Below are 72,089 nucleotides of genomic sequence, written 5' to 3'. Positions count from 1 at the left end.
TTTCATTATAAAATATACATCATTGAATCGTCTTGTGTAAAACATGACTTTTAAGGATGAGCATTTGGTATCAAATACCGATCCCGTCCCGTACCGATCCTGATTTTGAAAATACCGTACCGAATTTTTTCAGTATCGAAAACGGTATCCACTTTTTGGCATTTTCGATATCTGTATTTTCGGAATCGGTATCAGTTCGGTACAGTACCGGTAATATTACAATATACATTCATGCAATTTGGCAATATATTAACGCAACTTGGCTAGAGGTAACTAAAACGTGCTTACTTCAGAAAATATTTTATTCATAATCCTTCATCATAACTATTTTTGTATTATAATAAAAAGAAAAAAAAGGCATAATCATAGAATCTGTCAATTAAATTTCGTGGGGCCGCTGTGCTTTAACGTACGTTTAATCTAGGTTCATTGTTTGTGTAACGTCCAGCTTTCTATACAAGAATAAGAAAAATATAATATATCTCCCCCGATAAACATGTCTATATGTTGTAGTTCTATTATCATATTTTATACAGTGTGCTATAATAAAAAAGTTTTCATGTGATTAGTTAAAAAGTTCATCTAACACTAAAGGGTATTATTGATAACCATAATTAAGTAATTTTAGAAGACTCTCTTGGCTATCCACTTAATGAAACGAAACTATTTATTATTTGACACTTGTGTTAGGTTGAAAACCATCACTAAGCCTAGTGGTGGTCACATGTATTTAAGTTTCACTTATGGTGGGTCCAGATGAGTTTTCTCTTCCAAGTCTCAAGTTTGAGTCTAGGTGATAGGGGTTTAAATTGAGGATCTATTGTGCGAGTGAGCTTCTAGCGCGGATTCGGTTAAGACAACGTATGCTAGACGTCTCGACATTCGCGAATAATTCACACCTTTCAAAAAAAAGTGTTAGTTTGAAAACCGAATCGGATATCGAACTGTCCGTCCTACCAATTTACTAGTTCAATCTGCCCAACCAAGTCTTACAAATTAATCGAACATTTTTTTCTATTATTTTTTTATTGTGTGGCTGTTTAATGTTATGATTGTTGTGATTTTATACAGAATGATTGTATGTGGTTGTTTTTTCTCATTATATGGAATTTTTACTTCATCATAGATGATTCGTGTATATATTTTTTCTCATTATATGGAACTATAAAACGCATCAATCAAGTTGTTATATATAAATATTCATATACCTATAAGCATTCATATAACTATAAAACACATCAATCAAGTTGTTATATTTAAATGAGTAAAATGCACGGATAGTCCCTGTGGTTTGGTGAAATTTCACCTTTAGTCCCCAACTTTTCAGAATTACACTCTTAGTCCTTGTGGTTTGACAAGTTGTTACTCGGATAGTCCTTAAAGTGGATGAAGGTTACTCGGATAGTCCCTGTGGTTTGACAAGTTGTTACTCGAATAGTCACTGTGGTTTGACAAGTTGTTACTTGGATAGTCCTTGTCATTTCACACTCACTTAACCAGAAAAACTAACTTCCATCCGCTTTGGGGACTATCCGAGTAACAACTTGTCAAACCACAGGGACTAAGAGTGTAATTTTGAAAAGTTGGGGACTAAAGGTGAAATTTCACCAAACCACAGGGACTATCCGTGCATTTTACTCTATTTAAATATTCATATACCTATAAATTTGGTATAAGGCGATGGAGTATGGTCTCGGGGAGCCGACGTGGAGGGTTTCCCCGTCGAGGAACACCCCACCTCCCGGTCCATCTATCGGGAATTCACCCCCTCTTCCCCGAAGCTCCAGAATTTTTGAATGTTTGAAATGTTGTCAACAGTAAAAAAATTTTTAAATTAATTTATAAAATTCTATTTAAACCCCTTTTACAATTTTAAAAATCACAAACTCAAACCCTTTTCAAATCTCTCTATAAACCTTCATTTTATTCAAAAAAAAAAAAAAATCATGGATCCGAGCCAACCCAACCCTCTCCATTCTTTCCCAACACAACCGCTACTCCCTCGACTCAACCCCCACTCGTATACCCCACGACAACGATGGATCCGTATTCGTTTGGCAGATTTAGTCAAGCTCAAAACGTTTAGCAAATGCAATACCAACAACACCATCATGCTATGCAAATGCAAATGCAATCACAAGGAATACAAATGCCCTGTTCCAGCCGTTGACTCACACCGCATCCGAGCATGATTTCGTTTATTTAGCCGTAGATGTCGATGTTATACGCGAAACGCAACCACAACCAGTCTAAGAAAGGAAAACAAATGAGCATAAGGAGATCAAGAAAAGGGAAGCGGGAAGGCGGAAAGCATTCCTTGAACCCCGGACGAGTTGGAAGCGCTTGCACAAGCGTGGGTTAAAGCTTCTAGCGATCCGATTATAGGTATAATTTTTAATTTTATTTTTAAATAAAGTATTAAAATTAATATTTGTATTTTATCTCTAAAGAAAGATTATATTTTTAAATTTTAATGTGTAGCCATCAATCGAAAACGTGAAGGCTTTTATAACAAAGTTTGTAAAGAATTTTTCAAATTGATGCAACGCGAACCATATCGATTAGTTCATTCCGTTAGTTCAAAATTTAGAGAGATGAACGGAAAAAATGGTTTGTTTGTGGGTATATATCAACATGCATGGAACAATCGTCCAAGTGGTACAAATGATGCAAGTGTTTTGTCGTTGGCTATTGAAAGATACACCAAGAAACATGGGTCATGGTATTAAATGAGGGCGTATGAAATATTTCCGATACACGTTGTGCTATCAATATAAACGATGACCCCGAGTTCGAAGATGAAACTCCAACTCCTGAATCAGAGCGGCCAATTAGAAGAGATCGTTCTAAAAAACCAGTCGCTAGGAAGGCTTCTGGTTCAAAAGGAACGAGCTCGAGTGATGTATCAAAACTTGATACAATGCTACAAAAATTCAACCATTTTATAAGAGTGCAAGAGGAGAGGTGCAAAAAGAAAGAGAAAGAAAAGGAATAAGTTGTGGCGATGAAAAAGGAAAGGCTTGAGTTTGATAAGAGGTGACTCGAACTTGATCTACAAAATTAAGAAACCCAAGAGTTCTGACTCATGAGAACCGACATCGAAAACTTACCAGAAAGAGACCGCTTGGTGCTCTCAAGAACGAAGGATAAGATCGCAAAGAAATGGCTAGAAGGAAATGGAAGTCTTTAGTTTTTTTTTTAAATTATGTTTATTAAATTATGTCTTTTTTTCTAGGGTATGTAATTTTATTTTTAATAATGAAAACTTTTTATATTTTTAAGAATTTTAGTCATTAAAAAATAAAAAAAATGGAAGGGGGAAGAAGGGAAATCACACCCCACTTTTTTGGGGAAAATGGTGAGTTGGAAGGGAGGATAATGTGACGATTTTGGAAAGAGAGAACCACACCCCATAGTCTAACTGGCAAGAATAATGTACAAAAGCTAGAAACTTATTTGCTCATTTTCTCTTTGGGTTCAAACCTTAACATGTCCACGTTAGGTCCATGAGGATGCTAGTGGTGAACCAAAAAATTTCTTACCAAATTTCTTATATTGTGTGCAAAAACTTTGGAAAGGAAAAAAAAGGGTAATTAAATGTTACGTACCAAATAAGAGAACTCAATCTAAAATACTAGTCTGGTGAGTGAGAGAGCTCATTTAGTATATAAACCTCGCATTGATTATCCATATAATCAATGTGGGACAAGATACCTTATAATTGTTTCGATCCATCCTGAAGAACCTAGAAAGGGGAAAACAATCTTTTGGTAATCAACCAATTCTTTTTTGGTAAACCAAAATGATATTGAATAGTCATTTACGGAAAACACAAAACAAAATTGAAACCTAAATGGGTTACCGGTAAATCTGTTATTTAAATGAACAACCGGAACACATTTCACTTATTAAAGGGTTCAACCTCAACACGACCTGTTCTAAAACAAGTTATATTTTTTTTAACAACAAAGCTTACTCTTACTTAATTACTCGTAATCCTAATTTATTCTTCCCTCCCAGATTTGAAGCAAGACCTTCCATTTGAAAAAGCATATATCTCTACCAAATAGGCTAGCTCTATACTGGTAAAACGGATTATACCTCAAATGTGTAGTTACATACATTTCTTAAGTAAACACCTTCTTGACTAGCTTTAAGTATTGACAAGACTGTTTGCTTTTATGGAACACCATGAAATTATCAATCAATCACATAAGTCTCAAAGCTCAATAATTGTAAGGGTGAGAGGGGCACTCCTCTTACACATAACCAATCAGCACATGTCACGTCAACTCCTTTTTTAAACTCCCCTAACACCCCAATTTGATGGCGGCACTCCCCTCTTAGGGGACTTGTGTTTTTTTTATTTGTTGTAAAATTATGCATGTTTATAAATTAAAAAAATATTAATAAAAATAAAAATTAAATAAAAGACATTTCATTAAATTAAAAATAAAAATTACATTCAAACTAGAAAAATAAAAATTACATTTAAACTAGAAAAATATAAAAACAAACTACTCGTCGTCGGAACTCACTTCAAGGTGAGGTAGATCTAAACTTCCGAGATGCTCAACGAGATCGTGTTTTAGTCTCCAATGCGTTTCTTCGTCAATGAGCTCGCTATAAGCTGTATCATCGAAGACGGGTTCGACTGGAGGATCTTGAATATGTACCGGTGCTATCGCCCTTCCGTCATCTTTTATAATCATGTTATGTAAAATAAGGCACGTATACACGATGGACCTTATCTTTTTCACCGTTTTCGAACGCATTGGACGATTTAGTATTCCCCACTTCGCCTTTAACACACCAAACGCCCGTTCCACATCTTTTCTTGCGGCCTCGTGTTGCCTCTTGAACTTTTTTTCATTCGGGATGTGAGGATATGGAAAAGACTTCACAAACACGGACCAGCTAGGGTAGATCCCATCAGTAAGATAATACCCGCGTTTGTATAAGTGGTCGTTCACCTGAAATGGACAATTTGGCGCCGTTCTGTTTCGTTGAGTAAGAAATAATGGAGATTGTTGCAGCACGTTGATGTCGTTTTGTGAACCCGCCGGGCCACAAAAAGCATGCCAAATCCACAAATCTTGAGACGCCACCGCTTCTAACATAACCGTCGGGTATTGATGATCGCCTCTCATATATTGTCCACGCAATTCTGTGGGGCACATTCTCCAGACGAAGTGTGTACAATCCAGACTACCCAACATACCAGGTAGGTGATGCCTCTCCTCATGAGCCTGATACAATAGCGCAACGTCGTGGCTCGTTGGTCTACGTAAGAATTCACCGGCATACATTTTACAGACCGTCTCGCAGAAATATTCAAGGCACTCACGAGAGGTCCTTTCAGACATATTTAAATACTCGTCGTTTTCGTCTGGTGGGTTACCGGTTGCAAGTTGTTTAATCGCAGAAGTAACCTTTTGCAACGGCGTGAAACTTTTCTTCATTCTCCCGTCCAAGCCCTCTTGAAACCACTCGTTATTCGCTTCCACGTCACTAACAATTTTTAGGAACAAAGACTTAGACATACGAAATCTCTGACTAAAAATATCGGCATTAAATTTTGGATTTTCGACAAAATAATCGGCCATGAGTGTCTCATGGCCTCCCACACGATCTCGACGGACTATTTTTTTTTACTAGACGATGCCGTATCTAGTAGCTCCGCTTGTTGGATGAGATTTTGGAAGAAAATTAAGCTACCATCGCTTGACGATGAATCTTCATCGTCAGGAAAGTCGGGTAGGGGAGAAAAAAACGGGAACTTGGAATCCATTTTGTGTTGTATTTGATAGATTTTTTTAGAGTGAGTTTGAGAGTGGTGGGTGTGGTAAAAAATTATTTGAGAGTGAGTTTAAGTTGGTTATTTATATTGTTAAAATTGAATTTTTTTTTAAAACGACCGTTGCCAACGTCTATCCTCGATCAATGTGCCATTTCATCGCGGTGTCTCCCCCCCGAACCCCCCCCCCCCCGATTCGGTTTCCCGCGATGATGGCGACGGTGTTCCCGATCAGGGAATGGGGTCACCGAACACCCTCCCCGCGAGTGCCCCGATCACCCTAAATAGTCTCAAAGCTCTATTTGCTAAAAGACACGCCATCAACCATCACCTCTACCTAATTTCTCATAACCACGTGATTCTCATCCACCAACCATCTTTGAGGAATTCCCACAACCAAAATAACCTTCCGTAGTTCCCTCCAATGTTTTCCTCTCACCAACATTGCCTTGAATTTACACTAGAGTGCAAAATAGAATTAATTGCCCGGATTTTTTATGTGGTTTGCCATTTTTTCATCTTTAGTCCCCATTTTTTTAAAATAGCATGTTTGTTCCCTATAGTTTACACGGTTGTTACTCGGATAGTCCCCCATCTGGATAGAGGTTAGTTTTACAGTTAAGTTTGTGTGAAATAACCAAATTACCCTTAGTATTATAATTAATATAAAAATTATGTGGGGCCCACTTTTTTATTTCCCTTACCTCCCCCAAACCTTGCAACGATGTCGCCACCCACATCCACCGTAACCACCACCTGCAACCACCTTCATTAAATCCAGCCCCATATCGATTACCTGAATGCGATTTCCGACCTCACCATAAACGATCAGCAATTTTAAAGCCCATAACCGTTTTTTAAAAACCCAATCGGAAAAACAGTTTTTCCAGCGAAACTCCGGCAAATTAGAAAAAACAAAACAATGAAACTCCAAATCGAAAATTAATGGTTGGTTTCTAAATCCCTTTTAACGTATGCAAAGAATCGAATATAAAAATCCTTGTTCAAAATCGAAATCACAGTTTTCGTTATCCCCTGTTCGAACTAAATCGTTTTTGTGAAAAAACAAAATCAATTTTTGAAATATATTAGACTTCAGATCTGAAAATAAACAAACAAAGTTTAGAACAATTTCGAACAACAGTTTAAGAGCATCAGATTACAGTTTTTCTCAAATTTAGATCGAATCAGATTTTTTCAAACCATGATACGATCGATTAATTCGATTAAACAAGACAAAAATAAACGAAATCATTTGAATTGAATTCCAAACAGTTTGTACGAATCAAGTTTGATTTCGTTCAAGTCAATATTTTCTAAGGAACGAACACTGAGAATTGATTTGGGAAATTTAACTCTTGAAAGAAGTTACGTGTTTTAAAGATAAGGCACTCACTAACTAGATTTTTTTTTTGGAAAACGATTTTTATATTAAGTATAATACTAAGGGTAATTTTGTCATTTCACACAAATTTATCTGTATAAACTAACCTTCATCCAGATGGGGGACTATCCGAGTAACAACCGTGTAAACCATAGGGAGCTAACATGCTATTATAAAAAACTAGGGACTAAAGATGAAAAAATGGCAAACTACAGGGACCATCCGAGCAATTAACTCGTGCAAAATATATGAAACTTACGAATTAGAATTCTAAAATGACTAGTGTTAGTAACGAACAAAGATAAACAATTCATCCATGAAGATGGAATTTCGAATTTTCATAGTGTAATTGTTGGATCAAATTCGTGCTTTACTAATACCCTACTCAAACGAAGACGAAACGGGAGAGGTGCATTTTGCGAGGCATCATATTCACTACTATGTGGACCATTTGGAACGAAAGGAATTCTAGAGTGTTTGGTGGAAAGCCCCGGAGAACTATTGAAGTCATGCAATATATTAAGTCTGTGTCGTTTTTTTGGTTTCGTCATAGATCTAGATTGAAAGGTATAGATTGGAATGCTTGGTGTAATAATCCTATGAACTCGATGTAATTTCGTTTTAGTCCGATGGTCCCCGTTTTGAGGACTGTTTGGGGCGTTTGTTTTTTATTGAAATTTACCTTTCAAAAAAAAAAAAAAAAAAACTAATACCCTACTTGCTTATTTTATCAAATATTTAGTTAAGATTCTCTAGATAATTTAAAAATAATTACAAGAGATTAGTATAAGTAAAGAAAACTCTATAATCACTTATAAGGAAGTCATAAAATTTGGGGATGGATTGTGAATGCTCTAAGAAGTGTAATAACTGATTGTGAATGCTCTAAGTGTAATAAAAAGTTTATTAGCTTTAATAAGAAGGACCGTAAAAGTTATTATGTTTCTTTTTTTTTTTAACTTTTTCTTGATGACATATTCATAGTAAGAAGCGTAATAAAAAGTTTGTTAGCATGAATTATATCATTTCTTCTTTTCGATAAACTAGTAACAATACTTAAATAACCAACAAGCCTTTAAACTTATAATATCTACGCGTGTGTATATGTATATATATATATATATATATATACATATAGGGGAATGTTCATTTGAGAAGAAAATTTAGTTGAGAAGAAAAAGAATAAAGGGTAATTTTGTAAAACATTAATAGTTTTTTCACTCATCTCATTTATTATCATTTTTGACTAATTAATTAGTCATAAAGAGTATTATCCTGCATACTAACTTTTTGTGCCTACACACATCAAAAGCTATTCTACATATTTCGAAATTCATCCTACACGTTGAAATTTAACCTACACAACTCGTAATTTGGCCTACTTAACTCGTAATTTATCCTACACTTTTAATTATTTTATTTTATTTTTTTTGAAAAAAATATATATTTTGAAGATAAGTTACAAAAAAAATTTAATGTATTAGCTATTAAAGAGAAAGACTACAAATTAATGAACTATGTAGATTTACCAATGTACCTAACATTAAATACTTATATTAAATGAAGTAAAATAAAACATTCTCATTGGTTGAAATTTGTTATTTTTTCTTCTTACAAAAAATTTCTTCTCATTTGAACTCTCCACTATATATATATATATATATATATATATATATATATATATATATATATATATATAGAGAGAGAGAGAGAGAGAGAGAGAGAGAGAGTGGGGATCCTGCGGAAAGTGTGTTTTTCCTAGAAAGTCTAGGAAGCGATCTGGGCCATCCGATGGGTGTGTTTAATGGTTGAGATCATCTTAGTGGCATTTTGGTAATATGTGTGTGATAATAATTAATTGATTTAATAGATTGGGGGTATTTTGGTCATTCAACGTGTTTTAAATCAATTAACAAACGGTCAAACATTAACCCACGTCCTACATTCACGTGATTTTCTCTCTCTCTAAAACATCCACTTCCTAAAACCCTAATCCATACCAAAATTCGCTAGTTTCATGGATGAAGATAACAAATTCGAAAAAAAATACAAGCATTAGTTGCTATTTAACTTGTTGATTGTGTTCTAGAACTCGAATTTTTATCATCTGCGTGTTCTTTTTCTGATAATTTTGAGGCAAGAGATTCAAGATTATTGAAACAACGAAGAAGATTGATATTCCGATGTGTTCCAAAAAACGTTCCAATCAGTCGTCGTCGATCATAGGTGCGTTTTTTTATATATTTTTCAAAACTAGGGTTTCAAAATTGTGTTTATTGTAATCGATCGTTGCTGGTTGTTGATACCAGTGTGTTATATGGAAATATGAATTGTGTGTTTGACAATAGATTTTATATGGGTGTGTTTTCCAATTATAATGACTTGTAGCTGTGTTTAAGGTAAATGTGTTTTACGGTGTGTTTTAAGGTTTATGTGTTTTACCATTTTAATGTTGATGATGACAGTGTGTTGAAGACGAAGACACTGGGTTGTGTTGAAGACGAAGACACTGACAGTGTGTCCAGCAATCTGTTTGCTGTTAAAACACAATGTCCAACAATCTGCTTGCTGTTAAAACACAGCGTCAAGAAATCTGCTTGCTGTTAAAACACAATGTCCAACAATCTGCTTGTTGTTAAAACACAGCGTCAAGGAAATCTGCTTGCTGTTAAAACACAATGTCAAGAAATCAGCTTGCTGTTAAAACACAATGTCAAGAATCCTCCAGCAATTTGCTTGCTGTTAAAACACAGCGTCAAGAAATCTGCTTGCTGTTAAAACACAATGGCCAGCAATCTGCTTGCTGTTAAAACACAACGTCAAGAAATCTGCTTGCTGTTAAAACACAATGTCAAGAAATCTGCTTGCTGTTAAAACACAATATCAAGAATCCTCCAGCAAATTAACTTGCTGTTAAAACACAGCGTCAAGAAATATGCTTGCTTTTTTACGAATTTCTGTGAATATGTTGTATGGATTGTATGATTTAAATTGAAACTATCAATTTGAATTAAATGGGATATTTAGTTTCCATAATTTTCTGGTTAGTTAGTTATCCTAATTAAAATAATATTCAAATTACACAATTGCCCTTTTAGTTAAAATCCTTCAATGCCACATGTCGCGTTCTTATTGATTCCTAGACTTTCTAGGAAAAACACACTTTCCACTCAACTCCTACTCTATATATATATACATTAACACTACAAGAACATGCATTTGAATTCACCTTTCAATTTATAAAAGCCATTATTGCTTGAGGAAATATGATGTAATATGCTTCAAGTGTAGGTATAAGTAGAAAATCGAAATAATCGAACCATAACTAAAAAAACTAACAGTTTAGTTTCCGGATTTTTAATAACTAAAAATTTTGGTTCGGTTTTCGGATAACCATTTTCAATAACCGAGAAACTGAACCGAACTAATAAGTTACAATAGCATATCGGCCCCTAGTCGATATATTTTTATGTTTAAGTGTTTAACCATGCTAGTAGAAATTATTAATTTTATTCTTGAATGTTAAGTATTTATAATAAAAACATTAACATATTTATTTATAGTTGAATGATTTATTTATTACTTACAAGAAACAAACAAAATTTAATATAAAAATTAAATGATCTTCAAAGTATTATAAAAGAAAATGTCTTAATAAAAACTTTAGATAAACATAAAAATAGAGTAGAAGATTAGGTTCATATGAATAATATTAATTAAAAAGGTTAAATATAATAATTTAAATGTAGACATATAAGATTTTTAAATTTTAAATTATATTTTTTATTTTTTGAATCATACATAGTTTTGTTCCGAAAACCAAAATTTCGGTTTTAGTTTTGCCAAAAAACCAAACTAAACTGTGCATACCCCTAGTAGACATAAATAATGTGTCTACGCTATATAATGTCATAGTCATATTAGACTATTGGGTATGGGGTGGGGGTTGGCCATAAACGCCCAAGTCACCACCCCGGGTGGGCTTCGGTTTGGGCGTGGCCCCTTGGGCGGGAGTTTAAGGTCGGGCGTTGGACGGGGCTATGAAGGTGACATGGTGGGATGTGATTGGCCAACAAAACTAGCCGTTTGGGCTAGCCGTTGGGCATTTAAAAAAAAACCTTTTTTCCTATATAAATACATTACCATATTTAACTTTTTTCTCACACAATATCAAACACATAAAACACAATCTTGCCATGAGTTCTTCAAGTTCAAGTGAATCGTCATCATCATCTGATGATGGTGCGGAAATATTTCTACAAACGACCGCGACGGTGGTGAAAGCTATCGTGGAAGACGATGAGGAAGAGACTTCGCAACCTAAACGTAGGAGGTACATTGCACGTGAACGGCACACCGCTAACAATTTGTTGGTAAGCGATTATTTCTCAGCGGAACCTAAGTATGATGAAAAATGTTTAGGCGTCGTTTTCGTATGAGTAGAAACTTATTTTTAAGGATATCTAGAGATCTTTAGAAGAAATATGTTTATTTCCAACAAAAACCGGATGTAACCGGGCAATTAGGATTTAGTACGTGGTAAAAGGTCACGGCCGCACTTAGACAGTTAGCGTACAGGCTACCCGGGATTTAGTACCGGGCTACCCGAGATGCTAGGTAGTTTAGATTGTATGAAATGACCTTGGGAACTTTGTCCAACCGCATGGCAAGGCGCTCACACGAGTGGATTTCACGGGATGCCAGCCATCATGCTTGAAGCGGTTGCGTCCCAAGATCTTTGGATATGGCATGCGTTCTTCGATATGCCAGGTTCACATAACGATATTACCATCATAAACCACTCGCCCCTTTTCAATGATCGGGTAAATGGTATAGTACCCAAAGGAAGTTTCTTTGTAAACAGGGTTGAGTACGTGTATGGGTACTACCTAGTTGATGGGATTTACCCGGAGTGTGGGGGGGGGGGGGTTTGTAAAATCGTTAACAAGACACGGTACCATAGATCCAAAGAGATTAAAGTTTAACAGGGTACAAATGGCTGCACGTAAAGATGTCGAGCTAGCGTTCGGTGTTTAAAGAAAAGGTGGCGAATATTGGCAATGCCTTGTCGACTATGGGACAAGGATCAGATTGGAAACGTGATGTACGCATGTATCATTCTTCACAACATGATTTTGGAGGATGATGGTAGAGCGGTCGTTACCTACTATGATGACGATGACCCCCAACCAGGTAACGTAACAGTTACAGACGAAGATAAAGCGTCAAATGAATTTTTGATCAAGTCAAGGGATATACATCACAACCTTCGATCTGATTTGGTGGATCATGTTTCAACCTGGATTCGAAACCGACGAAGACGACGAAGAATGATTGTTTTTATTTTGATACTATGTTTTTTTGTAATTATTATGTATGTTTATGTAGTTTTTAATGGTTACATATATATATTAAAAAAAAATTGAAGTGGCTTGGCCACGCCAGCCCAGCCACGCCCACCATACCCCTAGAACTTGGGTTTGTGTATTGAGTGCCCTCATAATCCACGTGTCAACCCATGCCCTAAACCCCCGCCCCACTATACCCCACGGTCTTAATAAAAACTTTAGATAAACATAAAAATAGAGTAGAAGATTAGGTTCATATGAATAATATTAATTAAAAAGGTTAATATAATAATTTAAATGTAAACATATAAGAAAGATGTTTAAATTTTAAATTATAGTTTTTATTTTTTAAATCTTACATAATTTTGTTTCGAAAACCAAAATTTCGATTTTGATTTTGCCAAAAAACAAAACTAAACCGTGCATACCCCTAGTAGATATAAATAATGTGTCTACGCTCTATAATGTCAGTCATATTATGCACATTAATAACTATTAGCAATTTAGATTAAAATAAACAATTACAAACTTTAAAAAAATCATAGAAAAAATATAAAGTTAAGATATTTGTTATACCAAAACGATAAGACTGGAGGGTATGTGGGCTGGCCTTAGCCCAGCGAAGCCCGGCGCTGCACCCTCACACCGCCCCCTGATGCTTGTCCCGACTTCACCGTCGCCCAGAAGACGTGCTCGTCGGCCCTCTCCTTCACACACATACCTATACATACATACATACATACATACATACATACATACATACATACATACATACATACATACATACATACATACATACATACATACATACATACATACATACATACATACATACATACATACATACATACATACATACATACATACATACATACATACATACATACATACATACATACATACATATATTTAGTCACATCCTTCACCCCTTGGTCCATCATCTTTAGACCAATCCTCACTCCCAATGACGTGGCAGGTGACGTGACGGCCCATCCTCCCCACAATATACCTTCCAGTCTAATGAGATAAATTATTATGTGAGCCTCGTGTTCAAAAAGTAAATAAACAATATGACTGATTGTGTACACAATGAATCAATCCATCAAATGATGATCAAGCAAAGTATTATATTATAGTAAAAAATAAAAAAAGCATAGTGCTAGATTTTGTGAATTTATTCAAGTGATTACACCATCTTCTTTCTTTGACTTGTGTTCATATAATACTGACTTGTTCCCTCCTTTAAGCATAGAACATGAATATTCGTTTATTTTATTGGTAAAAGTGATACAATAGCCGCATGTTTCAAATATTTTTGAATTTTTAAAGACTATTAATGCACAAGTAACCCTCTTTAACCGGAAAAAGGTTCATGATATTATGCTACATTCCTGTGGAGAAGATCTTCAACGAATATTGTTTTTAGCCATGTATAACCTTTTTCACTATTCCCTTTTATACTTTATAAGTTTCCATTTTTTCTATTCTCATATATATATATATATATATATATATATAGAGAGAGAGAGAGAGAGAATGGTTAAGATCGTAAAACAAACTTAATCACCGTAACGTTCTCAAATTGATGACGTCATCAGTTTTGTGCCCAAAATTACATCAGTGTAAATCAAATTTACATGTCGAATAAACGCCGCCTCGTCAATTTTTTTTTCACGAATGTCTTAATTAGATGTTAATCTACGTTTGTGTAAAATTTGGTTGAAAAACTCACACGAGAAGTAGGAGTTATCATCATAAATGATTCATATATATATATATATATATATACATATTTGAATAGCAAACGGAACGCTTCATTAATCGAAAGAAAACAAAAGTACAGACCCCCAGCCAGAAGCTGGGGAATCAACAAGAAAATACAGAAAAAAAAAACAAAATATTAAAATCCCACCAATCCTTTTGTGTTATCCTATTAAATTTAGATTTCATCTTCACACCTTGGTAGGAAGTTCTTTGATATCCTCCACAATAATCTGTAACCCTTCATGTTTCCCTTTGAACACTTTATCATTTCTTGCTCTCCATAATGACCATAACGTTTGGATTGTGACTGCATGTATAACCTTTTTTATTTTCCAATTCCTCTGAATATCGTTGATATCTTTCATAAGTTTTTTCAAGTCCCCATCGGTATCTATTATTGGTATCTTTATCCAGTTGGTTATCTCCTCCCAAACTCGTTTTGCGTAATTGCATTGAAGCAGAATATGAACTGCAGTCTCGTCGGCTGCACCGCATATTTTGCATACGACTTTCGGGATGTTTACGCCTCTATTTCTAAGTGTCACTGCCGTCGCTATTCTGTCTAACATGGCTCGCCAAGCGAACATGATGCTCTTACTAGTTGCCCACTTATATATATAGTGAGCTTCAATGGTGAATCTAAAAAAAGTGGGGAATCGAGGAAAAAATGCATTTAATATGGTAAATATATATCATAAAAATTAAATTCAACATGTAAATCTTTTTTTTCAATTTTTTGAAGCTTTTACATATAAAGATATGCATAAGCCATTCTAATAAAAATATTATTTTTTAAACCTTTTGAACTGTTTTAAGCATATTTAAAAAAAATAGATATTGAAATTTTATATTAAAAGGGCTTTTACATGTATTTATATATAATAAAACTCTGGAAAAAAATTGAAAAAAAATGATTTTTCACATGTTAAATACATGGTTTCCTACTTTTGTTGAGATTCCCCAATAAACCCACCCGTATATATATATATATATATATATATATATATATATATATATATACAAACACACAATAGGTTAAGATTTAATGTATTATACATGTAGAATAAATGTAATGTTATAAAAATTTGTATTGCATAATGTGAATAAACACCTGTATTACACAAATTAAATAAAATATAATTTAAGAATAATATAGATAATAAGTATTTATAAATGATTAATAAGTATTCATGATTAAATTTATATTAGATATTTAAAAATTATCCCTTTTAGTATTATTATAGTTATTTAATATAAAGAGAGAGATAAAATTTTAGATAGCCTAAAATTATGACATGTTTCCCCTTAAATTTTTTTAATTTATTATATACACTATAGGGGTGGAGATACAATAGGAAGTTTATTTGGCTAAGAAGGCTAGGAAGTGATCTTGACCATCCATTTAGTTAATCAAGGGCTAAGATTAAATGATGGAAATTGAAGGGAAGAAAAGAGGCGCGTGAGTTTGTTTAGGGGTATTCTAGTCAATCCAAGGCAATAGTTTCTCTCTCCTCCAATTCCCCCCAGTTTTTAAACGTTAATAACTCTTTCATACGACATTATTTTTTTATAAAAATTGCACCAAAAAAACGAGCGTTTTTTTATCTTTAAAACGAGTATACTATTGCTATATTTTCAAAAAAAAATTTTGAAAACCCAGTTGCGTAAAACGCAATGGAAATAACCCAGTTGCGTAAAACGCAATGGAAAAAAAAAAACCTAAAAAATGAAATTTTTCTAAAACGCAATGCACCAAAAACACAAAGAATTGTCTTATTTGTAAAACGCAATGGCCAGAAAACACAAAGAAATGTGTTATTTCTAAAACGCAATAGCCTAAAAACTCAAAAGAAAGTGTAGTTTCTAAAACGCAATTGACTGAAAACACATAAAAATGTGTTTTTACCTAAAATGCAATGCACCAAAAACACAAACACATGTCTTATTTCTAAAACGCAATGGCCAGAAAACACTTAAAATGTCTGTTTTCTAAAACGCAATGGACTGAAAACACATAAAAATGTGTGTTACCTAAAACGCAATGCACCAAAAACACTTCAAAAATGTGTTTTTCTAAAACGCAATGGCCAGAAAACACTTAAAAATGTCTTATTTCTAAAACGCAATAGCTTAAAAACACAAAAAAAAGTTATTTTTCTAAAACGCAATGGACTGAAAACATATTAAAATGTGTTTTACCTAAAATGCAATGGATTAAAATACTTCAAAAATGCATTAAACACCATCATATCCATCAACAAATAAACTTTCATAAAACGCAATAAAGTCGATCAGCTATACATCTATCATTTACATTGTTAAAAGAAAGCTAAAAAGAAAACAACTAAGAAAGAAATGCATTAAACAAAACAATAAGCACAGGCATCTCACAAAATGATAACAGAAGTTATAATAATATTTAATATGATATATTCCATAAAACGCAACGAGACATGATATAAAATATTTAATAATGTTTTGTAAAACGCAGTGAAACCAAAAGACTTCATTCTTTCACCTCACTTCATACTAACCTTATTTTGTCTTTTATTAATCTCCACATTCCATTCAACCATCATTCCATTCAACCATCATGTACTCTGTGTTAATTCCTCCAAAAAACACAACAGTGTCCCAAAATTAGAACCATCGTTGTCAACCAACACCTTGAATAGACGGAGTTGTTGGTGGTTACGGTCGCCGGAACTGAAGATTCACCTCAGGTCGTCGGAACTGAAGAAGATGGAGGGCCGCGGAAACCGAAAAAGACGATGTTGATGACGGTGGAGGGTCACCGGAATTGAAAAAGACGTTGATGTTGATGATGGTGGAGGTCGTCGGAACTGAAGAAGATGGAGGAAGTGGGTTGGGGTTGGGGTTGGGGTTGGGGTGACGGCTGTGATGGCGGTGGGCGGTGGACTGGTGGTTGTGGTGGTGTTGGGAAGGGGAGATGAACCATATGAATATGCTGTCTTTTTTAAGATCTAGCTTAAACGGGAATAATTTTTGTTTGACTAAAATACCCTTCCACTTTATTTTAAATGTTGCCACATGTCGTAATCTTATTGCTTCCTATCCTTCCTAGCCAAAATAAACTTCCTATTTGATCTTTTCCCTACACTATATAGATCTAAATATAGATAAGGGTTTATTTTCATAGGAAACTATTAAAACACATGTGTAGTTTAGCCAAGAAGCATAAACGTTCATATATAATCACCTATTAGGTTATATACACATGTACCCTATGTTATGTTTTTAATTACGTATCACATATATATAATCACATTGTTATAATTGTTCAAAATCAAACACTATAGTAGCGTATGACGTAAAAAAAACCCCCCCGATTTTCTAAAAACAACCCTTAACTATATTAAATTGACATGAATTTTAGTCAATTTCTACAACAAATACTCAAAAATATTTGCGGTTTTTAAATGAGCTTTACAATATATTTTGAAGGGTTTCAATATGATCTTTTATAGAAATGAAGCAATAAGAACATTGATCTGAATCAAGATTAAAACTCAATACGTCTAAATATCATAGTATATCTCAAACAATTTAAATTAAAAAAAGTTTGTAGGATGTAAATATAATATTTAAGAACCTTAAAGGCTTATAGTCGTAATTCTCCCAAATCTTGTATGACATATTATAAAAAATATAATTTTATTTTTGAAAAGCTAATTGCGTCGCTATAAAAGGTTAGAGGGGTATTACATCATTAGTGATCCATTTTGTCACATCACTTATAAGCTTTCTCAAAATAGAGAGATGGGAAAGGTTGTGTCTAATTTTATTTCATCATCAAGGGATATAAAGCATATGGATTCTTCCAAAACATCATATAAAAAGATCAAATTATTCGGGTTTGAGATTGATCCTCACAAAAATAATGGATCAACGTTCAAAGGGTTAATTAGTGAACAAGAAGAAAGCCAGCATCTATCATCCTCATCAGTCTCCTCCAAGAATGAAAAGTCTCCAACGGCAACTTTTAAAGAAACAAAGAAGTTGGAGTGCCCATATTGTTTCAGAAGGTTTTTAAATGCGCAAGCGTTAGGCGGTCATCAAAACGCGCATAAAAGAGAACGAATGAAGAAGCAAAGGTCACTATTACAAGCTAGAAAAGCCATCATCGGTCATTACCTCCAAACCTACGACCAGAGTATTAATAATGATGTGATCAACATAAGTTTTCATGGTTATTGTACAGGTGAATATAGTGAACCAGATAACATTACTTTTGGTTTGTACGATGAAGACCTAGTATCCTTTAAGGAAACATACAATTCTGCTTGCAAGCATGCCACAAGCTCAAGAAGGATGTTTTGTTTATCATCAGATGATTCAAGGCAACCTTACAAAGATGTGGATCTTCAATTGGCTCTAAGTTCAGACTCCACCATGTAACCGTGTTTTTTTTTAATCATATGCTGCTTAGATAGATTTGGTAATAATTGTTTTGAATAAGTAGGGAACTTTGAGAGAAAACTTACAATTTCCTTTTGAAAATCCCATTAATCTTCTCGTTATCTTGATGTAAAAAAAAAAAAAATAAGATTCTATAACGAAGAATGTTAAAGCTCGTAACGGTATTTATGTTGCTTATTGATGAGGATAAGCAGAAAAAGCTTTTAATTGTATAGGTTTTGATTCATGTACTTCAATACTATTGTGTAAGCAAGGGCGGGCTCAACCTTTTAGGAGGTCTAAAGCGAGTTCAAGAATTGAGGCCTTTTTGTAAAAAAATAATAACCTAAAGTCAGTTGGCTAACGGTATAACTGACCAAATAAACAGGAGGGGTTGGGCGGGTAACATGTATTAAATGTCTACTTTTATAGTTTTCTTATACGAATAAAGATCTTCAATTCAAGTAGTTACCTAGCCAAATACAATTAGATCATAGTTTCTTTACTAAGTAGTTACCTAGCCAAACAGAATTAGATCATAGTTTCTTTACCAGAAATATAACTCAATTCTTGATCAAAAGCATCATTTGGATTATTGCATATATATAATTAAAGAATTAATTTATTAGATATTGTAGGCCCTTTGTAAAGTGTGGCCAAAAACCATTGCCTCATTTAGAGTATGTGTAAGCTAAAGTTAGAACATCTTCTTATATGTATAGATTTATACTGCTTTCACTAGTACAAAAGTGAGCAATGGATGCGAATAACAATTGCTAAAAGGTGCGGTTCACCCTTCAAACCGCATCTTTTGAGTGGTTCTTTGCTCTTTTGAGTGTTTCTTTGGTTTCACACGCACCATTGGATGCGGAAGTTGTTGACCCGCAGCTTTTGCTCCTAATTTTCCCCCACAAAATTTCACTTCCCTCCGTCTTCAAAAAAATTTAAACCCTAAAAACCTCCCCTACCCCCACAAGAATTCATTTCCCTCCCTCTCCAAAAAAATTAAACACCAAAAACCATTCCATCTCCCAGAAACTTCTCCTCTCCGGTCTCCACCATCTGCTCCCAAAAAATTAAATATCTCGAAGTCATCCACCATCCATCGAAGATCGAACGCAATAGACAACCGCCTCAATCTTCCTTCATCTTGATGACGGTCTTAATCGAACATCACGGGTCTTGAACACATTTGAAGAGGTGATGGAAACCCCAACCTTCTTTTATCTTTATATTGTCCGATTATCGTGGTGTGTATATCCTGTTTTATATATGTGCTATATATATGTAGTCAAGATTATCGGGGATTTGAAAATCTTTGAAAGAATAATTGTGTTTTTAAATCGGTTTGTTAGTATCCAGATATTTCATGTTGAAGAGACCCCGTAGAAGATGCGAGGGCACAACCATGGGTGGCTATCATTGTCCTGGTCTCGGAATCAGTCTTTTTTTCTCTCGGTAATCTCTCCTCTTTTTGACCTAGATTCATCATTGGTTTTTGTTGAGTGTTTTGGGGATTTATAGTTTAAACTTTAAAGATGACAGATTTTGCAGGCCTGGTAAGTTGGGAAATGGATCGATAAGGGATTGGGTTGAAATCTTTTATTTTGTAGTTGTGTGTATGGAAGCCAAAAAACCTGGTCAAACTGATGGAAGTTGGTTGGGTCTGTGGTTTAATAAGTCTAATCGTATAGTCGGTTGGTTTAAAAAAATGAAAACTGGTTTACAAAAAATATAACACGAATTGAAATAAAATAATTTTTATTTGACTTATATGGCAGAGTTTGTTCAGTTTCAAGCATTGTTGATCTACCTGTGATTTCTTGACACCTTCCAAAATCATATTCTTCAACTTGCTGTAGCTTTGATAGTCTTTGCTTAGGTGTTTCGGCTAAGCTTTGATACCCACATTTTGCAGGATTTGGATATAGGAGAGGCACCTTACCACTAGGTAGGGGTGTTAACAAGGCCAGAGGCTCGAGAGCTACTCGTGGTCGGCTCGGTTAAAAGCTCGAATGAGTCGAGCCTTAACGAGCCCGAGCTCGAGCCTGAAATAGAGCTCGTTTAGTTATCGAGCCTGAGCTTGAGCCTAAAATACAAAGCTCGTTTAGGCTTGCGAGCCCAAACGAGCCTAAACAAAATTTTAGTTTTTATATGTATAATATAATAATGATGATGATAACATTGGTGAGCCGAGCTTTGGCTCGCTTAATCGCTGTTGAAACGAGCTCGAGCCGAGCTTTTAGCTCATTTGAGGTTGTTCTTGAAATAGCTTGAGCCGATTCGAGCCGAGCTTGAGCTTTGGGTTTTACTTGTGAGCCGAGCTCGAGCTCAGAGAAGTAGGCTCGCACCGAGCCGAGCTCGAGCTCAAGCTTCATAAAAACATAACGAGCCGAGCTCGGGCTCGGCTCGGCTCGTTTACACCCTTACCACTAGGATGTCCTTTGGGTAGGTTATACAGTAATTTGGTTGGTATGGTGGGTGAGTTTTATTGTTTAGGAAATTGGGATTATGTAGTTTATGGAGGTATGAGTTCCACCATTGTTGGACAAGATCCGGCTCTGATCAGTTCATGCAAGCTTACTGTGAGATACTATGCTATTTTCACAAGGATGGAGTCCCAGTTCAAGGTAATCTCTTTCTCTAACACAGATTCTAGTACATAATCTACTATTTTTTCACCTACATACACCCCTAGAGAGAGACGCGGATAGAAATGGATCCTCTAAAGAGGAACTTGATCTTGACATGAATAACAACAGTATGGTTGATCATCAAGCTAAAGATCGGTACAGTATGTACGAGTTTGACAGCGTTGAGTTAATATGTTACTTTGAACGGTTATTAGTGATCCTTCATGAGAAAGAACTCACTTGGGTTGGGCGTCTCTTGCATAAGCATCATACTTGTGTAATTTTTGAACTAAGAATCAGTACGTCTTTAAAGCAGCGTCCACTCATATGGTCTGCCACTGTAAGTTCTTATATATTCAAGCAAAACATAGCTCTTATTTTTTAGATATATTTGTTGACGCTGGAATAAGGGAGTGATTCCTATCATTTTTCTTTTTCTGTTTCTTTAATTTGAAAGTTTATAGATTCACTCTGATTACTTCTTATTACATGGGCTTTATCATTCAATTAAAGATTCCATCTTATCTTATACATATATACACTTTTAGACAATTTTTAAGCTTCATTTTTAATAATTTAACATTATGTTTTGTTAGGCAATTTCTTCGGTTCCTGTTGCAAGTATTAATTGAAGACAAAGGTTGGGGTTGCAAGTATCAGTCTCTTAATGACATGTTTTTGTAATGCAGTTCGTGCCGCTATAGAGTTGGAATTTGATTTTCATATGGCCATCTACAACCTCAACATTGTTTAGGTTATTTCAACATTGTTTTGGTTAGTTTAACGAACTTTTTCTTCTCTACGATTCTAGTTGCAAGTATGGATTGAAGACGTTGGTTTGGGTTGAAAGTATGAAGACATCGGTCGGTTCAGGAAGTTACTGTATACCACTTTCATCTTTAGAGTTTTATGTATTGTTGTGTTACTTGAAACTTTTGTAATATTATGTTACTTTGAAACCTTTGTATTTTATATTCTTGGGTTATATTATACTGGTTCTAATATACATTTGTTTTTTTGTATATTTTATTTTAATTTTCAGACAATTTGTTAATCATGGGAATTTATTGGAAATTTGTAATAGAATTTATTGGAAATTAACAATATATATATATATAATTTTACTCTAAACACCAATAGATGCGGTTCTAAAACCGCATCTTTTGAGTATATTAGGAAAAAAGTAGTTTTTGTTAATATATCAAAAGATGCGGTTAAAAAACGGCATCTCTTGGACCCGCATTATTTGATATATAGCCAAAAGATGCCTTGCCATAAGATGCGGGTCTAAAACCGCATCACATAGCTAATTTAACCGCATCTTTTGATCAAATATGTACTAGTGTTTATAATTATATCTTAACCGGTGCAACCTCTAACCTTTTAATCTCTCGCGATAGAGCAAAGACTTGTCCTGTCTTATTATATCCTATCCTATCTTCTACGGATCCTATCAATAGCTTGGTGTGAGTTAGATTTTACTGAATATGTTCATTTGCTTGTTTTGTCGCAAATTAACTACTACTGCATGAGTGAGAGACATTTTAAGATACTTAATGCATAAGGTACAACCCTAAAGTAAGGGTAAATTAGTTTTTCAAACACTAAATACACTTTAATTCACTCATCTTAATTATACTTTCATTCTCTCATCTTTAACCAAATTACGGATAATTAATTAGTAGTTGACTTTATCTCCTTATAAAAATCTGACTACCCCCATGTTTTTAAAAGAACATAACTTTTATGTACGCTAATATTTTTTTTTAAAATACACCATAATATTCTTTTTAATTTGAGTATAGTATTGCTATAATTATTTTAATTAAAAATTTATAATTACGTAATTAACAATATCTATGGGTGAACAATAACTAAATCGTTAACGAAAACCAAACCGAAAACAGAGGAAACTGAACCGAAATCAACCAAAAAATGAAATTAACTGAAAACTGGTTAACCGAAAACCGAAATAACCAAGACCAGTTATTTGTTTTCTTTGTATCCCTGTTTAACAAAAAATAACTGAACCAAACTAAACAATTCATATTTCTATATATTTTTAGCTTTTATTTCTGCAGTTCATGTATTTCATATTTTATACATCCATTTCAAATATTTATACTTCCGTGTCATCTATTTATACATCTATTTCATGTATTAATACCTCAATTTCATGTATTTATACCTCATTTTTATTTATTTCTAAACAAAAGTTTTAACACAAATTTGGTTTGGCTATCAACCGAAGTTAAACGAAACAAACCAACAATCACCAATCTAACATAATAAATCAAACTGATCAAATGAAAACATATTGGTTAATAAAATAAACTAATCGATTACTTTATTTTCGTGTCCGGTTGAGGTTAATTTTAGTGTTACTTCTTAGATGAAACTGAAATGATGCTACATTTTATATGGAATGATTCGTTGATATGTTTGTGTGTGTTGAAATAGAAGAAAGGGCATAGTATCAATGGGGTGGTGGTCCCTTGGCAAAGATAAAGCCTTTAAACATTTTGGAAGAGTGAGGTCTTAGATTTAAGTCCCACAAACGACAGGAATAAAAGAAATTTGTCGTTAAAAAAAAGGGCATAGGCAATGCCAATGAAACTACGGGTACTCAAAGGGTCTAAATCATATAATTTTCTATTGTTATCCATAGAAGTTAATTTTACAGGGTTATCAATTATAACGGTTAATGGACCACTATTTTAGTATTCTACCAACCATGTTTTTTAAAATGGTAATGGAACTGGTTTAAAAACATTTTGATTTTAAATAAGATAAAATTGTATAAACCAACCTTTATGTTCATGTTTTGTAACATTCTATAACTTTTACAACTAACGTCGTCCAAAAACTCAGTTAAGTTACCTCACATGCTTTGCATGTGCGGGTAACATGGTCTTTTAAAACATAAAGGTTGATTTGTGCAAAATGTTATTATATATATAGTAAAATATATTTTTTTTGCAAAAACTTTATTATTTGTTAATAAATATATATTTATATATATAAACATATATAAAAAATAGTTTTAAATTTATTTCATAAAATTTTTGATTTTAATATTTTTATAAAGTAAATAATAATGACAAGATAAATTACTTTTTATATAAAGTATCACTAAAATACAAGTTCTTTTAAAATAAAGTCATTGAAATATCCAGAATATTTTTATAATTGTATATCTTGTAACGGACGTTTTAAAACTACTCAAACTAAAAAGTATTTTATGTATATGTACGTGTGTGTTTATAAAATCAAAATATTAGACAATAATTTGACGTTTAAAAAGATCTTTAATAAACTTCAGTAAACAAATTCTAAATATATAATATGTAAATAATACTAACACAAATGTAATAGGAAATAACAGAATGTCTTAAACCGCATATATATTTTAATATTGCATTTGTATTATTTACATATTATATATTTAGAATTACTGGAGTTTATTAATGATTTTTTAACGTCAAACTAATTTAGTAGTTTCTGTTATTGATATCTAATATTTTGTTTTTATAAACAGATACTTATATATACATAAAAATACCTTTTAATTTGAGTAGTTTTAAAACATCCGTTATAATTATAAAAATATTCTGGATATTATAATAACTTTATTTTAAAAGAATTTGTGTTTTATTTATACTTTATATAAAAAAGTAATTTATCTTGTCATTATTATTTACTTTATAAAAATATTAAAATCAAAATTTTTATAAAATCAATTTAAAACTAATTTTTTATATATATAAAAAATAATTATTAACAAATAAACTTTTTTTTTTGCAAACATCAACCTTTATGTTATAAATAATCTTTTTGCACAAATCAATCTTTATGTAATTAAAGACCATAATACCCTCACATGTTAATTGAGTTTTTGGACAACGTTAGTTGTAAAGGTTATAGAACATTACAAAACATGAACATAAAGGTTGAGTTTTGCCAATTTTAGTGTGAAAGGTATGAACTGCAGTTTAGGTATAACATAAAAGTTAATTTATGCAATTTAGTCTTTAAACAATGATATTTTTATACTGGATCCCTAGCTGCTTTATTAAAAAATTAGAGTTAAATGCCATTTTAGTCCCTGTGGTTTGGGCTATTTTACCAGTTTAGTCCAAAGGTTTCATTTTTAACCTGTGGGTACAAAAAGGTTTCACAGTTGCCATTTTAGTCCACTTGGTTAACTTCATCCATTTTTTCTGTTAACTAGAAGGCCAATTTGGTCATTTTGTGTGTAATTCTGTTAACTAAAAGGGCAATTCAGCCATATAAAATGACCGAATTGGCCTTCTCGTTAACAGAAAAAATGGATGAAGTTAACCCAGTGGACTAAAATGGCAACTGTAAAACCTTTTTGGACCCACAGGTTAACAATGAAACCTTTGGACTAAACTGGCAAAATAGCCCAAAACACAGGAACTAAAATGAAATTTAACTCAAAAAATTAAAAACCGTTATAAAAGGCTTCATTTTGTAGTAGTGATTGCAATAGATATCTGTAGTATTAGTACAAAGATAATGTAGTTCACATAATAGATTGGGAAGCGAACATGCATCAAGTCAGGAGGGTATGGTTGGAACCCCCTAGGTGCTTTATTGCGATCCATCATCGCCACGTAGGACTAGGGGCTCAATTGCCTTTTTAGAATAAAGCTCCCGGCATGGAATGGAGCCCCTTCCATGATTACCTATTTATTTTTTTTTTTTCATATTTCTAACATTTAATTAATTTTTTATATTTCTTACATTTAAATAAATAGATAAAAACCAAACATCTAAATAATCTAGAAATTAAAAACATAACATTTAAATAACTTAGTAATAAAAACATAACATTTAAACAACTTAGATAAAAAACATAACACATAAAAATAAAACATCAAACATATAAATAAAACAAACGTAATCTAAGGTCATGCCACGAAAATCCCTCCATTCCGGGCTCGAAAACCCTCCAAGCCGCAAAGTTATCAAACAACCTTACGTATTTTTCTTCGTACTTGGTATGTGCTTTGGCAAGCGCTACATCCTCAACCATACCTTCCCCGCGGTTCAACACAGTGACGTAGCACCTCTCAAAATTTGAACACTTTAGGCATAGATGTATAAACCTTCCGAGAATTTGTTCTCTTCCACGTATATTCTCACCTACACGTTCGTAGAATGCGGTCCTAATCATGCTCCAAGTTTGAGGCGCTTCGTCAGGAAATCTTAAATCAACCTTATCTGCCCAACTTGTGACTAACGTGATATCTTCTGCTTTAGTCCAATGACGTGTCATTTAAATAAAAAAGTTGAGAGTGTTAAAAATGAGTGGATAGGGGAGTTTTTGAATTTTGAAATATATTTTTTTTAATTTTACCGTTGCATCAATGATCAAACGACACAAAGTTCAACCAGGTCAAGCTCGTGAATACTCACTAATGTGCTGCGAGGCATCAATAGCGCCCCCTATGGCGCCCACGATATGGGGGTGGGGGCGCTATGGTTGATTTTTGGCTGAGGTGGCTATGGGTTTGCTCCCCATACCGCACAGTCTTAGATTAGTCATTAGTTTTCTTTTAATTTCTTTTATCTTGTAGGTCCTCGTCGGTAATTACTTGATGATTGTTGTCGTATCATCGATGAATTTTAGATTTTAGGTTGTATTTGATCTCGTTGTAGGTTTCTTGTTTTTTTTTTTCATTAGGGAAAATTTGTTTTTAGTGGTGTGAATGATGATTGCTTATTGTTTAGAGGATCAAGAAAGTAAGAAGATTTTCACCTAAAAAATATAGTAGTTAATGTGGAGTTAGCCTATTTGATAGAGACAAACGTTTGTTAAATAAGAGGTCTGAGGTTTAAACTAGAGGAATGGAGTTTTCTAGAAGTATTGGTGTAAAATAGGAGTAGCATTTGCCTTAAAAAGGAAATTTGATTTAAATAATCTCAACTATTACCTATTGGTCGGTAAGAGTCCCAACAAAAGAAATGTTTTGTGACAGTTCCAACTCTTTTTTAGGTAAAGATGACAGTTCCAACTTTTAGTCTATTATCTCCCAACGAGCTTTTCCTAACTAAGGTCTAACCCCGTTAGTTTTTTTTTTTTTTTTTTTTTTTTTTTTTTTTTTTTTTTTGCTGACGTGAACTGCTTATGTGTCAAAAAAGTTAAAGTTCTGACGACGTAGACTGTTTATGTGGTAAAAAGCCAAACTTTTGAAGACTGGAGTGCTTATATGGCAAAGTTTCAATGACGTGAGCTGCTTTTATGGCAATTTACATAAACAAAAACTAATTGGGTAAGACCTCAATTAGGAAAAGTTTATTGTGAGAAAATAAGTTAAAAATTGAGAATGTCGCAAATCATTTCTTAGGAAAAGCTCATTGGGAGAAAATAAGTTAAAAATCGAGAATATCACAAATTATTTCTTTAGTTAAGAATGTTGTCGGTCAATTGAGATTATTTAAATCCAATTTTCTTAAAAATATGTGTGGTTCAGTCCTAATCATAGAGAGGGGGCTAGGGTTAAGCCATAAGTAGGGCTGTAAACGAACCAAACGTTCAGCGAACAGTTCGTGAACCGTTCGGCGGGAAGTTCGTTTATGTTCGTTCGATAAGCTTTACGAACAAACACGAACAAAAAATTTCGTTCGATAAGCTTAACGAACGAACAAGAACAAAGGTCTCGTTCGTTTGACTGCGTTCGTGAACGTTCGGTAATATGTTCGTTTATGTTAGTTCGTGTTCGTTCGTTTATGTCCGTTCGTGTTCGGTTTTTTATGTTTATTTTTCTAAAAGTTTTTAATGTTTTATTAATTTTTTACTTTCCCCCACATGTATTTCACTCTCTCTGGCCCTCTCCCTCTTTGATATCACGCTCCTTCATTCAGCCTATCTCCAATCGATTGAACCCAATATCATCCATCCCTTCAATCTTTAAATGGTTATATTTAACTACTTTCTTTGTGTAGAATGTATAAGATTAACGATGCCTTTTTTAGTTTTTAAAATTAAAGTTCATTTGTGTTCGTTTGCGTTCGTGATTAGTGTTCACGAACTGTTCGCGAACAACCAAAATTCTTTAGCGAACGAACACGAACACAAACTTTTGTTCGTCATGTGTTCGCGAACAATTCATGAACATCCAAATTTCCTTAACGAACGAACACGAACATAACCTTGTTCGTGTTCGTTCGGTTCGTTTACAGCCCTAGCCATAAGGGCGAGGTGAAAGAGGAAGAGATTGGGGGAGGGCAATTGAGTAGTTGGATCAATATTTTAATTTCATGGAAACGATAATTTCCAATGAAATTGTTCATTCTTATACCTATGAAAAACGATATTGGGGCATAATTAAGAAGAATAAACCCATTACAACAATTTGTATGGAAACAATAAACCAAGATTAAATAATATTTACATTGTAAAAAATCTCTATACTAATAAATAATGTCACTTGTCATTTATTATGACTACTAGGTGGACCCCCGTCCGATGGACGCGGGTACATCGTAAACATTAAATATAAAATATGATGTGAAATTATTTAATGAATTCACGTTCGCATTATACTTAAGAATACATTAATAACGTTTATTTGTAAATCTAACGGACGTACGAAAAACCCCCTACGGATTCTGTCATTCCCAACTTGTCGGCTTATTAATTTAGACACAAGAGAAGCATAATGAACCACAAAACATGTTTACTAACACAAATATTCTTTGTTTATAAATGTGGTCCAAGCCCAAACCTTATTTATTAAATGTGGTCCAAGCCCAACACCTGTTTATTAAAACTGGTCCAAGGCCCATTTGTTGAAACAAAAAAGAATTTAATTGATTATTACAAAATCAGTCACATTGGGTTTTGTAAACATCATCAACGACGATTGAAGATCAACACAACCCTTACACCAGTTCTATCGATTGAGAGGGAAGAAGACTTGATTCAAGATAACGAACAGAAATCAATCGATACAACATAATCATCGCCAAATCCACGAAGTATTCTCTTCACCTTTAATTTCATCTTTTACTAATTTAGTATATTTGGTTTGTTTGATCGAAAATTTCTTATCATTTGGCTTTCTTTTGACGTTGTATGAGTCAATGTTGTTGATTATTTACATGTAAATTCTAAAGATTTTGTCTATTTGTGATACTTAATCGGAGGCTTATAACTGTTCTTGACATTGACGTTGTTTAGGTATAGGTTTTAAACATGTTTTGTTGATGAAATTTAGATTTTTTGTGTTTAACAAATTTAAATTGTAGTATATGTATGTAATATTTGATAAATTAGGGCTATGTTAAAAATCACTGTTTATCACTTTTTGTATAAAGATTTTGTAAGTTTCAGTTGGTGTTCTTGATATTGTACAAAGATTTTGTAAATTTCAGTTGGTATAAAGATTTTGTTAGTTTCAGTTGGTGTTCTTGTAAGTTTCAGTTGGTGTTCTTGATATTAAAAATCACTGTTCAATCTTAGTCAAATTGTCTTAACGAATTATTATAAATTCTGGTTTGAAATTATTCGTCGTCGTTTGCACTATGGTAGTTTAGATGATACAATTGTACTTTAAACTCTTTCTTTGTATTGTTATCATTATATAGAAAACTTTTGTACATTTTTTAATGTTTTAGTCTATTAGTTATACTCTACTTAATTACAATATATAGAATAACCTTTTGACATAGTATTTTCTATGATAGTTCAAAGTTAGAAGGATGTATGGATTTGCTTGTTACATGGACGACAACCGAAGAAAATGTTTGGTTAGTATTTTAATCTCAGTTATGGTGAAGTTAGTTTTCTTTATAATATCATATTAGACAGTTTCTGATTTTAATTTATTTATACATAGGTTTTACCAAAAAAATATAAACAGTGGATTAAAGAGTTTAACTATCCAGTTAGCTTTGTCAAAGTGCGGACCACTAATGGCCAAGTGTTTGAAGTCAAGGTATATGAATTAGGAAGCGTCTTTTATTTCTACAATGGATGGTATACCGTTGTTGAAACTTTGAAACTACAATCTGGACCGTGGCTCGTATTTCAGTATGAAGAAGCTTTAGAAAGTTTTCGGATGTTTTATTTCTATGACAATATTGAATTTGCTCCATCAAATTATTTTTACTACAGACCCAATGGTGCTTTTGATAAACCTGATGCTATGGTATGTTATTCACAATTTGGATTCATTATATTTGTTATGGTTTGTTATTTATTGGTTCTTAGTATATGAAATTACTAATATTTTTTTTTCTCATTGTAGCATATCAATCGTTTATTTGTACATCACAAGATGGACAATACCATTCCAAACTATCTGGTTCTTATTAGAGGTCCTGGGAAGCATAAGCAGTTTGTTCGAATAGATGTGATTGACAATCAGCTTTACATAACCACTGGATGGGATCGGATTAAGAGGCCGTTGTCAATAAGTGCTGATCATCTGCTTGTGTTTGAAATGATTGATCTTCACACTTTTGATATGTCCATTTTCAATTGTTCCAAGAATGCTGATTTAGTGCTGCCACCGGAATTCTATGCTGCTATCAAGGAAGAAGTCGTAGAAGAGGTTATCAATATTTCTGATGGTGAAGATGTGGATGACGCGACTAAGGACAATGAAACTGATATGCTCCCTGTAACACTGAACGACGAAACTATACCAGTAGTTTTCCGTGTGGACAATCATTTTGTAAGTTTCTGTAACCAAAAAGTAGTAACATGACCTTAGGATGTATTAACCATATTATAATACTATCTTTGTTAACATTATTTGTTATTTGTTACAGCGCATTCGTAAACCTCTCGCTAAAAAACTTGGCTTGGATAGGAAGAGGAGGTTGAAGATTGTAGATGCTGCTGGTAATGTTTGGGATGTTCGAGTTGGTATCGAATCTCCTGATAATCGGATTTACATAAAAGATATGAAACAGTTTGTGAAGGATAAAAGGATGGTTCCTCGTGAAGAGTTTATCCTTAAGTTCGTCATGGGTAAAGGTATTTTCTTGTTCGACTGAATGGTTGTGTAGCGTTGGATAATGTTATGATGTATGGAAACAATGTTTTTTGTTTGTAATTTTTTGTTTGCTTAAAAGTCTTTTGCAATAGTTGACAGTGTAGTTTTGACCCTGGGGGTACGAAGGGTGCATATGTTACTGAAACACTGCAAACTATGTATTGAACATGTAGTTGTTTCTAATGACTAATGTTTGAAACTATTACTTGCATTAGTTATTCCTTGTATTATATATATACATATATATATATATATATGTGTGTGTGTTATCCTTATTTACCTTTCAATGTTCGGATAATAGTTAAAACTATCAGTTTTTAAACATCTATACTATTTTTTAGAACAATACACTAAAATAACATTCATTATTATTAGATAAAAGGAACATGTTCACAGGATGTTCAAAAGATCATACCACATTACTTAACACATGAAAAGACTTTTGTCCAAAATGCTATTTAGTTTTACATCAAAAGATCATACCACATTACTTAGTACATCAAAAGATCTAATGGTTGCGACCTTTCATTGTTCAACATTCATAATTACAGATTTTGAAGAACTTCCTTGTAGACCACATTAGTAGTAGTTTTACAAACTTTTTGATCCGTGTCACAGATTAAAATCTTCAAACCCTTCCGGCTTTTTACTCGAGATACCGCAACATATAGTTATCCATGATTGAAAACCGGACCTGGAAGGTACAATCCAACACGTTCTAGTGATTGTCCTTGACTTTTATTGATCGTTATCGCAAAGCAGACCGATAGTGGGAATTGTCGACGAGCAATTTTCACTGGAATTCTTTTATCGGAAGGAGTCATTTTCATTCGTGTAATCAAAGTATGATGACCTATGTTCATTCCTGTGATGATCTTTGCTTCTATTACAACTTTTCCAAGCTTTGTTACTTGTAGTCGTGTGCCGTTACACAAACCATTGGCTTGATCAATGTTTCTAAGTAACATTACTGGAGCACCAACTTTGAGAACCAGTTTATGGTTAGGTAACCCTGACAAACGCAGATTATTTAATACGTCCGGATGAAACAATGCCATGTTAAGTTCGGACTGTTGCTCAGATTCACATAAAGTGTCTGAACTAAGATATACCTTCTCCTCACCAGGCATACTTGTCACACCCCAACCAATGGCGGAAACATCGGGATGAGACGAAGTGTGAAGATTGCTCGAGACATCATAACGCTAATAATTGTGACAAGTATTTAAATAATCATTTCATTTCATTTCTAAAGAATCAAGTACAAGGTTTTGAAACAAAGTACAACAACATGAATAATAAAATGATATAATACGAATACAATTCTTTCTAAGTGGGTATCTAAGCATCCTACTAGATTCCATGCATCGTCAACATCCACCTGTAACATGTTAAAATAAAGTTCAATGCAAAAGCAAAGGCGAGTATACAAGTTTGATACATACATAGCAAAAGATAAGTTTTGAACAATTCCTCATAGCAAGCATGTGATTCAAGATAAGCCTTTAAATATGGTATGTGTCTAACATATCAAACCAAGAAAACGCAATATGCTCATGACATAACCGAGATAAAGGGGCGGGTCGTTAATCCTATAGCGCTACATATGTCACGGTTTGGCTCGTACGAAGTTAATGATAAATTCGACACATAAGATAAATCCAAGTTTAAAGCATCAAGCCATCACGTATACAAGCATGTTATAGGAATGTTCATGTGTTTAAGCAAAATGTTCATGTGTAAGTTTGTTGATAGATAAACATGTTACACCCCAAAAGTGGTAAAAGTAAAAAGGGGAAAATACGAGTATACTCACAAAGTTCGCATATACTTTCCAATTATCCAATTATTGACGAGTTGATGAGGTTGGAAGATTGAATGTGTAGGGTTAAAGTTCAAGTATGCTTAGAGTCGAGATTCGGTATTCAAAACAACATAAAAAGTAAGATATGTGAATAGCATGTGAAAATAATCATCTTCAACACTTAACACTTGTATGACACTTGGTAACCACAAGGGTTATGATAATGTTTTCATGAGTTGAACACCCATAAGAATCACAACAAGGTTTAGGTCTTAGGTGATGTTCTACTACTTTAACATATAAACATGAGTTCAACATCAAAGGTTCGAATGAGTGTATATATATATCTAGGTTAAGTACTACATATTATTAAGTCCAATAATTCAAGTAGGAGGTAGAAGATTAGAATCTTCATTTAGGCACCTCGTGTTATCATAGATGTCATGTATGGGGTAGGAAGGACATGCTTCCATTTAGGAACCCCTTGAATGTTCACCACTTCACTTGGTGTAACAACAACCAAGGAGGGTCACGAACTAGGATTTGCACAATAACATAAACAACCTAACTATAGAGAAATCATCAAATCACGTGAGGATTGTATGTAGGACAACCCAAGTTGTTCTCTAATCACTCATGTATCAAAGGCTATGTTTGACATGATTTGTGGGTTGAAACCCTAGACAAAACACCAAGTTTATGAGGTTTAATCCTCTGATTTTAAATGTCTCAACCTTGTTTTTAAGCTTAACCAACCATGGGATAAGTTGTAAGCATTAGGACATAGGTATGAGATGTGTTGAACACAAGTTACATAGGTATAAACAAGTTTTTGATGAACATAAAAACAAACAGAAAGTTTATGGATGATTTCGGGGCATTTCCAAGTCTGATTTCTCCAAGGAGAAGTCTAGGAATCGAACCCCATGATTATCCAAGTAAGTAGGAAAAAGAATCAAGTGATTTCGTTAAGAAATGAGTGAGTTATGCTCATTTTCGTGAAGGGGTGTCAATCTGCTCGAACCTTTGCTTTCAGCTACGGTTTGGAGGATGTTTTGAGAGTTTTTAGTGTTGCAAAAGTGGTAGAGAGGCTGGTTATAAGTGGTATTTATAGGGGGAAGGATTAGGGTTTCAATGGGTTGGGCTTTGGAAGTGTTTAGAAGGGGTTACACCTTGAAACTAGCCCACAAAACCCAACTATATGGGGCTGAATTTTGCTGAATTGGGGCTGCCATATCTCTTTATTTTTTTATTTTTTTAAAACATTATAATGAGTAATTTTGTTAGTTAAGTTGTGTAATAATATGCAACAATGTTTCCCCTAACTTGTAACAAGGTGAAATATGAAATAAAACATGATTTAACTAGGTAAAAAGTGTAATGTACAAGTATGTAACATGTTTGTAAGTGACAAGTATATGTCACATATTAGATGATTAACCGTTGTATAAATAAGCATATTATTAGGGGTTTTTAGGTATCAACAATTTAAGGACAAGCATGGACATGCATCGTGAATAAGTATCGTATAAGTATAAATTACAAATAAGGATTCGATGTACAATGAATTCGAACGTATGAACATGTATGAATATGTAGATGGTGAATTTAAAGAAATACGAATTTTATTTATGATCCAAATCTCGGATTTTACAACGAGAAGACGACTATAATAATACAAGATTTCCAAAAATAACATTACAAGGCGAGCTTTCTAATTATGGAAAGTACGTAGAAGCAGGGCGTTACAATACTATCTAACAATTGTGTATTAATTGAATCAACGACTTCATTGGTGGGTGCAAGAATAGCTCTTTGCTGGAAATAGTTTAAATCACCCAAAAATTTGTCCATTTCCGAATATGTGAATGAAATCAATGAAGCAATAGGATTAACTTCATCTTTGATAAGTAAATCGCCAGGAATTTCAATTTCTGCCTCTCCATCATTTTGATCACCAAGCAAACCATCACCGAGTTTTAATATCCATTCTGTAAAATCATTGGTTTCTTGTAAATTAGTTGGTTGGGTACCCACTTTTAGCCTCATGTTTTCAGTTAGTTTTAGTACCTTACAATGTTGCCATAGATAAGACGAATTCAATGAAGAATTTACAATCATGCTTCTAGTACCCTTTGGAATGACTAGAAGTATTTGCCTAAAATCACCACCCAACAGAACAACCTTTCCTCCAAATGGCTGTTTTTGCATCCTCGGATTACTTGAACGGGCGATATCCTTCATTATCCGATCAAGGGCTTCAAAACAATGCTTGTGTGTCATTGGAGCTTCATCCCAGATTATCATCTTCGTTTCTTTAATTAAGCCGCCTAACTCACTATTTGGTTCTATGGAACATATAGAATCTTCGTTAATATTTATTGGGATTACAAACCTTGAATGGGCCGTTCTACCACCGTCTAAAAGAAGCGATGCAATCCCACTGGATGCAACATTTAAAACCACTTCTCCTTTCGATCATAACGCTGCTGCAAAGGTTTTCCAAAGGAATGTCTTACCAGTACCGTCGTAACCATATACGAAGTATAAACCTCCAACACCTTTTGCAATTGCATTCATAACGGTCTCATAAACATTTTTCTGTTCAACAGTTAAACACTTTAAATAAGAAGCAAGTTCCTTTTCTAAAGTTGTACGATCATAGCAAAGTTCTTTCATTATCAGTCGATTATTCAATGCAGAAATGTAATTGTCAGGAAGATTTGGCATATCATCAAAGTTACTTAATGTACTACCATAAGAAAGTAGCAACTTTTGGATATGTGATAAGCAAATGTTTTCGACTTCTTTCTCTTGAATATCCAAATCTATAAAATTGATTACAAAAAAGATCGAGTGTTAGATAGTATTATTCAAATATTCAATGATAATTGAAAAGAATTTGACAAATTATATAAATTTCTATGATTACCTGGAATACCAGTAATCTTTCATTGCTGGTATATAATGTCTTCACATAATAGACTCTTTGTTTCTGTCCAAAAATATCCAGGCCTAGAAATGGAGTTGGACAACAGTAACATTACAAAAAGTGTCCGCAAAAAATCGGAAGACGACCATGTGCTTTCTTCTCTCATTGCAATTATATACTCCTTATCGTCATCCAACAAACCACGTGCGAAACATGCATCTTTAAATGTATCATAAAGTTGGCCATCAACGGTTTTAATATCAGCAAAACTTGTTGGTCCTTTTACATGATTCAATAAAATTCTCAAGAAATAACAGTCTCCAAGTGACGGAGGAACATAATGTATCCTACCAACTGCTCCAAAAGGATTTTTTCTTCGCTGCCACTTTCGTAGTTTACGTATCCATACATAATATCTTGGAAAATCTATGTACTTCAATGTTCTAGCAAATTCATCAACTTCGTTACACTTCATCCATTCCATGAACATTGACATTTTGACAGTGGGGTTACTAACCACATCACAGAGATTTGAATCATCATCATAAACAATACTTTGACCATCTTCACAATGAAAAGATAATACTTCAACTGCTGGATATCGATAATGTATATCAAACTTGAATATTCTCCAAGCAGCTTCACAGGCAGAAATATACCTACAATCGAGATATTCTTTTACTTCATCTACTTTTGTTTTCTTTGACTGAATGTCAGAAATCGGTTCAACTTCATTTGTTTTATTGACTTGGAAAACAGAAGCAGTTACTCTATCGGGACCTTTATTAATATAATTGTGTAGGATCGCGAGACGACCTAACGAGTCGATCAGAAGAGTGCTCAGACTGAATCAGAGGCGGAATTCATTGATTCAGTCTTTGTTTAGCTTGATTTCACTATTAATTGTCTCTTGTATTGATTATAAATCTGTTACAGATGCGGAGACACTTCGACGGAGCTTCGCCGTCGGAAACAAGAACTACTACTCAATGATTTCGCTCATAAATGCCTATTTATAGGCTTGGGATTTCGCTCGTAATGACACCCAGTCAACATGAGCGAAATCAGACATTGTACATAAGAGCGAAATCAGTAACTGACACTATGAGCGAAATCAAGATGTTGATGATTTCGCTCCAAATGACAAGGTGTCATTATGAGCGAAATCAACACTAAAACATGTTTTCTTGATTTCCGTGCACTGTACAAACAATCCTAACCTAAGACTCGAACGAAGATGTAGTCGACAGACAACTGCACCAACAGACTCCCCCTTGAATGTTGACGGAATCTTCAGTGAGAGTCTTCAACATGTCAACTCTTCAATCTTTATCGGTCTTCTTCAGGAACTCTTCCTGGAATCATGTACCCGGACCTTTCTCTGGTTCTAACTTTCGTCAGACTCCCCCTTTCATCGAGCTGAGATCGCTGTCTGGAATTTGTTATCACCTTTGAAATCAAATCCTGGTTTTCTCAGTTTAAGCTCTTCTCAGGTTCTGATACATCTCCTGGCTTTCCGTAGCAACAGGATCAGAAACCTACACTTCTCAAACACTCTATTACAAACCAATAATGTTGTGATTCAACTTAATGAATCAACTATACCTTTGAGAATCATTTTCATTTAAAATTGATCAAGAATTTAAAATATTCCAAATTCTGATTCAACTTAATGAATCATCTTAAACATTTCAAACCAATTAACCAAAACATCTGTTCATCATGTTTAGCCTTTGAGATTTTGAATATCAGTTTTCCAACATCAGTTGTCGAAAATCTTTTTGGATTTTTCAAAATATGAAACATAAATGCAATAACAGAAATTAAATGCAGAAATGAAATATGTACAAACATTATTTTTGTGAGTTTGCTAAAGAGAATCATATCAGTTTTGAAACATATCAGAAGCACCGTTAAGCTTTTAATCGTTTTAGGTTTTAAATGATTCACATAGATTGACGATATTGTTGTCCACATAAACTCAAACTAAAAACTTTCGAAATGCTTACCGATACGTTTAGATATATTAATTTTGCACTCAAATCTAATGGACCCCACAATCTCAGCATATCCCCTCATCATGCAATGCACTGACTCAAATAATGCCTTTAAACTTTGATCAACTGTGATTTGTGCGAAAACAACGCAGAATGTTTAAACATTAACAATCAGGTCGATACTTCCGTATACGCAGAGAAAGTCCAATGTTTAAACAAAATAAGAAAATAAAAATAAGTTGAAGTTGTTTAGGCTTTAACCACCAGGTCGATACTTCCGTATACGCAGAGGAGATCCAAAGCTTAAACGAAACACCAAAGAAAATAAAGCAGAACGTTTAGGCAACAACATCCAGGTCGATACTCACGTATACGCAGAGGATGTCCAATGCTTAAACAAAATAAAGAAATAAGACAAGTTTAAATCTTTGCAAAATAAAATGCACAATCACAGTATCATTTTCAGCAAAGTTGTGAAAACTCACAAACTTAACCAGTTTTTATGCTTTTCGCATTCAGCAATTACTGAGCAGACATTCAATCAAGAAGGACAAAAACTAAGTACTACGCTTTCGATCATGTTTCCCACTAGAACTAGGCTTTTTCTTTATGTTTGTATCGTTATCGCAAATCTACTAGTCTAGCTGAGCCTATCGTCACATCTTTAGTGAGACCGTTTATCACTTTTAGACTTTACATTTCTTTAGCATGCTGTGATAGTCCAGTGATTTTCTATCATTTCCTCTTGTTTCAGCAAAACTCATTTTTAAAATTTTAATGTTTTTGACATTTTCAAATTTTCAATTTTTTTAAAAATTTTTACTCCCCCTAAAATCAAAATATGTTTCAATTTTGATTTTCTGGGAAAATTTGAAACAAACTATACAAACTTAACAACATGATGAGAATCACTTCAATTCTCCATCCACCTGGCATAAACAATCAGAACTCCCCCTATCAACAAACTATTTTCCCATTATGATTTCAAAACACTTAAGTTTGTTTTAATCAAAATGGTTTTTCCGAAAAACTTAGTTTGTTTACCAATACATTTGTAGGTTCGGGGTCACTTCATCACTTTGTTTTTCTCAATCACATGAAAGATTTATCATTTCCGGATTTTACCATAAAACCACTTGTAGAAAATCAAGTACAACTTAATGTCCCTGATTTACCACATGTAAGGCGAAAAATCACCAGAGTGAAATTTCTCAAGAAATGTGCCGATTCATGTTCCACGCTTACCAATCTGGGAACTCCGGCAAGTCAGGTTTTTCTATTTGAACAGATTCACCCAAGCCTGACAATCCTTGGGTGATTTTGAATTCTTGTTCAACAATGGTGGAAAATTTGCATCATCCATTGTTAAACCCGAATTCTCCTTTTTTACATCAACACCAGGCTCCTCTGGCTTTGACGAACCAGAATCATTGCCTGCACATGGCTTGTATGACTTTGACCTGTCAGATTCATTGCCTGAAGGTGGCTTGTCTGACTTTGACATGTCAGATTCATCGCCGACCATTTTCTTCTTCTTCTTTTCTTCTTTCGTCCTCAGATTTGTATCCGATGAATTCGTCTTGCTTGACTTTGCAATCGAGGGAGTCGATTCATCAGAACTCTTATTTGATGCAACTGGTGAACCCATGGACAAAATCTTTTCAAGATACTCTCGAGCTTTCTTTCTTTTCTTCCTCAGTCTGTCTTTTTGCCCATGTGAAAGTTTTACTTTCATTTCTTGAACTTTCTGTTCTTGAACTTTTGGTTTTTGAACTTTCGGTTCTTTGGGCTTGACGTTGACTGATTTCTTTGCCAATTTCTGAGAATCAGCCCTCGATCTTCCCTTTAATCTCATTGGGCAATCTCTTGCAATATGGCCTCTGATTTGGCATTCATAACACCTTCTCTTTTCAATTTTCTGACTTTGGCAGTTAACAGAAATGTGTTCTCTAACACCACAAGTGTAGCACACCCTGTTATCATACCATTCACCACTTTCATACCAAACGCTCAGATCATAGCATTGATTTGCCTTGTGGTACTCATGTCTCCTCTTGCTTCCTTGATTTGGCATTTGAGCACTGTGGTCAAACCTACACCACTTATTGCCAATAATTTATGAATTTTCATTTTTTACTTTTTGTAATTTTTGATTTTGATTGGATGATCGACCTGATGAGCTGTTATTATCTTTTTGAACATTTTTCAAATTTTTACCTTTTTGTTTTTGTTCTACAATCTTCTTAACATGTTTCTGTGTTGAACATTCACCTGTTTCAGTTGATTGCAAAACAGTTTTCTGAAACTTTTCTTTTAATTTCAAAAACAAATTTTGTTTTTCAATTTTTTCGTTTTCATCATCAAATTTCTCATCACAATTTTCAATTTTGACTTTGTCAAAATTTGTGACATCGTCACTTATTGGAACAAAATTGATCGGTTTTGGACAGGGAAAATTCAAACTATCTGATGAAGTCACAAAACCTTTCAATTTCTTTTCAAGTCCATCAATCTTGTTTCTTGAATTTTCAGCTTCGTTTTCAAGCTGAGATATTCTTTCAAGATGAGACTTGATTAATTTTTCATTCTCAATCTTAATGTTTTCAAGAACAGATTTTTCATTTTCCAAAACTTTTAACTGTTCTTGAAATTTTGTTTCATTTGCTTTCAGATTTTTGTTCTCCAGCTTTATCCAGAAATCTTCATTTTCTGAAGATTTCTTTTTGCTTTCAAAGTCTTTTTCTTTCTCTTTCAAAACCTTGTTTTCTGATATCAAACTGTTCAGATTACTTAACAGTTTGTTATTTTCAGCTTTCAGTTTCTCACAATTTCTCTGTAAATCCAGAATCTGTTTTTCATCAGTTTGCTTCTCATCTTTCAACTTCTTGACTTCCGATGTCAAACTTTCCGCATCCTTCAAGAGTTTTTCATTGTCAGTCTTAAAGTTGTCACATTTGGAGCATTCTGATTTGGAACTTGAAGATCCAAACTTCACAAATTCTTCATTCTTTGACATTTCCTTTGTCTCTGTCTTGTATGTTCCTGCACAAACAATTTTAACAAAATCAAGAGGTTTTAAATTTTCATCAATATAACATCCTCTTTTGTAATCATATTTCATATTTTGTTTTGCAGCAAAACACATACAGATTCTTTTATCAATCTTAGTAATTACATCCAATTGATTTTTCCTAGATTTCCCAAATTCAATTCATCTAGATTCTCTTTGATTTTATTCATCAATGTTTTCTTCTTATCAGAATTTTCATAACTGTGTTTTTGAAGTTTATTGATGAAATCAAATGGACGTAATTTTGAAAATTTAGGTTTTTGCTTGAATTCTTTTAAAACATCATCCCATTCGGCAGGTAAAGCATCTGCAAACTTTGATACCTTTTCAGCATCTGTCAATTTTATGTCAAACCTTTTTAGTTTGTCTATTAAGTACTCAAATCTTCTTTCCATTTCTTTCATTGTTTCATTCTTTTCACATGCAAACTTGTCAAGTCTAAGCATCCAAATCTTCTTATCATCTTGTTCATATGTGCTCGTTCTATACCATCCATAACTATTTAACCTTCCAATAAACTCATTCTCCTTTTCGTCAAACATTAATGCCATCTTTTATATAATTCTGACAAATTTTCTCACAAAAAATCTTTCAAGCGAAATTATAATAATGCTTAAGAGCGAAATCTGAAATACCACACGAGCGAAATCAGAAAATGCTTTCGAGCGAAATCAGGATATGATTTCGAGCGAAATCAGATTCTGAACACTTAGGAGCGAAATCAACAATTGCTCAGTGGAGCGAAATCAGATAATGACCAAATGAGCGAAATCAAAGTATCAACTTGAGCGAAATCAGAACTTTAAACCTTTGGAGCGAAATCAGTGGTTCACTTGGAGCGAAATCTCAAACACAAGAGCGAAACCTTTGATTTCGCTTTTATTGTACGAGCGAAATTAGAACCTAATGTGACAAACACTTGATTTCGCTTGAACCTACGAGCGAAATCACTCAAGTACCTTCGAGCGAAATCAGTTCACGAGCCATTTTCGGTCAGTTTTAAGCTGTTTTTAGGTCTGAATTTCTCAAGGGTTTGTCATTAGACAATTTTACACAATATGTGAAAATTTGAAACAATTTTGACCGTTAAAACTTTCTGAAATGATAAAGAAGGTGTAGAAATCAGAATTTTTGAGCAAAAACGAGCTAAACGGTAAGAACTCTTCCTCCTGAGCTCTGATACCACTTGTAGGATCGCGAGACGACCTAACGAGTCGATCAGAAGAGTGCTCAGACTGAATCAGAGGCGGAATTCATTGATTCAGTCTTTGTTTAGCTTGATTTCACTATTAATTGTCTCTTGTTTTGATTATAAATCTGTTACAGATGCGGAGACACTTCGACGGAGCTTCGCCGTCGGAAACAAGAACTACTACTCAATGATTTCGCTCATAAATGCCTATTTATAGGCTTGGGATTTCGCTCGTAATGACACCCAGTCAACATGAGCGAAATCATACATTGTACATAAGAGCAAAATCAGTAACTGACACTATGAGCAAAATCAAGATGTTGATGATTTCGCTCCAAATGACAAGGTGTCATTATGAGCGAAATCAACACTAAAACATGTTTTCTTGATTTCCGTGCACTGTACAAACAATCCTAACCTAAGACTCGAACGAAGATGTAGTCGACAGACAACTGCACCAACAAATTGAACAGATATTTGATAGAGCCCGTTTGGTTACACCACTCAACATTTATATGGCATTGGTACCTCTTGAGTAGAAGTGCATTGTAAGTGACTACAAACCTGTTATCAAGAGTGACTTGATTTTTTTCGACTGTATTTCCTGTAGGACGACGACGGTAGACAGGATATCCTTCGGTATCCATGGAAGTCTCGTGTACATATTCCTTAGGAAATTTTTTAGAACAATTTAAATTAACCATGCATGGACATCTAGGGTTATCTGTACCGTAAGGACCATGTATCATAAACTGTTTGACAAGTTCATACAATTCCGGTTCAGTTTCTTTGTCCGAAATTTCGGCACTAATTACAAGATCGATCTCTTTCGCTGTCGGAAACTTGCTCTCCACACATAAGAACAGACAAATATGAGCATGAGGTAAACCACGTTTCTGAAATTCGATTGTGTACATAACTGTAACATTGAAAAGGAAACTTTGTCAGTAAGATAATTATTTTTTAAATAACAATTTTAAACATTTTCAGTCAATTACCTGCTTGTATCTCACCAAAAAAACTTATTTCTCTTGAAATCTTGTATTAGATGATTGATTTTAATCTTGAATAACCTTGAGATAATGTCCGGTCTATCTTGAGGTTTTAGGCCTTTTTCATTTAAACAACGATAAATCTCAGGCCAATTTGAATTACATGTAATTGTTATGAACAGATCTGGATATCCAACAGATTTGCAAATTGCCATAGCATCAAGATACTTTTGCATCATATATCGAGAACCACCAGTAAATGAGGACGGTAACAATATTCCTTTACCACAATTTGAAGCATCAGTCTCTCCACTTTGAACACTTTGAGTTAGATTCTTAAAAGTTTCACTTCGAAGTTTTGGTTGTTGCGCCTTTATATACTCTAACCTTGCCGATTCTATCATTGTATAAGCATCTACAAAAAATTGTTGGAATAGTTTTTGGGCATTAAGTAACAATGAAAACTCATTAGCTCTATCTTGTATTTTGTAACAAAAGAATTATCTCATTGTCGTGCTGGTTCTAAGTATATCACAGTCAAGAGAAACACCTCTATGCTTAATACCAAGTCTAAAACCATCTTCAGCAAATGGAAAGATAAGTGGATATTGCAATGCTAGATAAGAAGGATGAAGCTCACTAATTCTTTGAAGAACACCAGACTTTGTCTGAACAATAATATCCCTTTTATCAAATGCTCCATCAAAATCACCAATTACTAAAGCGGCAACTTCCGATGCGGTTGGCAAGTTGAAAATTCTACCATCTTTATCTCTTGTACCAATAAGCTTAAGTCTTACATTTCGCCAATCATTTTCTTTAAAACAGTCTCTTACCATTCTAAATGACTTCACAAGTGGATTGCAAGAATCCAACATTTTCTTAAGACTGGATATGATTGCAATATCAAGACAAGAATTTGCTGATCTTTTGAAGCCAGTTTCGCCACTATAAAAAAACACGGTGTTATTAAAAATAACACTTGTGATAGTTAAACAATTACAGTATGTATACTATTGTTTATCTACCTTATAGCCTTTTGACAATTCAATTCCTCGTTTTCTGAGTCGTATATGTAAAGTTGTGAGAACTTTGGTTCTTCGCCATCATCCGGAAGTAGACTACCCATACGATGATAGTTTTGACCTTGTAATCCAAATACATAAGGACCTTTGCTATTTTTAAAAGTTTTGTCAACCTTACCACCAAGTGATGTGAAAGAAAACATCATATTGTATGCTCGAATGTTATTCATGAAATTGCGACTCTCGGAATTGTCCATTTTATACATCCTTCGAAGTAATTAAGGAGGATCAGGTGACGGAGGCAATTCAATCTCTCCATTAGAACAACAAAGAGAAAAAGCGATTTTCTTAGAATCTTGATTCCCCTAAGCATTTCATCTTTCCATAACATTGCATGACACTTAGAACATACAAATATTGCATCCCCATGATCAACATATTCTACACATTTAAATCAACCAAAAATAATAGAATTATATAATCATTTATAATTAAACAAGAGGAAGTTAAAACGATGCTTTGAAGGTCATAAAGAATATATACATCTCTAAACGGTTATTTACCTCGTGCAACACCAAAAATCTTTTTAACCGAAGAACCGGGTGCCATATCATCAGCAATGGAATCATCACAGTTAGGAGAGAATGACCATTAACGTTCTCCTTATTTAAGAGAATGACCATTAACGTCTGTCGTATTATGCAGTACAATATCCATAGATAAAATGAATTACCATGAACCGTAGATAAACATGTAAACGCCACTTAAACCTCATTTATATATATTTTATAATTTATAAGAAATGAAAAGGAACATACCATTATTGTCTAATAACGAAGATTTTGGTAGCTTTCGAGACTTCATAATATGAGAATTCATAGCAGGGCTCGTTTCAAGCCCAGAGGACCTTTTCCTACCACATTCCACTGGTAAGAAAAAAACATTAGAGATTGTTTAAACATTGCATTTCTTGGGTTGATACAAATTATTTAAGGTAGAATGAAATACTTAAATATATCGGACAAACTGGATCCATTTAAATAAACGTGTAAACCATACCATTTGTAATATTTGACAATGGACTTCTGTCCATTGTATTTGGCGCCCACTGCTTTACGCGCAATGAAGATATATTGGTTTCATTGGCAGTCGTAGATAAATCAAATTTAGGTAGAGGACTACAAATGAACCTTCGCTGACCATGTACGGAATTTTGACCAGCATTTTCATCCTGGTATGTCGGTTTAACTGTAAATTAAACATAATGAGCAGCTATAAAAATGATAATGAGTCGTTAAAAAAAGGATTTATGAATTACCAAGAGTCGTTGATGGTGACAGGCCCCGCCGGAGAGATCCTCGATCAAAGTTGGGGGGAGTGCACATTACACTGCCTATCCTTTTAGAAGATGATTCACTCAACACGTCAGTGCGATTGGGTGTTAACTTAGATGCGCTATTACCACTTGTACAAACTTCATGAATTGATGAATTACCAAGAGTCGTTGATGGTGACAGGCCCAGCCGGAGAGATCCTCGATCAAAGTTGGCGGGAGTGCACATTACACTAACTATCCTTTTAGAAGATGATTCACTCAACACGTCAGTGCGATTGGGTGTTAACTTAGATGCGCTATTACCACTTGTACAAACTTCATGTATTGATGAATTACCAAGAGTAGTTGATGGTGACAGGCCCAGCCGGAGAGATCCTCGATCAAAGTTGGCGGGAGTGCACATTACACTACCTATCCTTTTAGAAGATGATTCACTCAACACCTCAGTGCGATTGGGTGTTAACTTAAATGCGCTATTACCACTTGTACAAACTTCATGGACACCTTTTAATGAAGGATGATACCATATCACATAAGTTTGACATAATATAATGAAACAAACCAATTAAAATCTAAAAAATACATTGTACAAAAACATACCTCCAATATTGTTATCAACACTTACAGATGAACCTATAAGACGACCCACACTATTGTTTCTACGATTTTTTAACATAGACTTTCTTCTCTGGCGAGAATCTTTAGACTGTTCTGTTGTGCACCATGGAAGATACTCTCTATTTCGTTGCAAAAAAATAATTATTTGAATCCATAACTGTTTAACAAATGAATTTAGGGTTATCATTGTTAGATTAAAGTATTACACTAATAAACACAACAACCAAAGAGATAAAATTTGAATCAGTATGTATCCTGATTAAAGTATTACACTAATAAACACAACAACCAAAGAGATAATTATTTGAATCCATAACTGTTTAACAAACGAATCAATATGTATCCTGATTAAGAACATAAGTACAACACTCACTAAACAAAATTCAAATCTTACAACAGCATTAATTGTTCAAAAACAAACTGGCTATCAATCGCAAGGAAGGTGTTAACAATAACTTTATTTGTTTACAAAAATCATACCGTGGGTATTTAGTTCGATTCCTTGCCAAGAGATTACGAAAATATTATTGTTGAAATCTTGGAGGTGCTACTGTATGTTTTCGTGTAATTAAGGCGGGTGAATTTGAGATTTCACCAAAAGAACGGAGATGAAAATTAGAAGTCTTCAAACTTACCTAATTTACACTAATTTACCTTTGGGCTTTTAATTCTGTATAATTAAATGTGCTAATAAATTAGGTACCCATGGATTTAGATATAAATATTTAAACTATTGGGCCTATGTACAATGTATATCTATAGGTAACATGAAATACAAACAAACTTATACATAAATATTATATAACCACCAAATTCATTAACTTCAAATCATGCTTGTACAAACAGTTGATAAGTTTAGACCTGTTTTATAACCAACTATATGATTTTACTCAGTTAAAAACCGAAGTATCTATAAAAACATATTTTCTACAATAAATTTTTTTGGCGGTGTATGACTCAAAATGAAACTACAATTATGATATTTTAATAGAGATTGTTGAATATCAAGTAGAAAATATCAATTCAAACATAACCAATAAAATGACATTGTATTTTCATTAAGACACTAAAACTTGATCTCAGTTGAAAGATGTCAGCATTGCTCGGCAAGTTATAATGTTTTACAAAACTTGATCTCGACAAAAGATGTTTAAAACCAGATTATCTGGCATATCTTATGTGTGTTGTTGGACATCAATAACTAAATTCTCCCTCAAACATGATTAATACAAACCTTGGACATTAATAATTTAGTTTTATTAATAAAAATATTTCAACAATAATTAAATATATAAATTTATCTTGTCCGCAAAGTTGACATTTAAAAGTCTATTGAGTAACATATTTTGAATTGCACAAAACTAAAAAAAGATTATAATGTAAAAAAACATCAACCACATCCAGGCTTAATACATAGTACATGTTTTCCAAAGTACATACACATCCTTACATAATTCAGTTTCAAAAGCTTACCAAACCAAAAACATTAAAACCAGTTCAACAAACCGTTACTTAGAAATCCATTCACCAAAAGACATTTAAACAAACACCAAAATATAACAAACACTTCTAAGCTTCTAACTGTTAAACTTAGATGGCTTCTTGCGGTTTCGTTTGTTGTTCGAAGATAGTTCACCAACATTTAACCCTTCCACATGCTGAACGCTTCTCTTGCCATTCGGACTGGATCCTGAATCCTTCTCTACTTCAACGACGGAAGAGTCGGCCGTAACAGACAACACATCCTTGAATTAAATCACAAAAGAACTATTAAAGTATTAAATTCAGATTCATATAATACAAATTGAAGTAAAATCTCATATAATGTTCTAACTCACCTTGGAAATCGAGTCACCCCCCCTTTGTGAATCTTCAGAAAGTTGCACGGCTTTCGAGTCCCAAACTTCTTGACTTACCTAATAACAGAGTATAAAAAACATTAAGGAATTGAATTTTACTGTGGAAAATTTAGTAACAGATTTCACTTATTGAAAGCATTAATGTTTGAACGGTTAGTAACATCATACCTCATCAGCAACATCACCATCACGCGGAACAACATTATCCGCAACCAGTTCATCTAATATATCCGGATCGTCACATATTTTTTGGATTGTGTAAACATGATAGTCATGATTAAGATTGTATTGCGTAATGTCAACCTTAAACGCCAATTTCTTTTCAAGCAACCGAGTGAGCTCGTATGGAAAACTTTGAGTATCATTAGACTTCACTTGGCGTTCCCTTATGTCATTTGCACTTGAACCAACAATCTTCATAACATCTTTATCAAACATTACAAACGTCACACTACCAGTTTCATCTTGAACCCTCACATGAACCTTGAACCTGAAATATATATAAGATGTTTTAAAAAGTTAAAAAATCTACATTCTTAATTCTGTATACAGTTGAAAAACCATAAATAATTGGAACATCCACGTAATCTTACTTGATGGTTACGGATGTACATTCTTCTTCACACTTGGGACAGACCAAAGAAGTGGGCGCCAGGTTCATCACCGTCTCCGCAATAGTTTGAGCATATTGCAAATACTCAGTTTTAGTCAGCACCTTCTTAAAACACTTTCGACAAGCAGGATAAAACCAACCATAGTTTTCTTGAACAATCTTGATGGTTGCGACTACCACACATGACATTGTCTATGATAGCAAATAAATTCAACTGCATTATTCAACCTGTGTATGTGTACGTGTGTGTATATGTGTGTGTTTATATATATATATATATATATATTTATATTTATAGACACACACTGCAAAAGTGTATATATGTAGATTAATATAGATATATAAAAATATATATTATAAAAAAATTCTGGAATTCTAGAAAGTGTATAAATGTATGCGAATTATTCTAACCGTTTCGATCTCAATAATGTCGTCAACATTCTTCTTCGGGTTATCTATCAGAAAGCCGAACAGGAAAAACAGTTTGAGATGACAGTATCGATTGAGAAGAAGAACCACCAGCTTGGCCTTGTTGTACCAAAAGGCTATAAAATTAATTGTACAATCAATAAGAACTTCACATTACAATAGATAATATTCTGAAAATATTTAAACACATGAATATTGAATAAATACCTCTTCCTGAGTTGTCTAACTTCATCGATTTCTGGATTAAAAAAGATACGTGTACCAAACTTATCATTCTGAACAGTGTATTTTCCTAAACATTTTGGATATAGAAAACCATCAATTAATTAGACTACAATAATAAAACAATCAATTATATTGACGAAATTACCATGCCATTCATTAATCTTTCCGTGCTGAATGACAGCCATTACAGTCTCAGTCGGGTTTTTTATATTCAAGAAATCTTTGAACTGTTGGGCGTATTCATTCCACAATGTACAACCCACTATATTACCACTGAAGAAGAAAAAAAAAAACAGATGCAAACATGGCTGTTATTACAAAAAAAAAATTCACATAACTTAAAAATTAACTAAAGCTGACTTACAATAGCAAGTAATCTCCAACATACAATATCTTTTTAATATACCATGATAGTTGTAATAAATAAGAGAACCCTAACAGCAATTAATACATCTTCATACTTTAAGTGATATATGACAAATAGACAACAATCATTGATAATAAATACCAATCTTGTTACATATAAATACCAATTCTCTTACAAATCTCAAAAATACAAACAAAAGTGGATAATTGCTTATCTACTTTAAGTGATATATGACAAATAGACAACTTGTAATGATTTTGTAATTGTTGGAAAGTTATTCAAGGAAGACAAATATATACAAATCATTTTTAATAAATGCAAATCATTTAAATCCAAAACATTTGCATTAATTTCGGATGAATGAACCTACATGATCTAAATAATACCAATGAAATTAAAAATGCAAATGATTTTACAGAACATATATCTAATAACGCATACAAAAGAACAAAAATCTAAACAATATTCATGGTGAACAAACTTAAGAAACGAACTGAATCTATGTTCATATATGTTCACAAATATGTTCACATATGTTTATATCACAGAAATATGTTCACAAAAATCTAAACATCTACATTATCAAACAAATATGTTCACATATGTTTATATCACAGAAAAATACTTACTCCACATCTTGGAGTTCAAAGTTGATCCTTTTCCTTTCTTTAGGAGCTTTTCCATATATGTCCATATCACTACAGGAAAGGACAGTACCAGCAACATCTACAATAAAATAAGGACGATCACTTCCCAACCAAAATACATACCAAATTTAGCAAATGTTTCGGAAAAGTTATAAAAACTGGAAGTAAACAAAATACATACCAACAGTCAAAAGGTCTTGGCATTCTCCTTTGTCAATAAGTGAATGTGAGATCAGCTTAAAACCGTATTCAACACCTTCCCAACCAACAACAGGTCTAACAGTTGTACAACGATAAAAGTTAATCTTATAAGCATGATTCACAACTTTGTATGGGTCCAGGTTTTCACCAACACCAAACCTGGACAAAACAACAACTGAATCTTCCTGAAGTTGGGAGTCAAAAAAAGATATCAAAGGGCCCTTGATACCAGCCTGAATCTTACAACCCTGAAATGTAAGAAAAAAAACCCTAACATCAAAATACGTTACACAGTTTTATTAAAAAACATAATATCATATTGTACCCAAACCCTAACTCGAACAAATGAATCTTACAAAGATGATTTGTAGCCTGAATTATTGTTCCGAATGTTACAACCCAGAATACATTATGATTTGAATACTTTAATCTTTCAAAAGAGAATACACCACGGAACAATACTCATTTGTTTACATCCTTAGAACAACAAACAGAAATAAATACAAATATCTTCTTATACAAATCATTTTTAATAAATGAAAATCATTTAAATCCATTACAACCCTGAAATGTACGAAAAAACCATAACATCAAAATACATTACAAAGTTAAAAAACCTAATATCATAATGTACCCAAACCCTAACTCGAATAAATGAATCTTACAAAGATGATTTGTAGCCTGAATCTTTCAACCGAATCTTACAACACGGAACAATAGTCATGATTTGAAGCCTGGATCTTTCATCCCAGAATAGATCACGGAACAATAGTCATGGAAAAGAAAGTTAATAAGTATATACCTTCTCATCCAGCAAGATCAGATCCATGCGAAACATTTGGATCCATTTTCTGATGATTCGAACCTTTAGATTCCACATATCTTTCGACGGATTGAGATCATCGATGAAACTAAGAGAAAGAGTCGATCCAGAAGCTTCAAACATGTCCGATTTTGACATCTCCGTGTATTATTGATGATGAAGATCTGTTGAGAAAGAAAAAAGAAGAGAGTAAAGAAGAAGAAGTTCCGGAATGCTTGTATGAGAGATGAGAGATTTAGGTGAAGTGAGGTATATTGACATTTGAAGAGAAATGTGATCATGATATTCAGAATCACTAAATGCAATAACCTTTCCCCATGCAATTCAAATTTCCCCCCAATCTACTTATTATAATTAATTTAGAAAATTACAAACTAAATACAATATCTATTAACATTTTAATACGATATCTATTAATATTTTAATTGGTTTTTATGACATCATCAGATCCTATGTGGCATGCCTCTATGATTGACAAGTACCCGAATTTACATTAGCCTTACTTCTCCTTTTATAGATAAGTAGATTTTTGTCACGTGTCATGTTGTGAGTATTCCTACATTTTATTAACCCTTTTATTTATTCTTAATTAATAATAATAATAATAATTAATACTTGATGGTTGCTTGATTGATTGATTTAATTGATTTTAATTTTTTAGTAAGAAATGTTTTTTTTTTCAAAAAATTAGGTATTTTGTAGATGTGGTCAACATTTAGATTTAATTAATGCATTTACTGGTTGTAATTACCTAAATTCAATTATGCAAAAATTTTAAATGCGTATCTCAAGGTATTATGATGCATGCAAATATTGTAGTAACATTCTTAGTTGAAAAATCATTAGTTCATTACAATCTTGATAACTTAAATGTGACATCTTGGGTTCAAGTCTTACAAAAACATGATATTCGTTGTTAAAAAAACAACATATGTAGAGTTTTTTTTTTTTTTTTTTTTTTTTTTTCAAAAGGGTGTAGTGATTTGGTGGCGATAATCATGGAGTCCCCAGATTTAACAAGGAAGAAGATAGGATGGTTAGGGGATTTTTTAGTATTTCTTTATTTTTTTTTAATGAAAGAACCCATTTTGATAAATACTTTTGAAACAAGTCATTTTGATAAATAATTTTGTCAACTACACCCTTTTAAAAAAACCAAACCTCGTCAAATATACAACAAAACTTGTATAGTTTAACTCGGTAATATTATAGGTATACTTGAGACTAATAAAATAATTAAAAAAATGCAAATGAGGTGCTTGAAAAATACGTGGAGGTATACTGTTATACTTGTTTTTTAATTTTATTTACTTATTTTTTAAAGATATACTTTTAAAAACATACTTTATAAGTAAAAAAGTTTTCTTTACATGGGGGTTATAAAAGATTGTTGATTGATGAGTTTAGCCAGCTATATATTGCATTTTATATAAATATGTATTTAAATTTTATGATATATTATTATACCTTTTATTTTACCATTATTACATGTAACAATGTAATTTCGATGATGAGATGTTTGGTAAAAAAATTAAATTATAGTGTTTTTAATGTACAACCCCGTGTAATACACGAGTTTCTAAACTAGTACAAATAAAACAAAAAAGGTAGTTGCTCGCATTGGGCCTTCGGCAATAATTTAGCATCTTCATTCAAGTCTTATTTGAACGGCTTAAGTTATGTTAAATATGTTTTTGACGAGACTCAAACCATTAACCTCAAACGAAATAACACCTTAAATCCAATGACTTTATCAATTAAAACCAACTAAACTTTTTTTTTAATAGTCACCTAGTTTATAATAATACTTTATTTATATCCACTCATCCTCACGTTATTTTCTCATATAGGGTATGTTTGGCAAAACTAGCTGGTGGCTGGTAGCTGGTAGCTGGAAGCTGCTGGCTGGTAGCTGTTAGCTGGTAGCTGTAGCTTTTTAGATATTAAGGTGTTTGGCAGAGTAGCTGGAGCTTTTAATAAAATGTATAAAATGACCAAAATGGGCATAAATAAAAAAAAACATAATACTAATCGTAATCACACACACACACACACACACACACACACATATATATATATATATATATATATATATATATATATAAGTTATTTCTCAAATGAATAAAACATGATCATTTTCAATTAAATAGAACATAGTTATTGACAAACAGTCATAACATAATATAATATTATTAAATCATTAATGTCGTGCATTCCATATCAAAGTAGCATTTTCGTTGCGAACATGTTTAGCTAAAATTAAATGGATAAATAGCTTAACATACAGTCATGTCACTGAAACATCAAGGTAAAAAACAATAAATCAATCCAAAAGCAATAAAGTTCAAACAAATAGAAACAATAATGTCTTCGTAACATGTCCTCAAAGAAAACTTTAGTTGGTGAGCCTTTACTTTCGTTGTAGCCATGCTAACCTACCATGATCATGTGGCACATTTATAAACATTTCTCTTTTCACGGGATCTTCAAATAAATCCATTGCAAATAACCACAACTCCTCATCTTCTCTTATTAATCCTGCATCTACCATCTGGCTAAGCAAACCCATAGCAGCTTCAATACTAAACTTAGTACTTTGACTGAGTTTGGAAGAATCTGATTCTAATATTTCTAGAGCACGTTGTTGATTCAGGCTACTTTGAGTTAAATGTTCTTTAAGTATTGAAGCTCCCAATGATTCTCTCCCTTTACGTTTCATCTTAACTGGTTTAGGCTTAGTGTTTACTTTAGTAGACTTTTCAAAATTTTTTGCAACCTCACTTGGGCTTAATGTTAGATGCATCATGTTGACTTACTTCATTCAAAAAGTCACCAAAGAAATTGTTACCTCCCTCAACATTGTTATTCTCAAGGTTCTCAACATTATCATCCTCAAGGTTCTCAACATGCACCTCATTGAATGTACTTGGATCCATAGAGGGTGCCACACAATTTTCCCCACTAGCAACTACATCTCCAAATAACTCATCCCACTCTTCTTGTAGTTGTACAGATGGTTGGTTATTTTGAATTGCTAGAACTTTCGGGTTTTCCTACACAACATAATGGTGAATCTTTAGTTATCATTATGACTGAAATATTTTATGGTATTTAAATTTTGAATGAGTTATATTATATCACCTGAAATTTTTTTCCACCATTCATCAGAACAATTAAGTTGCTTTATACTTTCATTCCAACCTAGACCAGTCTCTCCATTCTTAAGTGACTTCCAAATGTTGTACTCTTTTCTCATACTGTCATACTTGTTCTTCATAGCTTTGTCACTGGCGAATTTATGATTTATAACTTTTTCAAATTCTGGCTGAAGAGTGACCCATTTGAATGGGGAAGTTCGACCATGCTTCGTGATATATTTGTTTAGGAGCCGACATAATTCTAAAACCATTTCTTTTGACCAAATTTCTCTTCTCTCTTTCTCTTTTTTAGAATCCATCTTGCAACCATGCATACATACATATGTTTACAAACCTATGATTCTGATATCAGATACAACAATGCTGCATCAAGATCAAATACATCTATGTAGATACTGTTGAGATATTAAAATAGTGCAATTAACGTGACACCTAGGGGTGCAAACGAGCCGAGCCGAGCCCGAGCTTGACCAGGCTCGAGCTCGTTTAACATATGAAAGCTCAAGCTCGGCTCGAAGGTAATTCTTCAAGCTCGAGCTTGGCTCTGGCTCGACTCGTTTACTAAATGAGCTTGTTTTTAGGCTCGGGCTCGAGCTCGTTTAAGCTCGGCTCGTTCGAGCTTCTTTTCACAATGGTAACTAATACTTACCTATTGCAAAAAAAAAAAAAAAAAAAAAAAAAAAAAAACACTTAAAGAAATACAAACTGTTTATAATAAACTCTGTTTCACCATTGGCTCAACGAGTTCATCACATTCTGGAGCTGTAGGGTGAATTTTACTTAAAAAAAATCATTCTTGGGTTGTAGGGTGAAGTTTGCTTAAAAAATCAAATCATCAGTTATTAAAAAATGCATAAAGCACATCTAGGTATGAACACAAAATTCTTGATCGAGTCATCTCTTATAAACCTCTGTAAGATGGTTGTATCCAAATTCTAGATTCAAATTTTTTTCTTTTAATTTGGTTTTTGGAGCAAAATCTGATCAAATATTCTATCCACTCTCCATAAATTCAAATTATTATTTTTTTTGTAGTTGTGACATGGAAGAAAAAAAGGATGAAGAAGAAAGCACATTAAACGAAGGGGAAGCTGACAGTAGAAGACAAACTTCATAAATACGAGTCAAAGACATCATGATTTGATTATTTTATCATCACAGAAGAAGACAAACTTCATCAATTCACTCAAACAACCGACTAGCATAATATCCTAAGTCCTAACATGGTATTTATATAGCTAACAGTAAAAAGAACATGCATACCTTTGCTGCGATCGACCTTTCTTCAATATGGGATGATAGGATTGTAGGTTATTTAAGTAATTTAAACCTTAAAAGCTTGTAGGTTTTTAAATGCTACTAGACCATGTGTAGTGGGGCATTATTTTCAAAAAAAAACGCCCACTCCCCCATTACATAGGAATTTTACACCACAAACTCACCCAGCACCAAATCTGAGCAGCTACCATGCACCCAGTCAATAAATGATCAGAGTTTTCCATCGGACAATCACACAAAATGCAGCCCACTTAATCAACATAGACTTGGACAACTTGAACATGCCATTGTACGTTACTAGACAAACTTTTGTAATTGATTTAAACATAATTATAATAAAAGTATATCAATGATGTCTTTTAAAATAATAAAAATACTATACTTAGTACTTTTTTATAACTCTCTATTTTATAGTATTACTTTTTAGAAAAAAAAATACTAAAGTATACGGGGCCGGCTTAAAATATTTTAGGCCCGAAACGGATAACAAAATTGAGGTCCTTTTCGTAAAAAAATAAAAGAAAAAAATTGCTTTTGATCCTATGATTCATATACCATCTCTGTGTACACAAAGTTATTTATTATAAACCTCAATGTCAACAATTTTTAAGCCAAAATCACCGACATATAATATGTTTTCTTAATAATATGGGCCCTAAGGAAGTGTAGGCCTAAAGCACCTACTTTATTTCACTCCCCTTGAGCCGACCCTGAAAGTATACGTAAGATACTTGACTTAATAAAAAAACGATGAAACTAACTCTTTGACTTATCCAGAAATCGGATCTTTTGGATTCTCATGTTGTCGTCATAATGTCATTTACTACGTCGGTAATCTTTTCTTAAGGCCACAGTTAATGGTTTATGTGGGCCTCATTTAACTGTTGAAGTTGGGCCATAAAATTCACTTGGGAAGTTTACCAAAGAGTGGGCCCTTTAACACGGTTTGGGCGTGCTAAAATGCTAAAAGTTATTTTGTGTTTTGGGCCCCTGAGTCCTGACAACTATTTGTTAGCAGGTTAAACTAAAAGTAAACCCAATCCAATACTAAAAAAAACTGGTTTGGGCCGACCCAGTTTAAGCCTCGAGTTGGTTTGAGCCCAAATCGGTATGGGCCCGAAAAAAACCAGTTTGTGTGATACAAAATGACCGGTTTGAACTTTTTTTAAAAAACGGCTTACGAACCGAACTGGTTTGGGCCTAACCCTGGTTTTTGTACACCTCTAGGTTAAGCGTAGTCGCCATGCATCAGTGCAACAATTTAATACGATATTGCCATGTACACGCAAGGGCGGACTCACATAGAATGGCTCGAGGTCCCCGGACCTCAATGTTTTTTAAAAAATTAGTAAATCCGGTATATTAAATTTTATAAGTACCCCATAAATACAATTAGGTGGACACCACAAAAAGAAAAGGAAAACTGGTGTAGTGGTATGAGTTCTAACCTTGTATAGCCTGTTTTTTCTGTTTTTTTTTTTTATCTAATGGAAGAAGAGTTGGAAGATATCTTATGGGTACTGCAGGCGGTGGTAACTATGAGGTGCAAGGAAGGATACACGTATTCAATCGCGTCACCCCCATACCTCAGATTCTCAGAAGCCGTTAATCTGTTTCTGACGTTGTTAGTTCACTATTCATTAAGTTTGGTTATTGATAGATTTAGATTCAAAACTCGCTCTAACCCCATCCGAAGACCAACCCAAAAAATTTAACGTTTTGTTATGAAAACTTTAATGTTTTGTTATGAAAATTTTGAATATTGAAAAAAATAGACCCCATTGGAAAAGAAAATTCTGGGCCCCGCCACGGTGTACATGTGGATACCGAATTCTGACTTGAGGTAGATGTTAAGAGTGTGGATTTTGGTTAGTTATAAAAGTTAGTTAGTTAGTTATATTTATCTTGTATCAGTTGTTAATTATTTGTAAAACACTTTCCTTTTGTTACATTTATCTCTGGATTAGAGCTCTTAAACTTTAGGTTAGATTTGATTTAAATCAAAGTAGTTTTTCGCATGTGAATCGTATGCAATTATTACGAATGATTTGAGGGTGGATACTGGATCCATTACACGTTATACCATTATTTATCATTTAGATAAGATATTACACCGTCACCTTTCTTAGGAAACACAACATAAACACAAATACACATTAAAGCCATTAGCAACAATACACAATGCAACAACTTATGGTTAAACCCTTTCTTTGATCATGAGATATGAGAGAACCAAAGCAACGAAACCTCCAACCACAACCGAGGGAGAAACCATAGTGGTTCCAGAGGGTGCGGGAGCAGGAGACATGCTCATACCGGGCATGTTGGGATCCATGGCGGCAGCTGCCGCCATCATTGCGGCAAAGCAGACGACAAACAATGTAGCCGGAGATCCAGAAGTCATTGTTAAGTAATGGTGGTGTGTTTGTTGAAGATTTTGTGGGCTGTGATTGATGGAAATGATATGGTGTTATATAGAGATGTTATTAATGTTGTTGACGGGGTTGATGAGCTAGCAATGGGTTTGTAGTATATGATGACGACGGTAGGCCACCGTGAAAACCCAAGCTAAGGATCTTCTTCAATGGCACGTTGACATGACATCTATTGGTTTCTATGGCAATGTAACATAAAATATATGCAAGGTCAAAGGTATTGATAATTTCACCGGAGAAAACAAATCATTTTGTATTGGTTTACCTACAACTATTTGCTTTTTTTGTTTGTATGTCATTGTATTTATATAAAAAGTAGTATTATATTCGAAACGATAACGAACATATTACATGTATACACTTTTACATTTTATATATATCAGTCACCTTATATTCTGCTAACATTATAATTACCCTTGAATATATTGTGTTGTTATACTTATATAACTTTTAGATAATTCTTTGTATAAAGTTGTGGTGTGCTTAATTTTATTTACGTTTCGATATAACTTTTATTCGATATTGAGTTGTGAATAGTAACGTATATGTGATAGAAACACAAACGTACATGTGACATGTTCCAAGTATAGGGTGGTGACTGGTGATACCCTTATTTTTACCTACATATCAATAAAAGTTATTTTTTTTAGTTATTACCATGACAAATTACGTATCAATAAAAGTTATTTTTTTGGTTATTACCGTGACAAATTACGTATCAATAAAAGTTATTTTTTTTAGTTATTACCGTGACAAATTACGTATCAATAAAAGTTATTTTTTTAGTTATTACCGTGACAAACAAAACCTATACCGTCATGAGTTGTGATGAATCGAATAACGTTGTTGATATTATCCGAACCTGTATTCATTTTTATGGATTTCGATCAATGTAAGACATGTGTCGATATCCTCTTCGGCATATCTCTTTTAGTTGCTATATATACGGCATGCTTAATTGTAATGTACCGGTAAAGAAGAGAACCAAACCGGACCGGTACCGGTACCGTCCGAATGCCCGCCGCAACGGATGGGGAATCCCTATTAATAACAAAAGAAATCATGCTGTTTTAACAAGAAAATTGGCAACTGAATACGAATATACAATCTGCACAATATGTCTTCCATTAAGCAATAATTTATAACACCACTCTGAATCAATCTGCGTACTCAATCTTTTGCCTGATTATATTGTGGACACACAACTTAAAAGCAAATTGAGAGATTTAGAAGTTTAGTTACTCCAATATCCCCGACCACTTGTAACTTTTTTTTGGAATAATAATGTGATAAACAATGCTTTACTTGCGTGTTCATTTGTTTGGGTTTCAGTTAGGGCTGGTAATTCATAACATATTTAAAACTTGAAAAAACTATCCATATTTTATACTTTTTTAAAAATAACTAAAATTAGAATGTCAAGCTCCATCATTTCTCCTTCTTGGTATATAAAGCATATTAGTAGAGTGTCAGGCCAGTGGCAGACTCAAAAAAATTTTTCATGGGGGGTGGAAATTTTTAGGGTCGTTTGTCTTTCGCTAAATAATATTTTTTTTCAGCCCGGATCATGCTAGGTCATACCAAAAAAGATATTAAAACGAAATTTTATATAACCAATAGAAGTATGTCAAATGTCATTACAAATTCGCTATTAAAATCTAACAAATCTAAAGTTGTTCTCTACAAATTTTCATTTTTTTAAATCTAGTATATCCAATGTTTGTAAAATCGGATTGGAAAGTGAACCAAACGTGTTATAGGTCCAATGGTCCGACCATTTGGCTCGGATTAAGAACTAAATCAAGTACAAATAAATATTAACGTGATAAGCATACAAACAAAACAATAAACGTTTTGAATTAGAGTAATAATTATCATATTTTTTCATTTTATTTTAGTGTAATATATAATAATAATTACTCTAGTGTTACATAATCATTCTAGTTATTTGTACGCTTCTAACGTTAAAAGTATATCATTCTTACACTATATGTGTGACTGTGTGTGTAAGAAGAGTAAACCTTATTAAACAATAAACCAAATAAAAGAAAAATACAATTAAAATAAAAATCTTTATATTAGGTGAAATAAATTAATTGGTAAATGAGTGGTAACGATTTTATAGGGCTGGCATATCGTATATACCCGTGCCCGATAAGACACGATACACGAAAGGCCATACACGAACAAGACACGATAAGATTTCGTGTCCTTTTTTTCAAACACGAACACGACACGATATACACGAAAATTACCTATTAATACCTGTTAACGAACACTAAAATAATCATATATTTAGAACCTGTTTAGTGAAACAAAACTTGTCAAAAGTTCACAAACAGCTTAAATAATCCATAAACACCGAATACTTAACAAGTTTAAAACAAAAGTCCATAAACGACAAATCACAAAAGACTTAAATAATTCAATACATCCATTAAAAACAAGTTCAAAGTTCCCATGGTTCTCTTCTGAGATCTGTATTTCCAACAATTCAAACCTGCACATAATTATTTCCATCTATTTGACACTGGTAAATTTTTTAATTCCAACAATTCTATTTGACAAAAGTCCATAAACGGCAAATCACAAAAGACTTAACAAGTTTGAAGTAAAGAAGGATGATTCACGCTCTAACCTATTATTTCCATCTATTTGATACTGGTATATTTTTTATTTAATTAAAAATAAAATCTTAAAATGTCTTAACGGGTACATAACAGGTAAACATGTATCTAACCTGTTTAGACATGAAAATTAACAGGTTGTTTCGTGTCTACCTGTTTAGTACACGATACCTGTTAAGGTCATACACGATACCTGTTAAGGTCGTGTAGGTTCGTGTCGTGTATTCATGTAAAATTGCCAACCCTAAGATTTCACATTGTTTTTTACTACGCTTAAACAGATAAAATTTCCTGTTTTATATCTTCACTCACAAAAACTCAAATAATAAAGAAAGAACAGAGATTGAAATCGTTCTCATAACATTTAAATTAAACTAAATAATAAAGAAAGAAAGTCTGCAAAGATTGAAATCGTGCTCGTAAGGCCATAGTGTGTACTCTAACATTTAGAGTGTTAATAATGACATGACATATTAACTAACATTGCAAACCACTCTCTCCTTGTGTTAAAGGGCATAATGGGTTATGTTTTAACATGTTAACCCAATGATAAGAGATTAAATTAATTATTCTTTTCTTTTTTAGACCAAAAACCATTAAAAGATAGGGTTAGATGAAGTTAATGGGATTAAACCATTTCCTTGGAGTGAGGCAAAGTGAAATGGAGAAAAAAGGTTGATGTGACACTTAGGTGGAGTTATGATAGGTTAAAGTATACCCAAAGGCCTAACATTTAAATTAAAAATTGGACCGATATTTATTAACGAGGCCCACTCCAACACATCAATAATGATAGCTTAGGCGTAGGATTTTTAGTCTTTACTTTTTTTCTCCACCGCTCCCCGTGTTCGTCTTTTACCAGATAGCTGCTGATGAGGCTGCAGTCGCCGTAGATGACATCAACCAAACATACTCCGTCCTCTAATTCCGTCGATGCACTCAGATCCAATCAGATCCAATGATTCCGTCTAGCTCTCATTATCACTCATGATCTCAATGTTCTTAATGATAAGTTCATGCAAGTCGACATGCAAACGGTCGAGGAATTGCAGTCCGTTGACATCGAATAACTGTACTTGTCACTATATGATTCACCGAGCGTCCAAGCAAGCTCAAGTTCTAGAAAAAAAATAAGGGGTAGCGTAAAGAAATAAATAGGAGTCGCATGGAAGGAAACTCACGTCTATGGAACGACTACTTTGCTCTGTAACATGTGTTTGGTGATGTCCAATTTAGACATTACCAGATGAATTGTTCACTTTTCCTTAGAATTGTAAATAACCTATCTGTAGATTATTCTCGTACTTTTCACAATGTACGGATACAGCTGGCAGAACAGAGCTTTTTTTTATTCAGAAATGCGCATCCGCCATACGTCAGTTGACGTAGTACGTACGGATAAGTGAAGTTACGACCATGGAATGTTTAAAATTTTTTTGCAAGTTTGTTATCGAACTATATTATAAAGCGTACATGAGTAAGCCTAATGAAACGGACATCCAATGGTTATTGGAGGCTCAAGAAAGCTGACATGTCTTTATAGGAATGCTTGGCAGTATTGACCGTATGTATTGGAGATGGGAAAATTGCTCTATTGCATGGCACGGGCAGTATACTCTTCGTGGTCACGAATATGCCACCATAATGCTCAAGGCAGCTGCATCATGTGAGACATGCTTTTTTGGAGTTGTCGGGTTGAACAATGACATCAACGTCATAGATCAGTCATTGATATTCAATGACGTCTTAAAAGGCTTTCAACCGCCTTGCAATTTTACAGTGAATGATCAGATGAAATACAACCATGGATACTATCTTGTAGATGAAATTTACCAGAAATTGATCACTTTTGTTAAAAGGTTCTCGCATCGACAAGGCAAAAAAATAAAATTATTAAAAAAGAAACACGAGTCAGCAAAAAATGATGTGGAAATGGCGTTTTGTGTCCTCCAGACTCAACTCAATGGCACGTTATACAAGGACCAACAAAGATTTGGAGCCCAAGAGCTATAACCGATGTAATGTACGTGTGCATAATACTAATTGCTACACAACATGATCATAGATAGAAAATGAATGTTATATCGTATCCGAGTGGGATAATGATAAGGTTGAGGATGTCCCCCCACCATTACATAACCCGATAGGAAATTTTTTTAAACGCTTGAAATGGGTTAGAGATTTACGTGACATAGAAGCTCATTACACCCTTCGACACAGTTTGACCGAGCACATTGGGACACATAGGCAGTCGGAGCAAGATCAAGAGTAGTTGTGTTTTATTATGTAATTTATTCTTTTTTATTTGCTTTATGTTTTTATTTGTAGGTTTTAATAGTGTCTTTTATTGTTGTAAGGTGTTTTCTTTAATTTAATAGATTATATGTTTATTAAAATTTTATTTTATTTTTTATGTATTTTAGTTATTTTAAGATATTTTAAGTAGAAAGAAATACATTTATTAAATAAAAAAGAAATAATATTAATTTTTAAGTAAATTATCGATTAGATAAGTAAATTATTAACATGTTACTTGGAGGAAAAAGTAGGTTTAAAGTGGTTGAGGTTTGGAATGATATGATATGCTCATATGGCATATCTAAATTTTAAAGGGTATATTTTTCCGGGTGCTCTAAAGTAGGTATGGTCTTTTTTTTTCAAATACTCGTACCCGTACCGGTTTTAGTTATTCGGTACATGTATCGGTACCCAGTTTTATTGATTTTGGTATTCGGTATTTTAGGTATTGGTACGGGTATAGGTAAAAACGGGTACTGGTACCAAATTTTATATAGACCTTTAAAAGTTTTTTTTTTACATTACGTTTTATTTCGTATTATAGTATTTATAGTACTCGTATTGATTTTACCTATTTGGTACTTGTACTATATTGGTACTCATACCAATTTTACCTATTTGGTATTCATACGAGTGCTCAAAAACTAAATAAAAACAAAACGGTGCCAAAGCGGATACCGTACCAAAATACTCGTGCCGTACCAATTTATTTGGTGATGACTGTCGTAAGGGTCATGCAAAAACCTAATTAAACTAAGTAGATAACGTAAGTATGGTATCGTATTCACGGGGAATATGTGGTTAGTGTTTTGCTAAATTATTTAATTAGCTACTAATAATCTAAAATTAGGGTTTTGGTTGATTTGAAAGAAACTAAAAAAACTAATTACAAGAAAAGATATTAGATTTATAAAACATAACTTTCTCCAAACTTGAGGTTCTAGGTTTCACAAAACTCAATTTACTTAGTTAATTTACTCGATGTAAATTATTATTCTTTTAAATAATGCAATAACTGGTCATTACATAGACATGATGCTGGAAAGTTGATTAATTTAAGATGGTAATCAAACATAGGTCTTTGTCATCAGATCTTTTATAGTTCAATTAACCCTATTTAGTAGCGTGAGTCAACTTACTCTATGTCACCTTACAAGTTACTAAGTTTTGTCATCAACGGTACAAGTTGTAAAGTAAGAACTCAAAACACATGCAAATAATTCAAATAAACCAACACATCAGTGCTGAACTAGCTTGAGAGATGTGTATTGACTTTCAAATTCGTCCCTGATGTCGTATAATGACGGCTGAAACTTTTTTAATAATGAGAAGTGATCCCAAAAACCTATTTTACGTCCTTTAAATAAGTTTCCCCGTCTCCTGTCTTTAAAACAAGAGTAAATTACAAGTTTTGTCCTTTATGTTTACATCAAATTGCAGGCGTTGTCCTTCTGGCCAAAAGTTTACAGGCGGTGTCCTTAACCTTTCAAAATCTTGCACGTTTTGTCCTTTAGGCCAAACCTGGTTAGAAATCTTAGTTAATTTTTGTCATGTACAATGCACATGAGGGCACAATAGTCTTTTTATATCTCAACCCTTTCATTTATAACCCTCACCAAAAGTTTCTGAAGCATCAGTCTCTACTACAAAAGTTTCTTTGAAATCTGGTAATGCTAGCACAGGAGGTTCACTCATACTGATTTTCAACTGCTCAAAAGCCTGCTGAGCCAAGCTGGACCACTTAAAAGAATCTTTTTTGAGTAACTGTGTTAATGGCTTAGTAATGGTACCATACCCTTTCACAAACCTCCGATAATACCCTGTAAGACCCAAGAATCCCCTCAATTCCTTGACATTAGTTGGTACAGGCCACCTTTGAATGGCTGATACTTTAGCTGGATCTGTGGACACCCCTTTTTGAGAAATTATATGGCCCAGATACTCCAGTTTAGTAGCCCCAAATTCACGTTTACTTTTCTTAGCAACCAACTGATGTTGTCTTAAAACTTGCAATACATCTCTTAAATGAGACATGTGAGTATCCCAACATGGGCTGTAAACCAATATGTCATCAAAGAAGACCAGTACATACTTCCTCAAATACTGCTTAAAGACTTGATTCATTAGTCCTTGAAAGGTAGAAGGGGCATTTGTAAGGCCAAAAGGCATTACCAGAAATTCAAAATGGCCACTGTGAGTTTTAAATGCAGTTTTATGTATATCAGCCTCATCCATCCTAATTTGATAATATCCAGCTTTAAGATCCAACTTAGAAAAATACTTAGTACCATGTAATTCATCCATCAGATCTTCTACCAAAGGAATAGGGAATCTGTCTGGAATGGTAGCCTGATTTAGCTTCCTGTAATCAATACACATCCTCCAGGATCCATCTTTCTTCTTTACCAAAACCACTGGAGATGCAAATGAACTAGTGCTGGACCTTATTACCCCTTGTTCCAGTAATTCATTAGTCATTTTTTCTGTCACATCTTTCTGAATTACCGGATATCTATAGGGCCTTAAATTCACTCCTTCAGTTCCATGTTTCAAGGGAATCCTGTGATCAAATTGTCCCCTTAAAGGTGGTAAAGTTTTTAAATCTTGAAAGACATCATCAAAGGCTACCAACAGCTGTTGTAACTGTTGTTTCTGGACAACATTTTGTGGAGTTTCTTGCAATAAGACAGAAGTAGCATTACTGTACCCATCAATTGCACATACTTGAATCATAGTTAACTCTCCCCTCTGCTGACCAATCTTCTTTAAGTTGCCCTTATTAATTTGTGAAAAACTTCTACCCTGTTGTCCCCTTAATACCACCTTATGGCCCTTGAATTTGAATGCCACCGTTCTGTCATTATAATTCATTTTGATACTACCCAAAGTGGTAAACCACTGTACTCCCAACACCAAATCACATCCACCCAACGGCATAACATACACATCCGCCTTAAACTGAATTCCCTGCATTTTCCAACAAAACCCTTTAACCATTTGGTCACAAATTTCTTCATGGCCATTTGCTACCTTTACCAACATGGCTGGCCCTTTAACCAGTTTACACCCTAACTGCTTTGCTAATGTAACATCTAAGAAATTATGAGAACTACCCGTATCCATCAGCAGCTGTAGTTCATATTTTCCATAATGACCAGTAACTCTTATGGACTTGTACATATCATTTCCCTCAACTGCATTTACCGACATCTGTGCACACTCCATTATTACTTCTTCCTCTGTTTCAACCTCATCCTCCAACCACTCCACTTCTATATGATACAACTGGGGTCTTTTATTACCTCTACACACATGATCTTGTGAATATTTCTCATCACAATTAAAACATAACCCCTTAGCTCTTCGTTCATCCATTTCACTTTTGGTTAAAGTCTTTCTAATCACATTCTTTTTAATTTCTGAATTCAAAGGTTTGTTGTATGGTGTCATCTGTTTACTACTAACTGGATTCGGTAAAACAGCTGGCTTAAACCCAAATCTACCCTTCTTGGCTTTAATAGTTGCTTCTTGAAGCTTTGCTAAGCAAAAGGCTTCTTGAATGTTTTTAGGAATAAACATCCTTACCTGCAACTGTATCTCATCCTCTAACCAAGCCAAAAAACAACTCAAAGCATATTCACCCTGTAACTGCAACCTACTAATAATAGCATCAAACTTATCATGATATTCTTGAACTGTGGCTGTTTGTTTTAAGTTTTTTAACTCAGTCATTGGATCATCAAACAGTTTACCAAATCTGACTTTTAAAGCTTCTACTAATTCTACCCAAGATAATACCTCACCTTCAATTCTTTGACTAATAAAAGATTGATACCACTGCAATGCTTTATCCTCAAAATGAATAGCAGCTAACCTCACTTTTGTTGCATCTGTCACCCTATCAAGCTGAAAGAATTGTTCCACTTTGAACAACCATGCATTAAGATCATTGCCATTGAATCGAGGAAATTCAATTTTCGTCAGTCTTGCCGCAAAATTGAACCCCTCTCCTTCAACCTGTAAATCTTGTCTCTGGTGATTCCTTGAATTGGTTTGATTATTGACTATCTGAGTCAACTGTAGAGACAGCCCGGTCACCATGTTCCTCATTTCTTCCAATGCCTTCGTATTTTCCTCTATTCGATTATTCAATTGCTAACTAGTTTCAGCATCATCTGCATCGTTGTGACCATGCCTCTTTGTCATCTTGACTTGAAATTGATCTGAACAAAGATCAATTGAGATTTGAATTGAACGGACTCAAATGAAGGAATTCAATCGAACAATGATTGAATTCAGAAATTGAAATTGAATGCGGTAGATTTTCCCCAATTAGCTGAATTAGGGTTCGCTTTTGAGTTGAATCAAGAGCGTCCAAGGATAGACAGCTCTGTTACCAATGATACGAATTAAGAATTGAATGAGCTCAAGATTGAATCAACAATGGTTGAACTCAATTAACGTTCAGGAAGCTAAGAAATTGAGCTAGCTACCGAGAGTTCGTTAATGACAGTTGACAGAAGGATTGAGAAGAATTGTTATTATTTCCAAAGATACCCTACACTATTACAAGTTGTCACTTTTATACACAACTTTACAACTAACTTCCTAACAACTAATTCTTCCAACTAACCCTCAACAACTTGTATCCAACCTGTCATACCTAACTAACTTGCAACTACTCAATTAGTTCGTATCAATAAACTCGCAAGCTTTAGGCGGTCATCAAAACGCGCATAAAAGAGAACGAAAGAAGAAGCAAAGGTCACTATTAGAAGCTCGAAAAGACATCATCGATCATTATCTCCAAACCTACAACAAGAGCATTAATAATGATGTGATCGACGTAAGTTTTCATGGTTATTTTACTGGTGAATTTAGTGAACCAGATGGCATTTCTTTTGGTTTGTACGATGAAGATCTAGTATCCTTTAAGGATACATACAATTCTGCTTGGAAGCATGCCACAAGCTCAAGAAGGATGTTTTGTTTATCATCAGATGAATCAAAGCAAACTTACAAAGATTTGGATCTTCAATTGGCTCTAAGTTCATACTCTACTAACATATCTTAGAGAGTGGCGGAGCCAGAAACTTTTTCTTATGGTGTCTTTTTTTTTATGGATACCCGGTTTATAGTAATCCGGGGTCGAACTTTTTGGATTGGTTCGGATCTAGTCGGGTCAAATCACATAATAAAAGCAAATATCACAGTAAAAGTACAATGTCATTGAGCAAAAATACATAATAAAATTACAAAGTCAATTGAAATATATAAAAAAATGCATTTAATAGTTGCTCTGTAAGCATTTTCATGTTTTGAAAATGATTCAAGTGCACGCATCATTCAGATGATCATCAAACATCATGTTAGGTTAAACAATTGAAACAAAACCAATTAGACATGGGGCTATAATGCTTACTGGATTAGAAAAAATAAAAAAATTAAGCATGGACCTTTAATGATTTAAAGTATACTAATTAAATTCAAGTAACTGGGCTTAATTTTTGAAATATAAATTTGTTTATTATGTAATTCTTTTAGAAGAAAACAAAACAATGGTGTCGTTTGTAAAAAGATAATGGTGTCGCTCGTAAAAAACAACGGTGTCGCTCGAATTTTCCTATTATACGTTGTATTTGCTACACAAAATTCAATGGTGTCGGACGACACCATTGTTCAAAGTGTGGCTCCGCCACTGATCTTAGATTTGGTAATACTTGTCATGAATAAAGTACGTAGGGAACTTTGAGAGAAAACTTACAAATTCTTTTTGAGAATCCCATTAATCTTCTCGTTATCTTGATGTTAAAAAATATAAGTTTCGATAACAAAGAACGTTAAAGCTCATAATTGTATTTGTGTTGCTTATTACTAGGTTTTGTTGGTAAAGAATCCAATTAAGCTAGCTTTTAATTGTATAGGCTTTAATTATAATACTAGCTTATAAACTCGTGTATTACAAGGATTAAATATAAAAAAGAAAACTTAGATTGAATAATATTTTAATTTATAAGTGTTACAAACACGTGTATTACACACGTAAAAGAAAGAAAAATGTAAATGATCCTTCTATGTAATCCTGATCACATAGTTAAAAAAGTGTAATAATAGGATAATCTAATATTGTGTTTTTCCGATTAGTATTAATATAAGAATGGTTTAATAAAAAAGATCTAGTTACTGTATATTTTTACTTTATGATAGTATTTAATAAAATACATTGTATTTATCTAATAATATTAATTAAATAGTACATCCTAATATGGTTATGAACATGTTTAAATTAAATTAATTATATTAGTAAGGATAAGGATTAAAAAATATTTTTAAATAAAATGTAAATCTAAATTGTAAGGTTGAAGGAGAAAGTGACACATGAGAATAATTGGAATCCTATATTAATAGTTTTAAAGATTTTATGTTTATTGAAAATTAAATTAGAGTGACACGTGCCATTAAGGAGACTTTTTATTAGTATCAGATTTGTTACTTTTTCATCTTTATTAATAATTAATATTTTAAATCATCTGTTTTTAGAAATATATGTGGTTAATCTTAATGATGTGTTATATTATCAAATAAAGTTAATATAATAATGCATACATAATTAATTTGGAGATATTAATAATAACAAAACATTATAATAGTTTTGTTATACATAGTAATAAACTAATGATTAAAAGACTTTTGATTTTAAAGAATATTCATATTAAATACAGACATATTAAAAAATATAATTATTATATTTTTATCGTATGTCATAGAAGGTGAAGATAATGTTGATCTTTAATATGTAAAATCGGTATATTCAAGAGATAAAGTAATTCTTATATAATCCAACCATTATAGTATATCAATTTTTTTAGGGAAAAGATTTAGAATTATTTATTAAGGTGAATGATGGCCTTTATATTAATTTATTATTATTTATATGGTTGTAGTAGCATTATAAATTGCCACATGATATTTTGGTAAAATCCTTTGTTACGAGAAAATGTCATGTGGTATTAAAGGAACTTTTTATTAGTATTAGATTAGATACTTCAGTATTATGGTTTTAGTTGTCTTCATATATATTTTTATCATAGCCAAAGTATCTTATTTATCTCTTAGGATAAAGGAAAGACTTTCCCCATCCTACCTTTTTTAGATTAGTAGCTCGTAGTAAAATTTTACTAGGTATGTCTAGTTGTCTACTTGCTTGTTTTGTTGCAAACTAACTACTATTGCAGTTATTAAAACAATTAAATTATAGTAGCCAGATGTGGTTCAGACCTTATGAATCATGTGTGTGTGGCGTTAGGGTCGTTTCAATCTTATAAAAACGATAATAAATAATACATAACTAGTGGGATTTATCACGCGTTATGATGAATATTTGATTGAAATCGGTATAACAACCAGAAAAGATATGTCTAAATAATATCGACAATGTTTTAAATCACAAAGTAATATATATGCAAACGACAACTTATTAACTTAATTGTTTTTTCTGTTAAATGTTCTATAAAACAATAAGCATTCGTTGATAAATATTTAATGATATGAACTTATTTAATACGCCTTGAAGATATTAAAAACGCGAGAAGACAACCACGTGGCTTCTTTTGAAGCAGATGCTTTCAAACACAGCTCAAACAACATGATGTCAATGCCATGGAACAACACATTGATTATTTGGTTATACTTGTAGAACTTAGAACATGGGTGTGGTTTGGGTAGTTTTTTTTGGGACTATCCGTTACGTAGGCGTCACATCACATTATGTGGAGGACTATCTTTTTGGGGACTATACAAGGGTGTGGAGGACTACCCAACTTATAAATAAAAACCAATATATAATAAAGGAGAGAGAGAACAAACCAATCAAATGGCTCGTCTCCAACGGCCTGGTGATGTCGTTTGCGCCGTGACGAGGGGGAGGGGGCGGTGTGGGATGAGGGCGACGAGAAGAGACGGGGGAGGGACGACCCCCACACCCCATGGTCTTATGTACCATTTTCAAGCTCGAAAAATGTGCCCTTATACTTTAACGATAAACGATGCAATTGCGAAAATGACAAAATCATAGTATTCGATAAACAATGCAATTACGAAAAATGAGAAAAGTATAGTATTCGAATGAGTTACATACCGTTAGAGTGGACAGTATGCATGCGGCGAGTGGAGCGGTGAAAGGACACACACCATGCGTGTGTTTTGTTTTAAATGTTCTTTTTATAATTTAACTTTCAAGTTGTCCAACTTTGGCCCCTCATGTTTGGTTAGTTATTAAGTAGGAAAGACGTGATTGTTGAGTTCGAGGGTACAATCACGAAGAACAGAATTAACAGCGACGGTTCTTCCGGTGGCAACTTCAACATCGAACGTCGAGGGGAGATGGGCGCGCTTACGATTAAGGAGCTTTTTGAATTCAAACGATACAAAACAGTTATCGGCTCCAGTATCAAACAAACACGAAGCATATATACCATTCACAAGGAACATACCATTAACCACATTGTTGTCTGCTTGAGCCTGGCGGACATTGATGTTGAAAGTACATCCGTGGGCTGCTGGCTGCTGCTGCTGTTGCTGTTGTTGCGGGGGTTGCTGCTGTTGTGGCTCTTGCTTCACCACTCGATTGGGGCACATGTTTGCGAAGTGGTTGGGATCACCACACGCAAAGCAAGCTCTAGCGTGGATCGCGGGTGCAGGAGCCGCTTGTTGGCCTTGAGGAGCAGGAAGTAGAGCTTGTTGAGCAGGAGCTTGACCTTGAGCTGGAGCTGGAGCTTGACGCGGACC

The 72,089-nt window shown here is 33.5% G+C and overlaps 5 protein-coding genes, 1 long non-coding RNA gene and 1 pseudogene across 7 annotated transcripts; 3 read left to right on the top strand and 4 right to left on the bottom strand.

Annotated features, from left to right (window-relative positions):
• Positions 1–14,481: 14,481 nt before the first annotated feature.
• On the bottom strand, positions 14,482–14,862 carry LOC110924087. The gene has a single exon (XM_022168125.1). It carries the CDS (start codon positions 14,860–14,862, stop codon positions 14,482–14,484), a length of 381 nt encoding a protein of 126 aa, XP_022023817.1.
• Positions 14,863–18,073: 3,211 nt separating this feature from the next.
• Positions 18,074–18,781, top strand: LOC110924088 (zinc finger protein 5-like). Its single transcript, XM_022168126.2, has one exon. It carries the CDS (start codon positions 18,074–18,076, stop codon positions 18,710–18,712), a length of 639 nt encoding a protein of 212 aa, XP_022023818.1. The 3' UTR covers positions 18,713–18,781.
• A 681-nt stretch (positions 18,782–19,462) lies between these two features.
• On the top strand, positions 19,463–22,349 carry LOC110925780. 2 transcript variants are annotated; one of them, XR_004886536.1, is made up of 3 exons: positions 19,463–19,912; positions 20,068–21,342; positions 21,942–22,349. It is a non-coding gene; the product is annotated as an uncharacterized LOC110925780 (long non-coding RNA). The 2 variants fall into 2 exon arrangements; XR_004886535.1 differs by having other exon boundaries at positions 19,471–19,912; positions 20,068–22,349.
• Positions 22,350–31,921: 9,572 nt separating this feature from the next.
• Positions 31,922–44,997, bottom strand: LOC110924089 (annotated as a pseudogene).
• Positions 44,998–47,919: 2,922 nt separating this feature from the next.
• On the bottom strand, positions 47,920–49,003 carry LOC110924090. Its single transcript, XM_022168127.2, has 4 exons — positions 48,795–49,003; positions 48,370–48,691; positions 48,181–48,258; positions 47,920–48,087 (listed from the first exon to the last, which is right to left on the bottom strand). Exons 1-4 carry the CDS (start codon positions 49,001–49,003, stop codon positions 47,920–47,922), a joined length of 777 nt encoding a protein of 258 aa, XP_022023819.2.
• Positions 49,004–62,549: 13,546 nt separating this feature from the next.
• On the top strand, positions 62,550–63,017 carry LOC110924091. The gene has a single exon (XM_022168128.1). It carries the CDS (start codon positions 62,550–62,552, stop codon positions 63,015–63,017), a length of 468 nt encoding a protein of 155 aa, XP_022023820.1.
• A 1,884-nt stretch (positions 63,018–64,901) lies between these two features.
• Positions 64,902–67,412, bottom strand: LOC110924092. The gene has a single exon (XM_022168129.1). The coding sequence runs from the start codon at positions 67,410–67,412 to the stop codon at positions 64,902–64,904; it is 2,511 nt and encodes an 836-aa protein (XP_022023821.1).
• Between the last annotated feature and the right edge of the window lie 4,677 nt (positions 67,413–72,089).

Source organism: Helianthus annuus, chromosome 17 (assembly GCF_002127325.2).
Source record: "Helianthus annuus cultivar XRQ/B chromosome 17, HanXRQr2.0-SUNRISE, whole genome shotgun sequence".
Taxonomy (NCBI): domain Eukaryota; kingdom Viridiplantae; phylum Streptophyta; class Magnoliopsida; order Asterales; family Asteraceae; genus Helianthus; species Helianthus annuus.
Note: the sequence above shows the minus strand (reverse complement) of the source record. Positions and strands in the feature narration are given on the sequence as shown.

Excerpts from the sequence above, each read along its gene's own strand:
- LOC110924087 (XM_022168125.1), bottom strand. The coding sequence starts at position 14,862 with ATGTTAGACAGAATAGCGACGGCAGTGACACTTAGAAATAGAGGCGTA.
- LOC110924088 (XM_022168126.2), top strand. The coding sequence starts at position 18,074 with ATGGGAAAGGTTGTGTCTAATTTTATTTCATCATCAAGGGATATAAAG.
- LOC110924090 (XM_022168127.2), bottom strand. The coding sequence starts at position 49,003 with ATGTCATGTGTGGTAGTCGCAACCATCAAGATTGTTCAAGAAAACTAT. Across the intron at positions 48,692-48,794 it reads TGTACATCCGTAACCATCAA|GTTCAAGGTTCATGTGAGGG; the intron begins GTAAGATTACGT and ends TATATATTTCAG. Across the intron at positions 48,088-48,180 it reads GGGGTGACTCGATTTCCAAG|GATGTGTTGTCTGTTACGGC; the intron begins GTGAGTTAGAAC and ends ATTTAATTCAAG.
- LOC110924091 (XM_022168128.1), top strand. The coding sequence starts at position 62,550 with ATGCTTGGCAGTATTGACCGTATGTATTGGAGATGGGAAAATTGCTCT.
- LOC110924092 (XM_022168129.1), bottom strand. The coding sequence starts at position 67,412 with ATGAGGAACATGGTGACCGGGCTGTCTCTACAGTTGACTCAGATAGTC.